Source organism: Musa acuminata, chromosome BXJ1-5 (assembly GCF_036884655.1).
Source record: "Musa acuminata AAA Group cultivar baxijiao chromosome BXJ1-5, Cavendish_Baxijiao_AAA, whole genome shotgun sequence".
Taxonomy (NCBI): domain Eukaryota; kingdom Viridiplantae; phylum Streptophyta; class Magnoliopsida; order Zingiberales; family Musaceae; genus Musa; species Musa acuminata.
This window is the reverse complement of record NC_088331.1, coordinates 44,898,539-44,953,204: the sequence shown is the minus strand read 5'-3', so window position 1 is coordinate 44,953,204 and position 54,666 is coordinate 44,898,539. Positions and strand designations below refer to the sequence as shown.

Below are 54,666 nucleotides of genomic sequence, written 5' to 3'. Positions count from 1 at the left end.
GAAACAAGAGAACAGGTGGGCTCTTTAGTTATGCATGGCTGACACTCTGAGCAGTGAAGTTGGCTCACCTGAAATAGTCATTGGCCATGAGCTTTTTCAAGGAAATACCAGAGGTCATCTAATATATTATGTGTGTTAACCTCCATTTCGAGAACTAGCTGCCGTTGTAGTGTCATGTATAAATCATGACCCTTGTGACACATAATCTTGTTTATTCTTCCCGGACTGACTTCTGAAGTCCAAGATACTTCAGATCTTGTGAATGGAATTGCTACCATAGGACATTCTAGTAGGTGCTAGTTCTATGAAATTGTCATCTTTGTATATCTGTAATGCTGGTGATGTTTCTTTCAGTGCTTCATTCGGCAAATACTCATGTTATCACTTTTATAGCTCATAGCTCAAAATGTGCCCCAAATGGATAATGCTATCTATTTTACTGGATATATTTTGTAGAAATTTTCAAGTATACTTGTCAGGAGTTATTTCCTTTATGCACTACTATTGACGATGTGTTCTAAATGTAAACATGCTCATTCGTAGTCTTATCATACAAATCTGTGGTCCAATACTCATATGGTTCTTCTTTACAGAGAAAAAGCAAGTCAAATCCCCAAAGCATAACAGATGTGGCTGCTCAATCCTCTGACTCAACAAATTGCTATATTTTGGATCTCTTTTGTTCAGCTCACTTTGTGCTCAAATCCTAGCTTAACGTTTAGCTGACCGTGGAATCAAATTTAACAGCTCTGGTTTGGATCTCTTCGGCTTGTCTCCTGCGAACAACAGTCCCTAACAATGCGGAGGAAAGTCGACAAAATCTTTTGTAAACATGCAACATTAATCGTTGTATAAATTGGAGTCTGAAACAAGGCCATTTGTTACTACTTTGCTATGAAGATAGTATGATTGGGTGATTCTTTCCACGATTTGTTCTGTTCATTTGAGTCACAAGTTTGACAATATTACATGTCTTAAAATGGAAGCAAGCTAAAGTCTAAAGGTTTTGGGACAAATCAGCAACTCAAATGGAATACTTGGAAACCAAGAAACACTGTCCATGAATTGTTTGTCCTGCCCACCTTCACACTTGATTGTTGGTGGAATGTCAAATCTTGCCATGCATTTGCTATTTTACATCACCCCTTAGATGATTATTAATAATCAATCATCTAATCTTTTAAGTGTATATATCCTTCATTTCCACTTTCTCTTTTCCATTGTGTAAGTAATCAAGAGAGATGTAATGTGTAGTTGCTGCAGCATCAACCTACTCTTTGGTCTTGAGTGCATTCAGATCACCTTCTCTCTCTTTCTCTCTCTCTCTCTCTCTCTCTCTCTCTCTATATATATATATATATATATATATATATATTTACTAGTTAGTATGGACACTTTCTCTAAGAACAAAAAGAGAAGATAATCCCTTCTTCTTTAACTCTATATATTTTACATTTTTGGCTTTTCTACTGTGATTAAAGCTTTGAACCAAATAGTGGTAGTGAATTACTGATGGTTTGGTGGGGTTTTTGCATATGAGGAAGCTTCAGAAATTAGATGAGTCATAAATGAAGTCCTTTCAGCATGCATATTTCTGCACTCATCCACTCTATTATCTTCATGAACATTACTTTCATCTTACTTGCCCCTCCCTTGCTGATGAACTCACACTTCGGCTCATACCCAATGATTCAAAGTCATTGAAGTGGCGAAAGCAGAATTTGATTAAAGGAGTTTTACTTGCTAAGATGAGCTGATAGATACATCATCATACAACATCGATCACATACAGAAACTGGAGAGAAGGGTAAGCCTGTACTTGCGATTTCTTATTTATTTCCACGTCGTAGTAGTACATGGATATGGAGGTTTAGTATGACGTATTATCGTACATGGCTTCACCATCGTGGCGGCGGTGGTGGAGCAGGTGTCCCAGGATGGCCATGAGGAGGAGCGAAGGGGCCGGGACGTGGTGGTGGTGGCGGCGGAGGGCCAGGAGGAGGCGAAAAGAGCCAGAGAGGTGGTGGTGGACCATGCTGTGCATGAGGCGGCGGCGGCGGCGGCGGCATGAAGAGAGGAGGAGGAGGAGGCGCATCTAGCCACGGCGGAGGAGGAGGTGGTGGAAGATCGGGAGGCTGCCGCCCTCTGCGGAAGAAAGGGCCACCGGGGTGACGGTGGGGGTACATCTTCTTCCTCCTCTCTCTCTCTCTCTCTCTCCCTGCGTCCTCTCGGTGGAGGAGAACTCAGAATAAATAGGCTCAATCGGCTCTCCGGAATGGACGAGAAGGTGGCGGTTTCCCGAACTCACAGTCAAAGCTACCGTTCAAAAGAAGAGAAAGGCTCCGTGAGATCACTGTAAGAAATTTCGATCACTGCTTTAAAATATTCTTAGATTTCATTCTTAAATTTTAAATTAAAAAAATTATTTTTTGGTGATTCTATATGAAATCTTTTGTTGATCATATATATATATATATATATATATATATTGGTATCGAGATAGATTGAGCTAAAATGGTTTCTTTTTGTTGTATTATAGACATCCAGTCCCAGTCAGCTTTGAAGGCTGTCACTTCAGCGTGAGAATATATCTGTCACCACGGAGAATTGAGGCGGCCAACTCAGGATGAGGACATTCTTCGCTGCGGAGATAAGACATGTCTCTCTCCATTTATTTCCTCATTCTCACCAACCCCTCACTGTGTCTCCCGTACTTTTGTTGGATTTCCTCATTCCCAACAAGGATCAGTGGGTGTCTCAATATGATCATCTTGCTGGTCCATAGCTTAAGGGTTCTTACACGGGCTAAGAACTGTCATGTTGCTCCGAGATTGTGGTTTTTGTACCTCTCAAATAGCGTCTGTAATCTGCCGATGCTCGTTGTTTGGATGATTAAAGCAATAAAAAAGTACTGTTAGAAGCTCAGTGGTCAGCTGCAATGACAGGAATATTGATCGATCCATCCTTGAATTGTGGATGAAGAAGAAGAAACATAGTTCTAAAAGGGAACGGCCACTTACACAATCAAACTATTATAGCACAAAGGTAACGACTACATCATGTCTTACAAAGACGAGGCGACATGGATAGATGATCGATTTATGTTAAGTTCATCCACAACATGAACAGCTGCAGAGACTTTATTTGGACCCTTAGAACATGAGCACCCGCACGATCATAGTCAGGCGATCCTTCAAGGAGGTGGCGGGCCATGTCGGCCAGGAGGAGGAGGCGCGAAGGGGCCTGGAGGCGGCGGCAGTGGAGGGCCGCCGGGTGGAGGTGGGAAGAGCCCAGGAGGTGGCGGTGGACCGTGCGGTCCAGGAGGATGCGGCGGTGGCGGCGACGGTGGTGCAAAGGGAGGTGGAGGACCGGGAGCCGGCGGTCCCCTGGGCGGGTCAGGACCTCCGGGTCCTGGACCATGCGGGTGGTGGCGGTGATCGTGCATCTTGTGGTTCTTCTTGTTCCTTCTAGAGATGAAGTCTGAATGGTTATATAGACTGCAGACTGGACCGGAAGGTGGGATTTCTGTCAAACCTACGAGTCATGGCTATCTTCTCAGTGAAGTTTGCTGCTTGCTTCGTCTGTATGTCTTCCGATGTCGGTCAATAAATGCAACTGGATATGACAATCTTTGTCAAACATCGCCAATCGATATGATTGTGTTCGGCACACCAATTCCAAAAGTCTTCTTGAGATAGGAAACATTATACTCAGTTACGTCTCTTAGTGCACGGAGAAATCTATTGGGAAGAAGGCCAGTGACAATGATGTTGATGATATGAAGAGGAAGAGAAACCAACTTGAGATAGCAGCTCTATGTGCTCATGAGACAGATGATGACAATATAGTGCTATCGAATTATTATGCATGGACGGAAAACTGCTCACTGTAATGATCATCTTTATCTCACAGCATTGCTTATGGATCCATGATGATGCTTATTACACTAAATAGCTAAAAAAGTCAGAGATCCATAATGCACACGATATTAGAAGATATCAAATATACAGGCATAAATGACAGACTCGCCACTTACCCTAATTAGTTTTTGGTCACCATCAGGTCCTGCATAAACTGCTGCTTAGTTTACATTGAAGTTTAATACCCCATGCATGCTTAGAACCAAAACTAAGAGAGGAACGAAGGTGTGCATCACACATCTTTGCCATACTTGGTATTACTTCTGCCATGGATAAGGGGAATTATATTTAATCAGCATCCTCTGCAGTGAAATCAGGCTCTGGTGGTTTTTGCAATCTCACCAACTCCATGACACTTCTGTTCCGGAGTCGATGAACGCTGCGGAGGGCATTTACTGCAAATCGCGATGCGTAGATGGCTGCAGCTAGGCTTGATGTGCCTCTGACCAAGTTCTTCCTGAGTCCTGCCTCTTCTTCCTTCCGTCGGAGTTCTGCTATCTTCCGCTTGCTGTAGCGCCGCCATGCAGCTTGGATAAAGCAAGCAGCCCAGGTCCTCCACTGCGGCGAATAGAAGCGAAATGTATGCTGCACTTGTCTGCTATGGAGGCGCCTGAACTGGCTTGCCACAAATTTTAATTCATCAGCATTTAATGCAAAAGCTTCGACCTCCTTCAAGGCTTTCACTGTCCTAGTGGAAGTTGGCAGATTACCACCGGACTTTGGATCCAAAGCCCAGGTCAACAACTCTTCACCACAGAAATCACGTTCTTTCAAAAGAATTCGATTGAAAAATCCACTTCTTCCACCATCGGTGGTTATACTCTCCAAGCGTCCTCGGATGATGAAGAGCATCTCATCTACAGGATCACCCTCCCTCAAGATATAAGTATTCTCTGTATAAAGAGTAGGTTTTAGCCGTTCACAAATCGCATCTAGCAAACGCTCATCCATGTTCTCGAACAGAGGGACCTGCACACCAGAGAGCCTACAAAATTCCAGATATCTGAATGATAAAGAAAGTACTGATGATCAGACAGACAAACCTACCCTCGTCACCAAAGCTAAACAGAGATGACGTTTGATATCCCGCCTAAGGTCCTTGGGAAGGCTCTGAACCAGACCTTCTTCATCCACTCCTCTCGTCTCCAACCACTTATACTGATCATATCGTCTAACTCGTTCCCTGAGTTCTGATGGTAACATCCGGTGGTGCATCCACTGCTCTGAATCACGTCTTTTAACTCTCATCTCTTCAAGTCGTATTGTTATCGACTGAAGATATGTCTGAAATGATAGTAGAAAGTATCAGATAATAAGTGTCCATTTAACTGAGAGCCGCTGAAACAGAGATGATTGTCGCAAAACAAAAAGCCATTTATAAAGAAACATCAACGTCGCCAACTTTACCTGCATGTTACCTATAAGGAGGGCAAAAAGAATGAGTCCAAACACAGCAATTGCAATTGAGAAGATAACCTCCTCCAGAAAAGTACTTGTTTGCAGCCCTTGGCCAAGGGTACTGTAGGCAAGTATGAATGGTAAACATTACATAGCAGAATACTAGAAAATTCAAGGCAATTTCTATGTGCCGATGTAAAAGAAAATCATTACCTCAGATTCTGCAAACCCCACCAGAAACAATAAGCAAGTTTGGAAAAGAACTTTCTTGATGCAACAACACCAGAGGTCAAAGACTGTGCAAAGATTCCAAAATTGAAGGACTGATTGTTATCATCAGGTGAACAGTAATTCAGAAGATCCTGTCCACTGGCATTCTTCCATTTGTCATAACCATCAAGATGCTCATTACCACAATACAAGTAATTTATGTTACAGACAGTGCTGTTATTCTTACAAGCTGAATGCCAACAATCATCTTCACGCTTAACAGACAACAAGTACCAGCAAGCACCAACTATCTGCACAAATGCTAATAACTACAATGAGAACAATAATTATTCATGTAATATAAATACCAAATAGTCCAAATTTATACAAGACCTAGAAATATCAGACGGAATGTGTTTCTCAACCCGACTCTTCAAATTCAAGATTTACCGAGCCCTTAGAAAATGGGCCCATGCTCAACATGTTATAACCATAGGCATAATTCCAAGATCTGACCTAGACTGACATACATCCTGAGGCTCTTGATACAGCCACCAGACAAGTCAACCATCACCAATTACCAATTTCAAGGAAACACAAAGAACTAACTAATCAGTATATAGTCACAAATTTAGATTAGTTGTCATAGAAGTATCAACACTAAATCCCCAACATGGTTAGAGACAAACAATCTATGATTCTGATGGATAATAGAAAACTAATACAGAAGCTAGAAAGACAAACTGCTGTCAAACTCAATCCAGCATGAAAATAAGAAAAGCCTATACTATTAAAAATAGTTGCCTATGTCCTATGTCCAACCAAAGAACAAACAAGTAAAAGGTTATGCATAAGAATATAGAGAGCAAGGATTGAAATATAGTACCGTACCAGAGTTTCGATATTCGCTCGGTATGGTACGGTACTACTGTATACCGAGTGGTATACTGTTCGGTATATATATATTTATATATATATATAAATATATATATATATACCGTTCGATATATATATTTATATAGATATATATAATAAAATCGTTCAGTATACCGTTCGGTATATATATGTGTATATATATATATATACCGTTTGGTATACCGTTCGACGACGTCGCCTCTCTCTTCTCCCCACGGGGCAACGTCACCAAAATCTTTTATATATATATATATATATATATATATATATATATATATATATACCGCCCGATAACGTACCGGTCTGCTAACGGACCGGTACGTATCGGGCGATATTATTCAAAATTGAAGACCTTGATAAAGAGCACCTAATCCAACAATTATCTACAATTACAGGTACCAAGAAGTATCCTTGATCTAGTCTTAAGTCTGAGGATTTAATTTCCACGGTATAAGGAGTTACCAATAATATGCCAACAAGATAATTGGCCATTGACATTGATCCGTCGTCGAGGCTTCTTCTCCCCGCGCGGATGAGGAGAAGTTGCCGACGATGCCTCGTTTCTTCTGCCCGCATGGGGAGAAGAAACGGTTTCTTCTCGGTTTCTTCTGCTCATTTTCTTCTCCCCACGAAGCCTCGGCGGTTTCTTCTGCTCGGTTTCTTCTCCCCATGACTTCTTCTCCCCGCGCAGATGAGGAGAAGTCGCTGACGATGCCTCGGCTTCGACGACTTCTTCTCCCAGGTCCTTCGCTCCTCGCGGAGAGTAACCAACTTCTCGTTCATCATGTTCGCTACCACACTCCTCCTGAGTGACTCCAACAGCATGAGAGCGAGTATGCATTTGCAACCCACCTGCGGTTGCTTAGGGCAAGGGTCCGACTTGCCCCATCTTGCTTGATTCGCCATGATGCTTTGCCATGGCGAGATTGCAAAGTTCCTTCGTTGCTTGCTCGAATTGCTTGTCGGCTTTGATACCACAATGTCATAGACTTAGCTGGAATTGCCTAAGTCGTGAGGCACCCTTGCGGCAAAGACGCGAACTTAACTTGAGTTGCCTGAGTCGTGAAGTGCCCTTGCGCCAACTTTTCGGACTTAGCTGGGATTGCCTAAGTCATGATGCGCCCTTGCGATATGCGTCTATAAAGGGTCAGCCAATTTGCAACCTCACTCAAGTCGCGAAGGACCTGTAAAAGAGAAGGTTGATTAGTTCAAAAACGAGCGGCGGACAAGTCCTGACGTCTCGCAGAAAAGGAAGCTTTACAAGCAATTCAGCGAGCACCTTGCATGCATAAGAGAAAAGAGGGGAGGGAGAAAAACAAGGACTTTAGAAGGTAGAACGAACAGTTACAAGTCCATAAACAACTGCTCACCGGATGCTGGGCGCGAAAGCAAGTTCCCGTCAAGTTAACGTGCGAACTTGTGAAGATTGTTCAATGCCCGACAATATACTAAAGCCCCATCCAGCCTTGTGCCACCCAGGGGGTTCCAAAGTGCTAAGATGGCTGACGTTTCACGTGCAGTTGCGGCTTGCAGAAAACAAGTCGTGGCACGCGAAAACGGAGCCATTTTGGGGCAGTTCGACCCGACGCGACGAGCGGTCACACTGCAGCGTTGCAACCTGGTCGAATATGCATTTTTACAAGCAAAAACACACAAAACCAAGGCAAAGTAGGCTGTCATATCTCTGTACAAGCATGCAAGAGCGACGAACAGTTCGTTAAACGAAGTTGTTGCGGGTGGCGACAATCGTTCGTGACAGTACGCTACCTCGGCGACGTCGCCTCCTCTTCTCTTCGTCGCCTTAGATGAGGAGAAGAACATAGTCTTTTTCATCTCCTCATCTACGGTGTTCAACGAAGAAGGCGACGAAGACGTTGAAGGCCGCAAACGTCTCCGGCCTTCAGCAAAGAAGAAGCCGCAGAATCGCAAATAAGGCGACAAAGGAGACCACCTCTTCCGTTGCTCTAGCCGTCGCTTGGATGTTACCTCCTGGATCGGGATCGTTGAGGGAGGGTGGTGCCGGATCGGACGCGTTGAGGTTCTCCTAATTCTTCCTCTTTTTCTCTCTCTTCTTCGAATGCTCTCTATTTCTTCTTCTCTCTCGACGCTTTCTTCTTCCCTCGTCGTAGCCAGGCTGATACTGCCCAGTAGCAGGCGGTCACAGTCAAAATTTTGGCCATTACTGCCCGATACAGCCCCGTAGTCTGATACGTGGCTATATCAAGCGTTCCGCCCGGAACGGGTGGTATCATTCGAAATTTAAAACCCTGTTTTGTACCACATAAACACATCGAACACCCACAGTAAATAGCATGCAGTGAGATCTCAATCTAATGCCAAACAATCTAAAGTATTAATTAGTTGTCTACCACTGCCAACTCTTGGTTAGGAGAATTTAGAAGATCACACTATGGCTATGACATATATCATGTTAGTTATGCACCAGAATTCATCAAGAGAAATTCATAACCACCTATTATCTCCTTTAGGCATGATCTCTTGGTTATTCTACAAAAGGAATCAACAGGAGAAATAATATGTCATTAGTTAATTGGTTAGTTAAAAAGAAATGGAAAAGGATACTCACATGACAAGCTAGCATATACCACAATAGATAGTACGCAGCACCAGCCCAAGCACTTTCCGCAAAGACACCAGCTGTCCTTTTCAGTTCTGATGTTAAAGGAAGAATGCGAAGTAATCTAGGAATATACTGTAGCAGAACAATGGCCAACAATGCATTCTTTGTGGCCGATACATCAGAACCTTTAGATCTTTGAAGAAACCTCCAAACTACAATCTGCATGCAATTATTGAAACTGAATTCATCTTGCATAATGATATGAAAACCAACAACAAAAAAGATAGAGCTATTAATAGATAGAACAAGCACAAATAAGCAACAAAGAAGTTCAATAACCAAAGAGTAAACTGACACAAATGGGGAGCAAAAACAGTCTTTGTGAAATAAACCAAAATAAAAGGAAATCCTTTCAAGTTTACTCTCATATACAAAGCAAGAAACTAAAGATATATGCTTATATAATAAACACACACATGGACAGAAGAGAACTGGGATACACCAAGATGTATGACGGACTGTTTTAATGTTTAATTTTTTTTGAATAACTTTGACTAGTTTAGAGTGTCTTTTGCAAGTTTCATAAGTTGTCATATGACAACATATCCTAAAATCGTATATTAGTTATTAAGATTGCCCAAGAAGAGAATATTAAGAAACCAAACTAAAGGAAGAAGACCCTCATACTTTTGATTGAAGATTTTAAAGAAAAGAAACGAGATACCTTTTGGGCTTGATTGATTCAAGGGTTTTAATAAGATTTTACCCTATAAGAAAATTGATGTGCCCTAGTGGGAGTTATTGTATTCTTTCTTATTTTTACATTTTTTTATATTTTTTCTTTGTGCTTCGAGTCTATAAAAAGGGGAAACGGGATTATAACTAAAACATCATAAAATAAATGAATAAAAATATGTTTTCACACATTATCTATGAGCGGTATGAGACTATATTTGTTTTTCGATATATGATTTCATCATTCACGTGTGATACATGAGGAGATATGATGCTTCATCATCGGTGTTTTCTCCTTGAGATAGAACGAATCTAGTAATTATCTTTTTTTTTCTTTTTACTATATTATCTTTCTTTCCTCTCTCGTTTCCTTTCTCTATTCTCACAACTATAAGAAAATCTTCCTCTATTCATCGCGAACTTGTTCAACGTCAAAGTATCACAATAGACCCTCAATACTTCTTATCCAAAAATCAATGAAACACAGATCAAAATCAACATTGTTAAATATAATCAAGAATGCCTAGCTTGCAAAGAAACAATTTTTTTATCATTCATATGATCTCCTACTTGTCCATCATGCCATATCAAAATAAAAGATACCAATGGTATGATAAGCTACCTTGATTTGTCATTTACAACCAACCAAACAAATTTTTTTTCTCTCAAATATATGCTTTAAGATGTAGAGATTATGAACAATTTTTTGGATTCACAAGTTACATGGTTTATATTTTACTTCCAACTTTTTTAATTTGATTTATTCTTTAAAAAAATGTGAAGGAACATTTTCAATATGGTGAAGAAGCAAAAGAACCATAAATGAAATCCATGATTAAGTTATCAAACACACTCTATGTGTAATCAACAATGAAAGCTACAATAAACAATATAAGATAAAATAGATGGAAGGAAAACATTTTTCAGCAAAGTAATTGTGAATGAAGAGCTTTATGACTTCTATACAATAAATATCTAGCTGAATACATAAGAGTGCAACACACCTGTGGAAGTGGTAGCACCGAAAGAAAGTCAACAACAAAGTTGCTCCTTAGGTACTGCTTTGCAATCTGTGTAGGGTCAATAACAAGTTCACCTCTGCCAAAAACCCGGGTTGATGGAGCAATGTAAGCAGTGCGGAATTGAAGAGCCATTCGAATAAGATAGAAAAAATCAATGATTGTTCGCAATGTAGTTGATACAACTGCTAGCTTTCGGTCTATACCAAGACACATTGATTTTTCATTTTCATCTTTGATGGGAAGATAATAAAATAATGGATCCACTGATACTGCAAGAATACATGATATTAGAAAAAGCCTGTTCATATGGAAAAGAAATTTGTCTTGAGGATCAAAAATTTTCTTCTCAGATACTTTCAGATCTTCTGGAAAAACTTCCTTGGAAGCACCGAACCGAAGAGATCGACCTAGCAACTTAAATCCTTCAGATCCCTTTCTCAACCCTCCCTTGGAGGATTTTGTTGAGCTCTTTGATCCTCGACTAAGTCCCTCAACATTGAATGCACATCTATTCATTCTGCCAGTGTCAGAAGTACAGGAAAATGTAGGGCTTGATTCTTCCAGCCTATGAAGAAAAATCACAACATGAACAGTGGTAAAATGTAAATTCAGTAGAACAAAGAAAAAGAACATAGTAATTTCATGTTCTATAACAAGTTCACGCTGTCAAGTTGCATTAGAAAGTTTCAACTAAGAATTCATGGTTTGCTAAAGGAAACATTTTTCAGCACAAATGCACCTAGCCAGAGAACTTGTGGCCCCTTTATAGCGACATTGTATATATTCACCTCCTCACACAATCAATTCTCTAAATCCAGGTTTTAAATCTAAGTCCACTACTAGTTTCAATGATCTACATGGTAGCAGGATATCGGGAGGCATACTGCCATGCCATCTGGTATTAGTTGAAAAAAATTATTAAACAGATAAATACAAACCCAAACTATATGATCCAATACCAATCCCTGCTCAAATCAATACCGGTCGACATACTGACTGGTATTTGATAACATGATCCAAGCCATGGAAATTATCATGGAATTCTAACCATGTTTAGGACCTAAACTATAGGTGAGTTTATAATCCAAAAATAATCTGTTTTCCTCTTCCATTTCACAAGAAAACCACTGAGTCATTTTCCAGAATTATGAATTCAAGATGGCTTGCACTGTAGTTTATAAAGCTTAACCCTGTATGTTGCACATTACTGTACAAAATAATGTTTCTATGGGAAGTGTGAGAACTCTCTATAAATGAAGAATAAACAAAAGAAAAATGTACAGTAAGCATATAACCTCTAGAGAGAATGCCCTAAGATAACATTTTGACATGAAAATGTATCTAAATCAGGACCACTTTTAGTAAAAAATAAAAAATATAACATACATTTTGTTAATGGAGTAATGCAATATTAGATGGAAAAGAAACGGCCAATTAATATACAAATTGGCAAAATGGCTTCAAGTAACAAAAGATATTGTAAAATAGGTATACAATGATACAAACATTTAAAATTAGGCAACTTGTCAATAAACACACCTCACAAATTTCTCTTTCTGGCCATCCATATATTGTGCTTTGTAACCACAGTCAAGCATCTTGTATATCTTGTACCACGAAAACTACAAACTGTTGGCTATCATGACCTGCTGAATTATAGGATGTTGTAATCCAAGAACCAACCTGAGCATAAACAAAGAAAATACCAAGATCATGTGAGGCACCTACACAGAAAAGCAATTAGCCTTGTCAACCACAAAAAAACATAACCTACAAAGAGAAAATTGAAGTTTATAATACTAATAAGATGCCAAGATTTGCCTCATTATTCTATGTGAAGCCTCATTATTGGTTTACATATTTCAGAAATAGGATAGGATAAGATAGCTTTCCCAACATAAATGAGAAGAAGCTTTGCATGACCATGCATCATCTAGCAGAAAGAAAAAGTAAGCCACTGAACTGGACAACTAAGTACAAGAATCAAAAGAAATATAATTTTAGATTCAGATTAACTGAAGTGCCAAACTTCAACTTCAATGTACGTGCATATATTACATAAACACAAGAATATGCATATACTTCTTAAAGGAATTGAATTGTAATGAGACAATATCATAAGTTGGCAAAAATTTTATTTGAAATATGTTAGACATGTTGTCTTCATAATCGTGTTTAGCAGCTACAATCTATTGCAGTCAAGCATGTTTGCATATATACAACAAAAGAAGTTGCAGGATACACAAAGGAATAGCACCAAAAGCTTGCTATAACAGTAATCTTTGTAGGGTTGAATTTTTTTACTTAATTTATTCTGAGTCAAATTGTAAATGTGGATGGTTTTTTTTTCCCTCAAAGATAGATGCACTTGGTTTGTGAAAGAAATAAATTTCAAATTTTCTTTTTCTGTGTTGTGTGGCCATCACAGTATACAATCAACAAATCAAGTGCCTAAATAACCTCCTAGAAATCAGAGCAACACTAGGTGTACCACTCTGCAACAAGTTTCATGAGTTCTCAGGCCACTGCTCACAAAAACTTGATTCAACATGCTACTGACATCTAAAACTATGGGTCTTATTACAAGATATAACTGGATTGTGCTTATCACAAATCGGATCAGTAATAGTGCAAACTGACAAATAATGGATTTAAGTTTAACCATCAAAATCTTTGATCTTTAGGGTTAAAGATCTTTTGACAAGCAGCCACCACATGATGCCACATGGGTGGTGTCACTTCATCACTAAATATGGAAAGGAGGTCAGAAAAAATTGAACAACCTGTTAGATTATGTGGTCCTATCTAATTAGATAAGATATATTATAGATTTCATTAGATTTTGGTTATAGTTATCAGCTATAAAGGAAGTCCAACTATGATAGAATTTTTTAGGAGATGATCTTGATAGGAGAGACTTTCCTAATTACCATCCTAAACCCTCTGCTCTCGCCTATAAAAGGACATGACCTCCTAAGGACAAAACACCAAAAATTGATATTACTGTTCTATTATCAATCTCTCTTAGTGCCTCTTTCATCACTCATAGTGGTCTTGTGAAGGATTAGGAAGAAAAGAGAACGTGAGTCTAATTCTCCTTACAAAACGATATCGCTATAGTTTTTAGGTTCGACGGTGGTATATTTACAAATCAGATAAAGATTTTCTGAATGACATCCAAAGATACATAATTTTGATATATCGTTATTTGATTTATATTTTGATATTAAATTTTTTTGTAAAATAGTAGCATATTGCAGTTTTTATACTAACACAGACAACATGAAAGAAAGTGTGCTGGCATTTTATGTAGTGTGGTAATTCACAATGATGTGCCAGCAACACATTATATCACTAGCTAAAGCAAGAATATTTCCTTCCTCATCTTTTTGCTTAACATAGATTATAATCATTAGTTTTACAGTATATTGGAAATAACTGATTTTCTTAATAAAAAGTAAAAAAACCCAAAAACCAAATCGCAAGTTCTGTAAGGTTGAAACTAAGGTTTTCGGTACAAAGTCTCTGGTGTTCCGGATGCAATTGTTCGTGGCATGCTAAAGTGTAGAATAACGATTTCAATCCAAAATTTCCACCAACCAACGAAAACCCACATTAATACATGCCAAAAAGTCAAAAACACAAAAACCTAATCGGTCAACGAGCAAATTCAGGCGCGAAGTTTGAGATCCAAGATTAAATTCTAGAATACAAGCATTAGCAGTAAGATTTGACGGCCCAAAAGAAAAGGATTGGAAGGCGGTGATCGCGAAAATTACCTGGAGAAGCTTAGAGAGGATATAAGGGCTTTCTTGATTTTGCTCAAGAGGGGAACCAACTGAAGAAGATCTCGCACTTTCCACCGGCAAGGAGTGGAACTTGGAGCACCGGGAAACAGAGGCGTCCGAACCTGGAGGACCTGCGAAGCTAGGAAATGGCAGTCCGATGAGGCCGACGAGAAGTCTCAACTCTCGAAGCCCTCCATTCGATCCGACCCGAGTCGACTCGGAAACAAACTCAACTGAACGAGTTCAACAATTGGACAGCCGAGCCACCAGCAACCTCTTTTACGAGTGCGTAAATACAGTATTGCCCTCTGACTTTACAAAATTACATGGGAGTCCAACAACGGACACACTTCTCCCACCCAAATATAAATTACCAGGAAAGTACCTTTCTTGTTATTAGGTGAGAATTGGGCTCCCAGGCGGGGACCCACCAAACGCACAGCAGAAAATTACTGGAAAAAGTAAAATAAACGACACCTGGCATCACACGGTGGAGAGCTGCTGTCATGGAATGGCATCTCAGACGACAATCTTTGATCAGACGGTTGATGTTGATTCACAGGAGAGAACTCGGGATAGAGGGTTAGTTTGGTCATATAATAAGATAGCAACACTGACGAAAAGAAAAGTCAACAGGACACCTTATTTTTCATATTTTATATGAATATTTTATTTTCATTGGGAAAATTATCTTTATCCTGCAAGACAAGTGCCAAGAAATCATAAATAAAATATATCTTAGAGAAAAAAAATGGATGTTTAAGGTTTATATTACAGTAAAAAGGATGATAGGGATGAAAGAGCAACAAATATAATATTTTTATTTTTATTTTATAAATTAAAATAAATACCATTAGCAAAATTAGGTGAATTCTTGAAAAGAAAATCTAAAAATTCGCATGCATCAATTTTTAAAAATTCCTATATATTATGTGAAAAGATATTGACCCTCGTCGAATCCACCGTCGCCCTACATCGTTGCCTCTCCTTCCTTTTGTCCTAATGGATTTATCGATGTTTTTATCGATTCCATCAAACCCGTCTTGCCTTCGTATGAAGAAGAACGGGACATTATCTCTTTTCTCACTTAAGGGCTATAGGAGAGTATAGCAAAAGCAAGACACATAAGGGAATGTTTGACAAGGATTATTGAGATTTGCAAAGACAATAATGACTCTCATACCATTGATTCCTTGTGTAAAGATTACGGATGATGACGTTAGTCATCTGTGCAGTACACGAGGATAGTGAGCATAAGGTGGCGAGTATGATGGGGGCCAAGGGGTGAAGGTAGGAGGGAACGATAAATTCATTAGATCAGACGAGAAGGAAGATGGTGATGAAGACGATGCAGAGATAATATGAAACGGAGGTAGAGGCATTTTTCTTAGAGGTATTTTTCAAGAATTTATCCATAGAAAATTTTAAATATTTTTAATAATAGAATTTTTTTAAAATAAAATTTAAAAGTATATAATTGGGGAGTCGAATCGCCACGTCGGAGCAGAAAACGGAAACGAACGACACCGATACACGACACATAAGGAAATGTTTGATAAGGATTATTGAGATTTGCAAAGATAATAATGACTCTTATGCCATTGATTCATTGTGTAAAGATTACGGATGATGATGTTAGTCATCTGTGCAGTACACGAGGATAGTGAGCATAAGGTGGCGGGTATGATGGGGGCCAAGGGGTGAAGGTGGGAGGGAACGATAAATTCATTAGATCAGATGGGAAGGAAGATGGTGATGAAGACTGATAAGGGTAAAAATGGCGATGTAACACGCCATGACGTCAGCCATGCCTGGACAACACACTGCCCGAGGAAGTCGGCATTAACGCCTAACTCAGGCTTAGTTATTCACGCCACGCCAACCCCAGGTCAGACGCTATCAGCTTGCCTCCTGCAAGCAGCTACATCAGGTAACATCAAAACTCATCTATAAATACCCCAGAGTTCTAAACGAACAAAGGGGGGGAGGACGAACTCACACACAACACTTGTATGGAGGCATCTCTTCCTCCAAAACCCTCTCCACATCGCTAACTTGATCGTCGGAGGGGTCGGGCCGAGCTCCCGGTCTGACCTGTGTGTAGGTCCGAGACGGTGTCGCCTCTTCCCGGCGCTGCGGCGGAGCTTTCTGCCGACCCGACCTCCCGACCCGAACCACCGTGCTTGGCCTTCGGGAGACCTCGAGGGACGGAGCCCGAGATCCCTGACATATGGACCCCCGAACCGAGCTGAGACGGTCCCGAAGCCACGGCTTAAACAGATGCCCCCCGCATCATTTTGGCGCTAGAAGGAGGGCCTGAATGTCGAGGGATCCTCATACTGATCCCGACGAACTCCCTTTCGAGGGATCGTTCCTAGCAGAAGCGTAGGCCGTGCGTCCCTTGCGCGATGGGTCGCGGGCTGACGACCTCCCCGCGACCTCGGAATGCTACTGGCGTTCATTCGACAACCCGGATCTGCTTCCGCCCGAGGGCGCTCCGAGCGCCCCCTCGCTAGTGTCATCCGAGGCTTTTCACGACCTTGCTCGTCAAGTCCGAGCTCTGACGGATATGGTGCAAACCATCATCCCGCTCATTTCCCAACCGACACCCCCACTTATGACTCAACTGCTACGGCAACAAGAGCCGCCCGCCTGGGCCCACGTGACACCTCCGGAGCCTCCCGCTTCGCCTCGAGTGCGACCGACCCCACTCGGGGATCCAGTGATGGCAGACCCGAGCGACCCCCCGAAGCCCGAAGTATAATCTCCGGAGTCAACGAACTCCCTACGAGCCCAACTACGCTTTCTTAGTCAGCGGCTCGACGAACTAGAGAAGGAGTTTCGCAACTCAGAGGGAGAGCTCGGGATGGACACACATCGAGGATCTCCGTTCGCACCAGAGATACGAGATCACGCCATTCCCCCGAACTTCCAGCTCCCTTCTTTGGACGCATACGACGACTCCACTGACCCGACGGACCATGTCGCCGCTTTCCGTGCCCATTTGGTACTGTACGGAACGTCTGACGCTTTAATGTGCAGGGCGTTTCCCACGACCCTGAGGGGACCGGCCCGCACATGGTACATCGGCCTGAAGATCGGAGCGATCACTTCCTTCGGCCAACTCGCCAAGGACTTCGAGCTCCACTTCGCAGCCCATGCCCGGTCGAAGCCCTCCGCGGCATTGCTCCTCGGATTCAAGCAAAAAGAGGACGAGCCCCTCTCACATTTCGTGGATCGCTTTGCCACGCAAATCCGGAGCTTACCGGACACTCACCCCTCTCTGTTAGTGCAGGCGTTCATGGTAGGCTTGCAACCTTCCAGATTCTGCTGGTCCCTCGTAGAGCGACCCCCCACCATAGTACCAGATATGCTCCAGCCAGCCAACCGGTACGTCACGACGGAAGCTTGGGTTGTTGAATCTCGGATTTTGATGATGAAGTCAATTGTCATTTGTTATCTAATCTATGTGTTGAGATAAGTGTGCAGGATTAACTACGATGAGATTAAGACAAGCAGCAGGAGTTGCCCCGGAGTCAAGATCATGATCACGTTGGGAGTTCGAGAGTTCGACGGAAGTTCGGACGGTCGTCGGAGGTTCAGAGAGAACAGATCCGAGAAGTCCAGAAGCTTGCCAAGCGAAGCTCGTCGGAACTCGCCAAGTGGATCGTCGCAAAGTCCAGGAGTATGCCGGATGTCCGCAGAAGGATCACCGAGGGTTGTCGGTTGATCGACGGAAGTTGGCCGGAAACTCGCCGGAAGAAGCGATTGACGCATCGGAGCAAGCTGCAGAAGTTGTCTTAGAGATAATCGTAGTTAGCACGATGATTAAGCAGGAAAATGGGAGGTGATCCCATTAGCTTAATCTTGGGGCAATTGGGCCCCTGAAAAGATTCAAGTGGGTCGAATGGAGTGAACCATTCGGACCCTGATTGCACCAGGAGGTGCAACCGCCCCAGCCAGGAGGTGCAACCGCCTGGGCTGAGGGGTTGAGAGGTGCAACCGCCCCAGCCAGGAGGTGCAACCGCCTGGGCTGAGGGGCTGGGAGGTGCAACCGCCCCAGCCAGGAGGTGCAACCGCCAGGGCTGCACGGCTGGGAGGTGCAACCGCTCCAGCCAAGAGGTTGCACCGCCAGAGCTCAAGTTCCGAGCTCTGCCAGGCGATGCAACCACCAAGCTCAGTCTTCGAGCTTTGGCAGAGTGGTGCATCAGCCTGAGCTCAGTCTCGAGCTTTGCCAGGTGATGAATTCACCAAGCTCGGTCTTCGAGCTATGGCAGAATGGTGCATCAGCTTGAGCTCAGTTTGGAGCTCTGCCAAGTGATGCATCCACCAAGCTCAGATTTCGAGCTCTGCCAGGTGATGCAACCACCAAGCTCAGTCTTCGAGCTCTGCCAGGTGATGCAACCATCGAGCTTGGTCTTCGAGCTCTGGCAGAGAAGAAGCAATCGGCAGAGCTCAGTCTTCGAGCTCTGCCAGGCGGTGCCACCTCTCCAGTCGAGAGGTGCAACCGCCTGATCCCAGAAATTCTGGGATTAGATCGATTTGATCGTTTTGAGCTCGAATTTTGAACTGGGTTGGGGCCTATAAATACCCCACCCATTCAGCACTGGAAAGACACAGACCTATACCAAAATTGTGATCTTTTCTGTGATTCTAAAGAGCTCAAACGTGTTGTAAAGCCTTGAGTCTCCTCCTTCTGTTCTTCAAGTTTTCAACTGTAAAGTGAGGAGAGAAAGGTCTGTAAAGGTTGTCTCCTAAGCCTGTCAAAAGGAGAGAAACTGTAAGAGGGAAGTTTGGCCTTCGCCCATTGAAGGAAGGCAGCTAGTTGACGTCGGCAACCTCATCGGTAGAGGAAGCCAAAAGTGGAGTAGGTCAAGGCTGACCGAACCACTCTAAATCTCTGGTTTGCGTTTAATTTCGAGCACTTTATCATTACTGCAAACCTCCCTCATCACTACTGCTCTCTGCGCTTTCACGAACAAGTTCTAAGTGCTGTTCTTCCAAATCTGGATTCAGACGTAAACTCGTATTTTCGTACATTACAGTTTACGTTTACGTTTGATTCTGCAGAACTGTTTTCTGCGCTTTTACGAACGAGCTTCCTTGCAGTTTACGCTTGCATTTTAATCCTATTAATAACTGCAATCTGTCCTCTACGATTTTACGAACGAGTTTCAACATTTAGACGTAAAACTGCATTCGGACGTAAATCGGCTTTCTTCGCTCAATCATCAGATTTCAGTTTACGTTTACGTCTTGATTTCAACTGCATACTGCCTTCTGCGAATATACAAACGAGTTTCAAAGTTTAGACGTAAATCTGCGTCTAGACGTAAAACTGCGTTTAGACGTAAAACTGCGTTTAGACGTAAATCTGCGTTTAGACGTAAAACTGCGTTTAGACGTAAAACTGCGTTTAGGCGTAAAACTGCGTTTAGACGTAAAACTGCGTTTAGACGTAAAACTGCGTTTAGGCGTAAAACTGCGTTTAGACGTAAAACTGCGTTTAGACGTAAAACTGCGTTTAGACGTAAATCTGCGTTTAGACGTAAATCTGCACTTAGACGCAATCTGCGCTTAGACGCAATCTGCGCTTAGACGCAAACTGCACTTAGATACAAACTGAGAATTTGCTTTTGCATCATAATCGTTTTTGAACGAACGCAGCTTTTTGTTTATAAATTATTCTAAGATTTCCGCTGCACTAATTCACCCCCCCCCTCTTAGTGCTCTTGATCCTAACAATTGGTATCAGAGCTCGGTTAACTCTCTAAAGGATTAAAACCCAAGAGAGATGGCATACGCCGGAAACCAAGAGGGGCATTCAATTACACGTCCACCCATGTTCAGTGGAACGGACTACACTTACTGGAAGACCCGAATGAGGATCTTTCTTATTTCTATGGATTTAGAACTGTGGAACCTTGTTGAAAATGGATTTTCAAAATCTTCTCTTCCAATGATCGATTGGAACGATTTGGAGAAGAAGACTTTCGCTCTTAATGCAAAGGCTATGAATGCCTTATTTTGCGCTCTTGATAAAAACGAGTTTAATCGTGTTTCAACGTGCGAAACTGCTTTTGATATTTGGCACACACTTGAAGTGACCCACGAGGGCACAAGTAGAGTGAAAGAGTCAAAAATCAATCTGTTGCTGCATTCTTTTGAACTTTTTCGAATGAAACCGAGTGAAACCATTGGCGACATGTTTACCCGTTTCACGGATGTCGTCAACGGTTTAAAAGGTCTCGGAAAGAGCTTTTCGGATTTTGAGCTTGTTAATAAGATACTAAGATCCCTTCCTAAGAGTTGGGATCCTAAAGTCACCGCCATTCAAGAGGCAAAAGATCTGCAAAATTTCCCTCTTGAAGAACTAATCGGGTCATTAATGACCTACGAAATGACCTGCAAAGCTCATGAAGAGCAGGAAGACATCCTTCCAAAGAACAGGAAGGATATGGCACTTAAGACTTCTGAATGCCACTTGAGAGAAAACTCAAGTGATGAGGATTGTGACGATGACTTGGCACTTTTGACAAGAAAGTTTAAAAAATTCTTCAAAAGAAACAAGTTTAAAAATGATGTGAAAAATAAACTTGAACCTAAGAAGGACCAGGTGATCTGCTATGAATGTAAAAAGCCGGGACATTACAAAAGTGATTGTCCCCAAGTCAAGAAAAGAACAACAAAGAAGAAGGCGCTCCAAGCAACATGGGATGATTCGAGCGCATCCGAGGAAGAAGAATCCAACACCGAGCAAGTTGCTCATTACGCCTTTATGGCCATCGAAGGGGAGGTAACGGATTTATTAGATGCTGATTTATCTTTCGATGAATTACTAAATGCCTTCCATGATTTATTTGATGAATGCAAAGTTATAAATAAGAAATACAAGTTGCTAAAAAAGCTACATGATAATCTTACTTGTGAGTTTAATAAGTTAAAAGTCGAACATCATGATAGTTTAAACTCATGTATCAAATGTCATGATTTAAAAACTATACAAAAAGAAAACTTGCTGCTTAAGGACACCTTGAAGAAATTCGAGGTTGGTAGCAAGTCATTAAACATGATCCTTACAAACAAGGGTCATGCTCCCAAAAGAAGTGGGATTGGATTTGTGAGGAGTCCTCACCGAAATCCAACTACCTTTGTAAAAGGCCCCATCTTACACGTTCAACACCAAACCAAGTGCAACTTTTGTTGTAAATCTGGACACAAGACACATTGTTGTCCATTCAAGAAAATAAGTCCAAACAAATTAATTTGGGTTCCTAAAGGAACCATGATAAACTCTATGCAACATGATAGAAAATATAGATCTGTTTATGAGGCACCCAAAAGCAAATGGGTTCCTAAAGATCATCCGTTCCTATAAAAACATTAAAAGTCTAGGCCGGAGCAAGAAATAATGTTCTGCTCCTTAACTCTCAATGATCATAAACCAAGAATCAAAAAGGAACTCGCAACGCTTAAGTAACAAGTGGAAGCTATGAAATCACAAAAACGATACAATTAGAAACTTATGATATCCAAATTCACATACCCCCCTGATCTTCAAAACCTGTTCATCTACGAATTAATTCTTGTAGAAACTAAACATGTCATGATCTTAAAAGGGACACCAAACAAACATTCGTATGCACGTTAAAAGATCTATCTAACAAAGAGCTTCTTCCTTAAATAAAAACTTATACGAAATCATGTAACAAACATCAATTGCTCTGAAACTCTCCTCAAGGCAAACTCTCCTAAATCAAAACATCCTAAAAATGCTCACCTGCTGCAGGCGGTGGCACCTCTCCAGCTGGCGGTTGCACCTCCAGCCTTCACGGGTTGCCAGAGGTTGCACCGCTCCAGCCAGAGGTGCAACCGCCAGCAGCTCTGCCCTCTTAAAATCACGCTAGGGCCGGCTAAGGAACCGACCCCAACTCACCCCCATTCCCTCCTCTACTCCTCCAAGACTCCTCCATTCCCACTTCACTCCTCTAAGCCTTCCAAATACCTCCCATTTCGGAGCAAAACATCAAAGAATCCTTCCTTCTCTTGAAGATTTCACAAAGGTATTCTCTAAGAAGCTCTTAAATTCTGTTTTGTTCTTCATTTTCTTTAGCTCATTATCATCCCTTTAAAACAGCAGTAGTAATGGGATCTAGAAGATCCTCAAGGGACAAGGGAAAGAGGAGAGTAGTAGAAGAGTTTGATCTCACTCTTTTTGATTCCAAAAACCATGCTGAAAAATTTCTCTCCTTCGAACTAAGAAGCATCAATAAGGGAAAATATGTAGATCTGAATGAACTAAGAGATGTAGAGACTATCCATTGGTTTGCAAACCTAAATCTACTTCCCATTTTGCAGATCAACGAACCCATTTATCCTAGACTAGTTCGATTGTTTTACAACAACATGCAAAAAGATGATGAAGAAAGGATATCAACCTATCTCTTAGGACAACACATTTCAATCACTGATAGATTCATTTGTGATATAATAGGTATCCCCATGAAAAGCATAGGACTTTACTTCAAAGGATCATGGGATGAAAATACAATTGGAACATCTTACGTTGACGCCTTAGGAACAATCCTTGCCAATCCTAACATAGAATCTATTTCTAAAAGTTGTGAACATCTAATGCCTTTTAACACTAAGATACTTCATCATATCATGACTAGTATAATTCTTCCTAAGCAATATCATCATGATGAAGTGAGTCAATTGGAATTAGGAATTATGTACCTAATCATGAAAGAACGTGACATTTGTCTTGGCTATCTGATCCAACAAAACATGTTGGAATTATCTACAAAAGATATGATGCTCCCATATGGTGGAATTATTACTAGAATAATGAAAGCTTACGACATTCAAATACCACTAGAAGAAGAAGTAATGAAATCAGATAGATACAGCATAATAAACAAAAATCTACTTCACCGTCTAAGATGTCACTATAGAAACGGTAACTGGGTTAGAATGCCTAGAAGAACTAATCCCCCTGAACCTGAACCTGAACCAGAGCCGGAAACCCCAATCTTTAGGAGTACCCACTCTCCTCCAATCTGTCTCTTTGAGGAAACACATCCGGTTGAGCAAACTCACACATCATCCATCGAAGATATCGGGATTCGGATGGACCGATTTGAGCAACGACAAGAACGGCTTGAACTTCGACAAGATCAAATCCTAACCGAGCTACAACAAATCCATCGACAATTTGACTCTTTATTTAGGCACTTTAATCTTCCACCTCATGAATAAGCTTGTATAAACATCTGATGTTTTTGATATGACATGTTGTAAACTCCTTATGAAGGACTTTGTCTTTATGGTTACCTGATATGCTGTTACCCTAATATGGTTATCTTTGTCTGTGTAAGCATATTTGCAAACATCTCTTATTGTTTATCTCGGTTTTTGCACTGAAACTAAAAAGGTTTAAAAGTCTATGCCTTGAAAATATGAAGCAACATACCAATGTAAGTTGATAAGTCAGCAGTATGACATTGATATGGTTGCTATTATGATTGCTATCATGCCATGTATCAAACAAAAATTTGCATCATACGAACTGATATCTTACCATGTGATGCAATGCTACACTTGCTGAAATAAAAATCCTGCTATGCAATGTGATATAATGCTGCACTTGAAATAATTGTGTTACTACATCAAAATTATTTTTCGATGTTATTACTATTACATGCCTTGAGAACGCTTGATCAAACAACATGTTGCAAATTATGTGACAAATATTTTTAACCAAATGCATGTAAAAAGTTCATTTTTCGAGTTGTATGCTAAAAATGGGATGTTCCCGTACACTCTTATGAAAACTCCTTGGAAAATGACTTTCCTCCGTCAAGCAAAAACAATAAAGTGATATATGTGTCATGACTTCCTTTATTTGCTTGATAATGCTATCATGCTTTTTGTTGATGACAAAGGGGGAGAAAAATATGAATTGATACACACTATGTCATAGCTGAACTGCCATAATCATATCTATGTCATAGTTGCAAATACTTGAGTGATGCTATAAACAATGTTATGCCATCCTTGCATCACCATGAGATATGTGAACATGTACTATAGTTTGCATCATATCTTAATTTGATATTGTGAAGAAAATGCAAACTTACTAGAAAATCTCAAATGTAAGCATCATGTAAAAAGTCCTTCGAAGCTTTATATGATTGCATGATGATTGGTTACAAACACTATCATACAAACTTGTTGATGTATGTCATGCCTTGACATAATTCTTGAAGAGATACATCATGATAGGCATCATGATGGGAGCATTGATAAGTTTAACTGATCTAACTTATCAATGCGTCACTTGAATTCTTAGGTCTTGAATTCAAGGTTGACTTATCTCAACTATGGCATATAGATAGGGGGAGTTAAGGATAACTCCTTTATCAATTGATTGTCATCATCAAAAAGGGGGAGATTGTTGAATCTCGGATTTTGATGATGAAGTCAATTGTCATTTGTTATCTAATCTATGTGTTGAGATAAGTGTGCAGGATTAACTACGATGAGATTAAGACAAGCAGCAGGAGTTGCCCCGGAGTCAAGATCATGATCACGTTGGGAGTTCGAGAGTTCGACGGAAGTTCGGACGGTCGTCGGAGGTTCAGAGAGAACAGATCCGAGAAGTCCAGAAGCTTGCCAAGCGAAGCTCGTCGGAACTCGCCAAGTGGATCGTCGCAAAGTCCAGGAGTATGCCGGATGTCCGCAGAAGGATCACCGAGGGTTGTCGGTTGATCGACGGAAGTTGGCCGGAAACTCGCCGGAAGAAGCGATTGACGCATCGGAGCAAGCTGCAGAAGTTGTCTTAGAGATAATCGTAGTTAGCACGATGATTAAGCAGGAAAATGGGAGGTGATCCCATTAGCTTAATCTTGGGGCAATTGGGCCCCTGAAAAGATTCAAGTGGGTCGAATGGAGTGAACCATTCGGACCCTGATTGCACCAGGAGGTGCAACCGCCCCAGCCAGGAGGTGCAACCGCCTGGGCTGAGGGGTTGAGAGGTGCAACCGCCCCAGCCAGGAGGTGCAACCGCCTGGGCTGAGGGGCTGGGAGGTGCAACCGCCCCAGCCAGGAGGTGCAACCGCCAGGGCTGCACGGCTGGGAGGTGCAACCGCTCCAGCCAAGAGGTTGCACCGCCAGAGCTCAAGTTCCGAGCTCTGCCAGGCGATGCAACCACCAAGCTCAGTCTTCGAGCTTTGGCAGAGTGGTGCATCAGCCTGAGCTCAGTCTCGAGCTTTGCCAGGTGATGAATTCACCAAGCTCGGTCTTCGAGCTATGGCAGAATGGTGCATCAGCTTGAGCTCAGTTTGGAGCTCTGCCAAGTGATGCATCCACCAAGCTCAGATTTCGAGCTCTGCCAGGTGATGCAACCACCAAGCTCAGTCTTCGAGCTCTGCCAGGTGATGCAACCATCGAGCTTGGTCTTCGAGCTCTGGCAGAGAAGAAGCAATCGGCAGAGCTCAGTCTTCGAGCTCTGCCAGGCGGTGCCACCTCTCCAGTCGAGAGGTGCAACCGCCTGATCCCAGAAATTCTGGGATTAGATCGATTTGATCGTTTTGAGCTCGAATTTTGAACTGGGTTGGGGCCTATAAATACCCCACCCATTCAGCACTGGAAAGACACAGACCTATACCAAAATTGTGATCTTTTCTGTGATTCTAAAGAGCTCAAACGTGTTGTAAAGCCTTGAGTCTCCTCCTTCTGTTCTTCAAGTTTTCAACTGTAAAGTGAGGAGAGAAAGGTCTGTAAAGGTTGTCTCCTAAGCCTGTCAAAAGGAGAGAAACTGTAAGAGGGAAGTTTGGCCTTCGCCCATTGAAGGAAGGCAGCTAGTTGACGTCGGCAACCTCATCGGTAGAGGAAGCCAAAAGTGGAGTAGGTCAAGGCTGACCGAACCACTCTAAATCTCTGGTTTGCGTTTAATTTCGAGCACTTTATCATTACTGCAAACCTCCCTCATCACTACTGCTCTCTGCGCTTTCACGAACAAGTTCTAAGTGCTGTTCTTCCAAATCTGGATTCAGACGTAAACTCGTATTTTCGTACATTACAGTTTACGTTTACGTTTGATTCTGCAGAACTGTTTTCTGCGCTTTTACGAACGAGCTTCCTTGCAGTTTACGCTTGCATTTTAATCCTATTAATAACTGCAATCTGTCCTCTACGATTTTACGAACGAGTTTCAACATTTAGACGTAAAACTGCATTCGGACGTAAATCGGCTTTCTTCGCTCAATCATCAGATTTCAGTTTACGTTTACGTCTTGATTTCAACTGCATACTGCCTTCTGCGAATATACAAACGAGTTTCAAAGTTTAGACGTAAATCTGCGTCTAGACGTAAAACTGCGTTTAGACGTAAAACTGCGTTTAGACGTAAATCTGCGTTTAGACGTAAAACTGCGTTTAGACGTAAAACTGCGTTTAGGCGTAAAACTGCGTTTAGACGTAAAACTGCGTTTAGACGTAAAACTGCGTTTAGGCGTAAAACTGCGTTTAGACGTAAAACTGCGTTTAGACGTAAAACTGCGTTTAGACGTAAATCTGCGTTTAGACGTAAATCTGCACTTAGACGCAATCTGCGCTTAGACGCAATCTGCGCTTAGACGCAAACTGCACTTAGATACAAACTGAGAATTTGCTTTTGCATCATAATCGTTTTTGAACGAACGCAGCTTTTTGTTTATAAATTATTCTAAGATTTCCGCTGCACTAATTCACCCCCCCCCTCTTAGTGCTCTTGATCCTAACATGGGTGACCGCAAGGATGAAGAGTGATGCTGGGCGACAAGCCCCATAGCAACGGTCAAGCACCCGCGGTTGCTATTCGGTGTAATCCTCGTGCAAGGAATCTAGCCCCTTCCTTAGTCTCTTCCAAAAAAAGGCTCCATGTTTACCTGACCACCTCTTGGCTCACGGTTAGCTTCGGTCTAACCCCCCTCTTTTTTGCATTCGCACGGCTCGGTCGGAGAGGCCCGAGTCCACCTCAATGCGGCCTACCCGCTTGAGCGGTGCCCCTCGGCCGCAGCCTGCCTGCGCCGAGCTTCTCGGCCATACACCGCCGAGTTCACCTCAGTGCGGCCTGCCCGCTTGAGCGGTGTCCCTCGGTCGCAGCCTGCCTGCGCCAAGCTTCTCGGTCATACACTGTCGAGTTCACCAGTGCGGCCTGCCCGCCTGAGTTGGCTCTTGGCCCGAGCCACTTCCCTTGGTCATACAACGTCGAGTTCACCTCAGAGTGCCCTGCCCGCCTGAGCGGTGTCCCTCGGTCGCAGCCTGCCTGCGCCGAGCTTCTCGGCCATACACTATCGAGTTCACCTCAATGCGGCCTGCCCGCCTGAGTTGTCTCTCGGCCCGAGCCACTTCCCTCGGCCATGCACTGCTCGAGTTCACCTCTCGCGGCATGCCCGCCTATGTCGTGCTACTCGGTCACATGACTATCGCGACCACGCCTGCGCGGTCTGTCCGCCTGTGTCGTGCTACTCGGCCGCATGACCAACGCGACCATGCCTGCGCGGTCTGTCCGCCTGCGTCGTGCTACTCGGTCGCATGACCAACGCGACCATGCCTGCGCGGTCTGCCCGCATGCGTCGTGATCCTCGACCGCATAATGCCCGAGATCACACTTGCGCGGCCAGCCCGCCTGCGTCGTGCTCCTTGGCCCCATGTTCCCGAGACACACCTGCGCGGCCAGCCGCCTGCATCGTGCTCCTTGGCCCCATGCTCCCGAGACACGCCTGCGCGGCCAGCTCGCCTGCATCGCGCTCCTCGGCCGCATAATGCCTGAGGCCACCCCCTCGGTCGCATAATGCCTGAGGCCACCTCCTCGGCCGCATGATGCCCAAGCCCACACTTGCACGGTCTGTCCGCCTGCGCCGTGCTACTCGGTCGCATGACCATCGCGACCACGCCTGCGTGGTCTGTCCACCTGCGTCGTGCTACTCGGCCGCATGACCAACGCGACCACGCCTGCGTGGTCTGTCCGCCTGCGTCATGATCCTCGGTCGCATAATGCCCGAGACCACACCTGCGCGGCCTGCCCGCCTGCGTCGTGCTCCTTGGCCCCATGTTCCCGAGACACACCTGCGCGACCAGCCCGCCTGCGTCGTGCTCCTTGGCTCCATGTTCCCGAGACACGCCTACGCGGTACACCTGCGTCGTGCTCCTTGGCCCCATGCTCCCGAGACACACCTGCGCGATCAAACCCGCCTGCATCGGGCTCCTCGGCCCTTCGGCTCCATGTTCCCCGAGACCTCGTCCGCGCGGCCAGCCCGTCTGAAGACAGAAGCCATGCATTAGACTCCTCTTATACAACAACCGACGCATAGCTCCTTTCGGGGGGGAATATGATAAGGGTAAATATGGTGATGTAACACGCCATGACGTCAGCCATGCCTAGACAACACACTGCCCGAGGAAGTCGGCATTAACGCCTAACTCAGGCTTAGTTCTTCACGCCACGCCAACCCCAAGTTAGACACTATCAGCCTGCCTCCTGCAAGCAACCACATCAAGTAACATCAAAACTCATCTATAAATACCCTAGAGTTTGAAACGAACAAGGGGGGGGAGGATGAACTCACACACAACACTTGTATGGAGGCATCTCTTCCTCCAAAACCCTCTCCACATCGCTAACTTGATCGTCGGAGGGGTCGGGCCGAGCTCCCGGCCTGACCTATGTGCAGGTCCGAGACGGTGTCGCCTCTTCCCGGCGCTGCGGCGGAGCTTTCTGCCGACCCGACCCGCCAACCCGAGCCGCCGACCCGACCTCCCGACCTGAACCACTCTTCCCGGTGCTGAGGCGGAGCTTTCTCCCGACCTGACCTGTGTGCTGCGGCGGAGCTTTCTGCCGACCCGACCTCTCGACCCGAACCACCGTGCTCGGCCTTCGGGAGACCCCGAGGGACGGAGCCCGAGATCCCCGAGATCCGGACCCCCGAACCGAGCCGAGACGAGACGACCCTGAGGCCACGGCTTAAATAGATGCCCCCCGCATCAAAGACGATACAGAGATAATATGAAACAGAGGTAGAGGCATTTTTCTTACAGGTATTTTTCGAGAATTTATCCATAGAAAATTTTAAATATTTTTAATAATAGAATTTTTTTAAAATAAAAATTAAAAGTATATAATTGGGGAGTCGAATCGCCACGTCGGAGCGGAAAACGGAAACGAACGACACCAGGCTGACTTGTTTCCCTTCTTCTATAAGAACGCTTGCGGGTACTCCTCGCTACTTCTCTCTCTTAGACGCATGCGGCGTGCACGTGCGACGTCCCCAGGATCGGCGGAGAACGCCGGTCTATGACCTTGTTCCACCGAGTAACACTCTCTTCGAGATCGGAAGCAATGGACGGCCCCTCTTGCCCTCCCGTCCGGTGGAGATGCCGCCGAGAAAGCTGGGTTGATCCAATGGAAGAGGAGGTAAAAATTATAGTGTTCCCTCTCATTGATTGTTGGTGAAACTTCATTGATTGCATGGTTTAAATACTGTTATGACAGATCCATGTGGCCATCAATGGTAAGTAATGATACAACGGAAGTAGAGGAGGTAAAATAGCAACCATCTTCTTTGATTTCTGCTTAGAAACTATGTTCTTGCTATATCCTAAGTCTTACCAGCAATTTAAGCTATGCCCTAAAGTTGATTGTTTGGTGGAACCTTCATTGATTGCACGATTCGTTTAATGTCATGCACCGACCAATGTGATGATAAGCAGTGATTCAACCTGAAATTTCTTCGTTGGTCATCTTCTTAAGTTTTATTTTAGTAAACAAGCTAGAAATTGGATATGATGTTTGATCCAATGGAAGAGAAGGTAAAAAACATCCACCTATGGTTTCTTTAAGTTCTTTTAGAAAAAAAGAAAAAGAAAGGCCTGATGCACAAAGCTCACTGACATAGTCGGAGTGGCTGTTTCAGTTCTTTATGCTTTGAAATGCTATTGAGAAATGTTCTAGTGTTCCAATTCTCACCGGAATTTTAAGTGATGCCCCCTTTTCCAATGCTTTGGTCAACCTTTATTGATTGCATAATATGATTATATGATGTGCAGATCAATATAACCATTGAGTGGAAAGTAATAATCCAACATGCAGTTTCATCATTTGGTCCTCTATGAGTTTTGTTTGGTTCACAAGCTTGAAAGTGACATATTATGCATATGAAATCTTACATATATTTTTCCTTTTTCTTGGCAAATGTTTTCTTTCCAAGAAATGAAATTTGTCTCCCATGTAGAACTGCTCTGTATCACAATTTTGGAATTATTATCTCAAATGCCCTCCATTTTACTCCTGGACCGTTGGGGGAGTTCATGATAGAACATATGTATGTTACATTCTGTTATATGTAGTTATTTTTGGCAGGCACCAAACATCAGCACCAGCAAAATCCCAATCCCCTTTGTGATCGTTCCTTTTTAGGAAAACAATAATGAATGTTGAATGTTCAAACCAGGAAATGTTTGTTCTCTTCTCAATTTGTAATAAGCATAGATGATATGGAGCACATGAAAGCTACTAGCATCCAGAATGTACTTATGCATGAGGCTGACTTGGGAGGGGTAATGTGTTGGTTTACAATCAGGATTTGATATTTAGCCTTAAGGGAATATGACAATGTGATGGATCATGCTACTCAGATCTTAAACAAGGTTTAATTTCTGAGTTGTATTTTTATCCTGATCTATGGAACCTAACTTTATTGTACAGGCTATTTGTCACACAAATGGAGGAAATTTTCCCGTGGAAGTGAAGCAGACAAAGAGGAATAAAGAAGCAGATTCAGTTGGCTTTGCTCAAGAGTTGACAATGACATCTAATAAGAAGTGCCAAAATGAACCAGTTATAGGGCATCAACCTGGCACAAATGGAGAATCAAGCAAGTTTCAAGACAGAAACAGTATGTTCTTAAGATCACAGTTACACTTACACCTATGGAGTTGGGTTCAACAACCAAGTTCAGGACATGTTATATTTCATATGTAGTGATTAACATCTTTCATAAACACAACCACACTCTTATAAATCATCTCACATTTACAGGAGTTCTAAGTACAAAAACAGCAAAGCTGCAGCTGCTTGAGATCTGTATTGCAAATTGCTGGAATCCTCCATCATTTATTTTGTCCAAGGAAGATGGATCTGACCTCCAAAAAAGGCAGGTTATGCTTAGTGTTTCTTAGCATTTCCAAGATACTAGTATGAGTAGTATCTATCTTTTTTGGATTGCTTACAATATAACATTGTTCCATTTAGATTAGTTTTTCATCTGTATATTAGAATGAAAGTTTTTCCTTCTGTATTTCATTGAATGATAAATCTACTCATATTAACTCAAATCAGTACCTTTTTTGTTTTTTCTCCTGAAAGTAGATTCACCATTCTTTTCTATTAAGTGTAAATGGAAACACTGGAGCAATTACACATGATGTTTCATGAGGGTTAAGGTGTTTCACAAAGGAGAAAAATTTGATAGCAGAACATTATACAATATACAACAGGACATAGGCGCAAACAGCCAAAAACCCAAACGACCCTCCGAAAAAAATACCAAACAAAAATACAAGATGCAGCAAATGTGACAAGTATCACTCAGATGATCTGTTCAGTCGTCCAAGAAATCTCTTATCTGCATTTGCTATGCAGCCTCAAGATATTGTTGGATTCTGGATTAGGACATGAAATGTTCGACTTTAATGCTGAAAATTCTCTGATTCTGTTCACTAAGATATTTCCAGCACAGAAAAAAGAAGTCTCAAATATTTTTATGCTTTCTATTGAGACCAGGTAGATAACAAGTGATGAAAAGTGAGTGGAACTCATTAGGAACTTTTATGAGATTTTATTTTTGGGTGGCACGATAATGACTTTGTATGGTGTACAAACAGCAGCAAATCAGGTCATCAATATTATTGATTGTTCATTAGTGGGTGGCACGATAATGACTTTGTATGGTGTACAAAACAGCAGCAAATGACTTTGTATGGAACTGACAGATCGACCATTAGTGGGTGCAGGTTTGTCAAGAACTTTGATGATTAAATCGGATAGACCAAGTAGTGGAAGAGACACCGGTGAAGATGAAATCATAGAACAAAGGCCTTTGGTAAGATTCAGCCTAGTACAGGTCTATTCTGGATTAAGAGTGAACCTTTTTTTTTATTAAGAGTGAACTTACTCTACTAAAGGTACTCTATGATTTAATTTGGTTATCTTTGTCCAGCTTGTAACAGATATCAACTTTTTAAATGCCTCTTGTGCCTGAAGATCTTCCAAACACTTGGGTAGGCACCATTAAGGTTCTTATCAACCCTGCAGGAGTAATGATGGTAACTAAATTTACCACTCTCTTCAATGGTGCTTGAACTGAACAGAGGAGCTGCCACCAGCATTTTAATGCATTATAGATTTATAGTACCGAGGTCATCTTTCCTTTTATGTAGATGTGTAGGTTGCTGTTTTTGTGGGTGATGCTCTCTTGTAGAAATGCTCCTGTTTATGTTTTTTGTATGTATGTTTTTCTTGTTATGGTTTTACATTTGAAGGGTTTGAGATTAGATTATTAGATTTCTTGTGATTATTTGAATTCTAGTTTTTCCAGGGAATATTTGTAGGGTTTTTGTCAGATTGAATCTGGATCGAATCTAAGTATGATTTGGTTTATTGATCCAAAATGAGGATCTTTATCCGAAATTATGGTTTGAATAACCCATATTTTTCAATCTAAGTTCATGTTTAGAATGAGCAACGAGAGATAAATTATAACTAAGAATAGTTGAAACCAAGGTTTGCTATACCGCCTGATACGACGTAGCCGATCAATACACGTGTCAAGGAAAATAACATTTTCTTTAACTCATTTCAGAATATTTTGAGAACTCGATAATTATGATATACCAACACTTAGTACACTGACACAAAACCCAAGGATGTACCAGTTCTATGAGACAGTTTTAGTTTCAATATTCAACAGTTCTAACTAATCCAACATGAATTTACAGCTCTTTTAATAGTAATTTATTGAATTTGTTATGTCGGTCACAAGACCAAAGACTATAACCACATTTTAGTGTTTAAACTAGCTGAACATGCTAGTGATAGTTGAAAGCACATTGAGAAGGAAGCTGAACAATCCAGGCTGAAGTCCCAAGTCTATTAGTAATAATAGGATATTGTCATACGTTACAACAGGATATTAGCTATCATTGATATTTGTTTGGTGTCTCAATGCTTCGCGTAAACACAAGCACATTCACTTAAAGCTGAAAGCACGATGCTTGCAAATTAACAAGATACACATGCGTCAATGTTCATTGGATGCCAATGGCGATGCTTGGCGGTTCCTCGATGGTCAAACTCAAGGGTAATGTTACTTCAAGAATCATGTCATCTTCATCTGAAAGTCCATCCTGGTGATACATTGGCAAAGAAAAAGGGTATATACTCTTATCTATCTGTCGATGAATCATGCTTAATATCGTGAAGCTGTGGAGCTAATTCTAGTAATTTTGATCCACCAATCAGGGATCCTGAAACAGAAGATGAGGAAAAATCATATCCAACAGCATAGATAGAAATAATTCTTAGTAACATACACAAATGAGATATAGGAAGCACCTCGGATTTCAGCAAGCACCTTCATGACTTCCATCTCCAGATTCTGGAGGTTAACAATAAAAGATAGCCAAGATATTGAAAACACTTGTCTTAAATAATTCTCCAAAAAAGGAAACTATGTGAGAGAAACAGTTTACCATGTATGGCTGCCAAACTCTCTTCTTTGTACACACCCAGAGGTGAACCATGAACAGACAAGAGCATCTCACCATTCTTTGGTAGCCTTAGGGTCTTCGGCGTCATGCCAAAAGATAACCTGTTACTAGTTGCCTACAGTATATATTATATGTTTCATTAGGCAACCAGAAAAGGTATCGAAGAGAGTACAAGAACACAGCTTGGTGATTTCTAACAACAACTTAGAAGACCATTAATCCACATGGTAATGAAATGCATGTATGAGTAGAACCTTCAAATAAAAAGATAATAGAATGAAGAACAAACCCCAGGAGTTTCAAATGCATCTCGTCTTCCTCGAATCTGATTTTCGGATGGCTCATCTAAACCCTAGCATCGAGGAATATGAAGCAGTAAAATCTTCTAAGCACGACATATGTTATTCTACACCAATAAAGTTGGAATAATAATATTACATAAATAAGTGAACATACAAAATCAGGCATCTGAAGGTTTGCAGTCTCTAGGAGGTTCTTCTTCACTGCCAAAGTCATAAAGCAGAAAGAAACATATTAATATTCTCAGAAAATAAAAGACAACATAGAAAATAATGTCCCAACCTGAGTTGACTGAAAACTGAAGGCCACACATTGCTGGCATATTGAGAGCATTACTAATTGAAGCACGAGCAAATTTGCAACCACCAGGATTTTCAAGTAAATAATCCTCCCTGTTTTTCCATTGCAACTCAAAAACTTGGTACTTCTCATTCCTCGTCACTGTTACATTGGGCAAGTTCTCATGGAAAAATTTCAATGCAGGAGTCTCCAGCTGTTCTTTGCTGAGGTACGATCGAAGCAAGCGCAACCTCGAGAGCAAGTTTTCAGTCTCTGCTATACAAATAGCTTGGATTGCAGAAGTTCGCCGTTCAACTGCAAAAACGCAAAGGATAAACCAAACAAATTATAAAGGAGGATGCTTTCCAATGGAGGGGCAGATAGAAACCAAACCTAAACCTAACCAACTAACAATTATAAAAATATTAATTTAATGAAGTAACAAGCTTATGAACTTCAGAAGATGCACCATGCCATTAAACCCTTTGAAAGACTTGGAAAATATGTTGTCAACTAGAGCTATGAAATAAGAAGGTTAGGTCAGCAGAGGAAAGTGCAAAACAGAGTATAGAAGAGGGAGTGTTTCATTACACTCTCAGGTTGATTCTACACGGAATTAAAAAGATAGTTTCAAATTACTGACAATCTTAGAAATTATGAGGGTACTTCCATCATCAACTTAGCAATTTGATGGTTGAATTTGATATAGATTTTAAACTTAAAGTCCTGAAACCCTAGCAGAAGCCAGATAGATAAAATCAGTTCAGCAAATGTTGACTTCCATGTAGTCGAAAAATGTCATATGTTCCTTGACGATGTCATTAACGATGTCATTATACCGAGAAGTGATGAAATGCCATCAAACTGTCAAACATTTTGGTGACTGAGCTACAATTTTCTCGCAATCAAATATTTCTTAAGTGAATCAACAAGCCATCAATCAGGCTTACTATTAGATAAACCACTAACGAGCTTGTGTTTAAAGAAGAAATGGAGCAAATGTGGTATAAAAAGCATTCAGCTCTCTCTCTGCCAACCAATATTGCAAGACAAAAAATCTACATAATTTTCCTGGCATTCTTACCAACAGCTATTGTAGCATGTACACTTCAGAATTCTTGAATGCCAATTCAGTTATTAAAACATGCAGTTCAAGGTCATTCTACCTTGTCAATTCAACCTTAATATCAGAAAATATCATAAACCAAGCAATCTAACAAATCTGCAATTGCCGAGTTGAGCTAAACTATGTCCCGATGATGCATTAACTATACTAAACCTACACCAGTTGTTCAACAGTTCTTGTAGAAGAGTAATTTAGCACTAGGAGAAGACATGCAAAAGAGTATAAACATCATCTTTTGGAGTGAGATAACTCATTAATGTTAAATGCACTACCGTCATAGGCATTGGATGAACATACGGATTCAAGATGAACTCAAATCATTGGTACCAATATGTACATTCGGAAGAATTTAGACAACCTACCAATTCATGTGCCAACTGAGAAGTGAATTTAACTAAAGAGGCTCTTAATTCCTACCCTTCAAATGCCTATCCAAGAGCGACCAACAAATAACAAAAGTTGTTACAAGATACAGATCAACGATTTCATTGAATAAGCTTGACAGATGAACCCATACCTTCTCGACTGTTGAATGCACGTTGTCGCTCCTCGAAATCGAGGGCACCATTCGTAACCGGAACAGCACTCCCGTCGTCCTTGGGCTTCAAGGGAGATTTTTTTACTGTTTTCTTCCTGCCCTTTCTCGGCATCCCAAGAATCTCGCATCAAACCTAAGCTTACAGTTTTCTGGAAAATCAAGATGAACTCGAACAAGACAGATCTTTGCTTTCGATTTCGTTTGATGAGGTGGTTTTCTGCTGCACCCTCGCTTTGACTGAGACGAGAAAAAGGAGGGTTTTTTCCTTCTAGACGATTGAACACAAGAAGAAAGAGAAAGTACCGTCCTCCGCCGCTCACTGCTACCAACCACCCCCGCGCCCGTTAGTTGTCGGGAGAGGAGGAGGAGGAGGAGTCGCCGCGTTCTGCCCTTCGAGACTGCGAGGAGGTTGGGAATTGGGTGGGAAACGGAAGCTAGGGCTTGATTTGAACCGTGCTACCAATTCTGATTCCTCTGCTACGTGATTGGCGGTCTCAGAGTCGGGCCCAATGTGGGCCCCATCCCTAAGCAGCGTGGCGAGACGGGCGAGCCTTGGGACCGCGTTACGTTAGTGTCCCTGTCACCGTTCCCGAGAGAACCAAATCGAACCGGGTTCATCTTTGAATAGCTCGAACCGGACAGACCGGGGGTTGCTCGTCTGCGCATCCGTTCGCCGATCGAGTTCCGACGCTCCGAATCCCCAGGCACTCTCCTCTCATCTTCTCCCAACTCTCGATGTCGAGCTCGAGGTGCGGAGAGCGAAAGCGCGTCTTGGAAACAGGTGCCCGATCTTTGCCCTAACCCTAACTAAATCTCTCCTCTTCCTAGCTCTCCTTGGAGCCTCTTATTCTGCTTGAATTCTTGAATGATTTGGTGCCTCTATCATCGCTTGTGATCCAAGGTTAACTACATTGTTTGATAACTCGACGATAGGTTCTTTGCTTTGACGTCTAGTCCGCATCTGCTGTAGTAATAATCGCAAACCCTAACCTTCCCGAACCCTATTTAACAAAGCTCTTCCTCGACAATTCATCGGAATAAAATTTTTCGATAAGAACTACAGTCGAGTAACGAGGTTTTAATTTGGGCAAAACTCGACCAAGTATAAAAGAAAACATGTGATGAGCCTTATGAATCAGGATCATAAAGCAATGAATTAATTTAATTTCTAACAAATTGGCAATCGTAGGAGCCCTAAATGTTTTGATTTCATTGAAATTCAAGCATTGGTAAACCAGATATGCTCTTTTTATTTTGAAAAAAAAGGGATTTTCTTCATCAATTGTTTCTCAAGACAAAATTCAAGTCAAGGCTCGAATACTTGTTTGTCTCACCAATGCATCTAAAATAGTATTTAAAATCAAATCAGTCTGCTGAAACTCTGATATGCTTTTAGTATAGATTTAACAACTTAATTTTTTATTTAAAATTTATATTTAGAATGATAAAGCTATGTAACGAGAGGATTTCATATAAATTTGGGATAAGCTTTTCTTATAAACATGTAAGCTGAGAAAAAATAAATAAAGCAAGAGAGAGAGAGACCATAAATAAAAGTCGTGTAAGCTCCTAAAGACATCATAACTCGAGTTATTAATTCTAATACTTTATTTTTCTCCTTCCTTTCTTCTTTTTCTTCTTTCTCCTCTATTCTTTTTAAGGATATTCTTTCTCCCAAAAAAAAACAATAATTTGCGTTTAAGTTGCACTTGATGGAGTGAGTTGTCTCGGAGCATCGCAGAGGAAGCATCAAGATGTCATAGATTTTATGCCATCAGTTAAAGTGTCCAAGCAACGACAATTCAAGATGTTTCTTTCAAATATGGATGAGATGCTTGTAACTAAAAGGGTTTTCAAGGCGAGGAGTGTAACACTATACATCCAATTTTAAGAACTTAACATTTTGTTAAGTTAATAGTGATATCATTTTTAACCCTATAAATCAATTGAAATCTCCTGCCTCTAGTGTGAGACTAAATTATGGTATCATTATCTTTTTACTTGACTTATCACCCCACCCTACATGAGATTCATCCCAATTGCATTTTTAAAAATAAAAGTGTTGAATGTTGAAAGTGTATTTTTAGGTAAAAGAAGATGGATTACATGAGATATTATGTAAAATTAGGGCAGGTTGTTTTACATAATAAAAGCATTACATTACCTAACAATTGACATCTTTATTTGAAATTAATGATTGATGTTTGAAATCTATTTGCTAACAAGATGGATTTGTTTTATCGGTTAAGAGCAATCGAATACCGATATTCGATTTTAGTTTGCATCCTTGTATATATTTTCCTTGTTGTAAATTAGTAACATTAGGGATTTTTAGTATCTTTTCATTTGTGATCATACTAAACAATTGTATAATCAAACATGTGTAATTAGCATGGACGCGTTCGCAACATTTTGCCAATAAAATTATCTATTGACCTTATTGTTTTCTTAGTTTTATCGGTTATTTTTCTGCTCATGTTCTCCGTTGATCTTATGATAGGCAAGGAAAGAAGCCACAGATCTGCAAGTAGTTGATGAAGATAAGCCATGAGGTTTTGAACCTATAGGACACATGCTATGTAATTGAACATGCATTAGGGTTTTCATCACTGAACAAGCTGAGACCTGCTACCAGAGTCTGATCAAAGTGGTCAGGAATGACTGCACTCGCTTCACTTGTGTTGCTGCTGCATTCACCAGCTGCTGGAGCCATCTCATTCTTTCTGGTGATGATTTCTGCTCTTTTACCAGTCTTCTTCTTGAGCTTCTTCACAACCTTTTCTGGGTCAACTTCACCAGTTACGATGGCTCTGTGGCTGTTCATGTCCACTTTGACAGCTTCCACACCTACAAGGAGTTTGATTCATGTTGCTGAATCCAGTTTGATATGTTGTATATGCTCACCAAGCGAGTAGCCGATACGTATATTATACCTTCAAGTTTTCTGAGAGTGTTGTGTACTGATCTTTCACAGGCTTTGCAATGCATGTACACTTTCAGCTCCAAAACAGTTTCCTGTTGTTTATGAGAACCATCATGAATTGATAGCACAGAATAGAAGAATGGGCACATTTTGGTATCAAACTCACCTTCTTAGAGCTGCTTTTGCTTTCACTCATGTCATCTGTTATGAAATGTGGTTGAGATATTGTTAGAATCACAAAAAAATAGACATACATTTTGTGGTCTATCAATTTATTATTACCCTTTAAGAAAGATGTTATGAATTTTGTAGGGTGGCAAAGATGATTTCCTCAAAGAAAAGAAAGAAGTGATGGTGATGATGTTGATGTTGATGATCATGATTATGGTAGAATACTTTTTTTTTACCAGTTTTTGCGATTAATCGAACTGATTTGATAGCGGTGATATCGGGTGGTTTATTAGCCTTTATATCTTTCGATGTCATCAAAAAATAATAAAAGTGCTAATCGACATAATCTTATATCTGAATGCCATCCAAACTTACAAATATAACCTTAATCGGAGAACTATGAATAACTCATCGTAGTTCTAAATACAACTTTTCTTTATTTAAACAAAAATCTTTTGTTCACAATTAATAATGATTATAAAATGTGATCATTTTGAACTAATATTGAATTCTTATTACTTCGTCCTTTCTTTCACTTCCAATCCAACGTGTTCTTAAGCACTTACTAATTTATGGCATACTATATATATATGTATATATATGTGTGGGAGAAACATTTATTGAAGACATATCATATGAGATGGAATCCATACCTGATTGATTAATTTGTCCCACTGATCCATTTCAACAAAAAAAACTTACATCTTCCAATAAGATAATGGAAGCTGAAGGACAACCAAACAAGAGAGAAGATTCAACTCCAACATCAAAAAGGCAAATGACAAATCCTGGAAGAACAAAGAGAATTGACAATGGCAAGACAAGTTCTACTCACTTGAAGGGTTTCCCCACAGTTAAGTCGCGTTCCATTCCCCATTCACCTTTCATTAGAAGAACACAACCATTTTATGGTGTGCAGTACATACAGATCATATCCTGTTCACAGAGATAGAAATGAACGTGGAAGCGTGTTTTGCGTGGCTACTTGAGGTTGACCACCTTTTGCAAATTAAGAGGAAGAACAACAAATGAGAGAGAGAAAAGAAGAAAAAGACTAATTGTCCCCATGACACAGCTGTCTCCATGCGTATGCTTATCTGCTGCAACTGTGTACAACAAGTGCAGCTAAAATTAGCTTTATGGATTCTAATACCTGGTTTAAATTATTCCGTCTGCCATTGTTTCTTATATATATATATATATATATATATATATATATATATATATATATATATATATGATAATTTTTTTAAAAAAAGATTCATTTAGCATCCAAATTTTCAAAAATTCCTACAAATTATTTTTTTTCTAAATGATAATATTACTCCTACCAATCATCGATATCACCCAACACTACTACTTGTCACTCGCGCCAAAGTGATGCAAGGCAAAAGGGTGGCCCGCACGATCTCATCCTCGCCCAAAGGGCCATGAGAAAGGATGCCAGATGTAACCCCCTTCGCTTATGCCTTCATCATTGGTCATCTATGCAATGAGTGAGGACGACAAGGGTGAAATCCACCAAGAGCCACTAAGGTTTGTAGAGGCGAGAACAAGTCGAATGAAGATTAACAAGATTTGTTGAGACAAGGGTAAACCCAACTAGACAAACGAGAGTAGAGATAGAGCAACAATATTTATCACTTATACCATGAGCAAGAATGACAAGAACAAGATGCATTACATTAAAGCAAGAGTAGTGGTATAAGATGAAGGCAATGACAAACCCACAAAGGCAAAGGTAAAACTATCTCTTCATATAAAAGGCTACTCTACAAAAAATTTTAGAAGTTGAGACGCTTCGCAAAAATTTCTTTAAAATATATATTTTTTAGTGTGTGTGTGTGTGTATATATATATATATATATATATATATATATATATATATATATATATATATATATATATATATATATATAAACTTGCACATCTGGTACCTTAATTTCCACAAATATTAAGAAATCTGTTTGTCAATAGAAAACGATATAAGAAAGAAAGGCAATCAAAGTGCAAAACTTTGCAGAGTCAATACAGGTGGAGAAACTATTTCCATGATGACTAAGATCATCATCACCCAAATCACAATAGAAGCTACTTTGCTAAATACAACATTCTATCCTGCATGGAATTTATCAAACAGCGAGAATACAATGAGAACTTGCAATAAACCCTCTCGTAGCCAATTTTTCTGTCTCAATAACTAATGCAAGTGATTCTGGAATTTTGTTCCTTTCTTTTGTACTTCACTCTGACAGCTCTGAACCAAGAACATACGACGACATCAAATTGTCTCAGCAGTAATTAGCCCTTGTCTTGCAAACTCAGAACCATGACATGATTCCAACCAAGCCAAGATATGTTATCACTGGGGAGCAACCATGACAAGAGGTGCAACAGCATGGCACTACAGGAGAACTAGTAGGGAAAATCATCAGAGTGATACTTGAAGTTCTTAAATATTCAATTTTAATTTACAGCTTCACAAAAGCAATGGGAACAAGGAAGCATGATGTGATGTACGCACCTTCAAAGAAGCTATTGTTCGCTTCCCAACCCAAGAATGCATTGGGCAAGATGCGTCAGGTATGGTTCTGCTTGTGAACTGCTGCTTAGGATGGGAACTAAACTCTGGAGCTCATCATTGAACTCCTTTTCGAATTTCCTGCATGAAAGGAAGCAAACCCTAATTACAGATGCAATAGAAGGTGACGTCCAAAATAAGAATTTTCTGAAGTGTACTGTGCTTCATACATGATGGAATCACATATTATGGTATTCTCAGCTGCAAGTTTTAATTGCCGATTCTTATTCTTAGATCTCCATGGTTTAGATCTTCCCAGTCCAAAGGAACCAGTTCCATCATTTGTGCTAGCTACTTCTGGCACATACATTGATGGCACTAACAGCTGGATAGAAGCAGCATACTGAAGGCAAACTGATTTTAACTTCTCAATTTTCTGCACATTGGAAAAAATTTAATGTTAATGTTACTAATGAGTACTCATATTAAGTTCTAAACAACTAACAGTTCATCTATTTAGTATTTCCATTAGCTATGTTGGGACGTCTGCTTATTGTATCGTATGAGTACATAAAAGGCCTGAGATGCATGCTAAATATGGGCCAGCTTACAGTAGAGAGGGGCATCACAAAAATGAGCCCTCCATCAGCATATAATTGTCATTTGTTTGCCTGACCCTAAAAAGGAATTAAATAAATAATAACTCTGAGTTGAATATGGGACAACTCAAAACCAAGCCCTTCTATCAACTCCAATGCCCACTGAGAGAAATACTAGAACTTCAGTATAGATCCAAAAGAAAATGGTACAAAAGTCAAGCTTAAATAGAAATGGGAAGGCTGCACTTTCTTTCTATCCTGATGAGCTCTTCAATGGTGTAGCTGAACTAGTAAAATTCTGTTTCATGAGAAGCGAAGTGGCAAACCACCAAAATTGTATGTTATTCCCTTGGTCTGAAACTTGAAACTGTAGGTATATAGGTTAGGAACCACTCCTGCCAGTTCCTAGGTCTATTTTATTCGGACTGGACCAAAAAAATTGAAAAGGCTTGATGGTAGAATAGTTAATGCAGCTGCTAATTGATAGGGTTACAAAAAGATCAGAGTTCAGAAACATTAAACAAATGCTGAGCATAATTCATATTAATCCAAAAAAGAATGTAGAAGCACAAGGACACTATCAGTGACCAACAATTTTAGAATCATAAACAGAAAAAACCTGCAATAGAATCATACATATATATATATATATATATATATATATATATATATATATATATATATATATATATATATATATATATATATATATATATACATACATACATACATACATATATATATCTCCAAAGAATAGAGATAGACCAACCTTAAAAACCTGAGGTAAAAGAAGCAAGCATTCTTTCAGACATTTCTGGAGGAAGAAGTCATGGAATTGGATTACCTGCAAGCATCACCTAATTGTGAAATAATAATGTACTAAATAGCATATTAAAGTTTCACAACTTCCATGTATTTTATTTGAGTAAAAATGTTCAAAACCTCATCTACACTCTTCACAGTTTGAAGTCTGTCATGCATCAAATGCCAATTTGGTTCAAGGACCTGAAAGAGTATACATCATTAGGGAATGAATTCCAACAAAGCCAGACTGTACATCAAAGGAAGATGGATTTTACCTCGAAAGTTAAATAATGCAAAAGGCTATTGATAAATTTAATCATGCTTCGGCAAAGAATAGAAGATCTGAGGATGGCCGTTCCAAGAATGTTGATGGCACGAAACCCCTGAATGATAATTACTGGTTTATCCAATGAAGTGGATAAGAATGATTCAGACAAATCATCCAGAAGAAAGAGAAGCAATCATACTTGATGTACTTGCCAGGCCATGCAAAGTTGACGGTTTACGTGTTTGCAGTGGAACAGGAGACGGAAAATCAACTGGTATTTTGTTAGAGCTTTTCTTGGAATAATTAGTGATAATGGCCATTGAACCTGAAATAACCAACATGATAAATTTTGTCTCCAAGAGGAGCTGCTAAATAAAAGAAATCAACTGAGAAAAAGTGAACAGAACCTTGTAACTAAGGCAGAATGTCTCCAAGCCAGTGATACTGAACAGCTCAGACTGAGGATCAGAATCAGGAAGTCTATTACCTTCTGAAGGTTCAGTGGAATCCAAATCTTTAAGTGTGCTTAGTCTTTTGAGCAATGAAACTCTTTCCTGGTTGGTGAAAAAATTTGGAACTCATAAATAATAATGCTCCCCAAAATCAGCAAATGCATGCCATAATATAAGCTTCATAAATTACCACACAACATGTCAACTCCTCATGACATGGATCTGAAGCAGCAGCTGTTGAACGCAAAGCCAGATCAAGAAGTGACTGTAAATCAAGTGACAGAGAAACCATATTAGAAATCTGATAGTGAATTTCACTGGTACATAAAAAGTACAGGTTCCAAATCACTAATAAATAACACGAAAGAACACCTGCAGCTTCTCAACAGAAATTTCCTCAGGTCTTTTAGCAAGCTCATCTCGAGAAATATCCATAAAATGAACCAAATAATCACCCTATGAGACCATGAGGAATGTTAGTAAATTTACAAAAACAGTAATTACCTCAAGAAAGAATGCACAACATGGAAACAAATAACAAGAGCACGAAGCATATAACACACTATTATATAAAACCAGCAATTTTTCTGCCATGTGGTGAATTCCTCCTGAAATGCCCTCATATATATGTTCAAAATTCCTAAAATTTATCTAAAATGAGTAAACTCTAATAAGAATCCACTGTAATTTCCTGTTTCACAATAGTAGCTTCTGAAGAAACTCTCTTGTATTAATATCCCTTAAAAAAAAGCCCTTCTCGTTCCTCCTCTATGCCATAGACTGCTCATTGTTCTTAGAGAATATTGAAAAATAAGTCCCCAGTTACCATCCAACTCATCAATCAAACACAATACCAAATAAAAGTATGGATATAAAACTCCTATAAAACAACAAAATTGAACACATACAATTTACAGTTTCCTATTGGCTTAGTTTAGTCATATTTTAAGAACTGTCAATGCATGTTTTTCTTGTAAATGTTTTGCAACAGAAATGGACAACACTAAATCTAATTGAAGTTGCTCATCATGTACTTTCTAAGTAAACAAGCACTAAATTTAAATGACCTCTCCATACAGACGCATGACTTAAGTCTCCAAAATAACATTCAAAGTCAACCAGAACTAGGTTTGTTTATTCTAAAATAATATGCATCATGTTAACCATAATACTTGTAGATGAAATGTCAACCTGGACTCTCAAAGATAGTCCAAAGACTCCAAACCTTCATGCAATTTTAATTAGCCTTTAGTAAATAAGTTCAGAGAAAAGCTATCAATATAGAACAACGTAGTATTCTCAAGAGACTCTATATCTACAGAACAATGTTAAAATACAACAAGGTTTAATTTAGAAGTATATATAGAGTATAAATGCAGTACCAAGAGACACCAGTTTGTGTACAGTACAATGAATACTTATTCGATATGTGAATTCAACATCAAGTGCATATGCACTTACATTGTAGATGTTCATATTAAAATGATAACAGATGTATCTTAGGTTTAATGGACATTCTACACCATGACTTCTTTGTCAACGATATTATAAAATAACAACAGTATACTTGCAGCATGACGGATCAGATATCAGAGAAGAAAAATCCATTCAGTGTTAAATTTGTGGAGACTGGAGATCATGAACATACTCAATGAAGAATATCCACCAAAATAATAACAGATGAACTTAGGTTTAATGGTTGTTCTACACCATGACTTCTTTTTCAAGGATATTGAAGATTTTATAGAATAACAACAGTATACTTGGACTGATCAGATGTCAGAGAAGAAAAATCCATTCAGCATTAAATTGCAGAGATCATGAACAAACTCAAATAAGAATATCCACCAAACAAATTATCTCATAGAAAGCTTGTAGCAGAAACTGGCTCAAATATAAACATGACATGTGAAGAGGAAAATTAGTTTACACTGAGTTATTCAAAACTAGGTAAACACTTAAACTGATGTTGCTAGGTACATGGGCCATCAAATATGCCCTACCAGCAATTGAAGTAAATACTATTATGAGTTACCTGGTCAAGAAGAAAGTAGCGCTTCATAGACCGCAGTTTTCCGATGAGGTCATACTGCAGAAAATAACGGTTATTGATAATTGAACACACACTAACAACAGATAATCCAAAAGAAGTCACAGAAACCATGATTTAACAATTTTACCTTATGTTTGATAAGATTCAAGAGCTCACCACTTGCAAAATCGTAAGCAGATTTGATGCATTCAAGATAATGATGGTTTGACTCAATGCTTGTCAACTTTGAATTTTCTGATAAAGGTACCTAATCATGAGAAATTCTTTGCTTTCTTAAAACTCACTTGAAAGGAAATATGCTCTGGAGAATCATCCTTTAACTCTCTCTCCATTTGGAAAAGTGAAATCCTAATCTCTTTCCAGAAGAGCTTCATCATAAGAATTTACCTGAACATTATGCCCACATTCCCTCATGACATTCAAGTATTTTCCTGTTGTCAAGATTATCCCTGCAACACTGACAAGGAAACTGGGAATACCATCTTTGAGGCTATAACGCTGTACCCAATACTTGGTATCATAATCCTGAGTAAGACTTTCCTAAAGAAATACAAACAAAGATCCTTTAGAGAAGAACACTAAAAGAAAGGTTGCATCAGTGTGCTTATATAAAGTACCTTCTGCAATGATTTGTTTTCAGCAATAAAAAATTCACCATAAGGGTCATCAATAACACCCTCATATACCCACCTACAGTTATACAATAATAAGCAAAAAGATAGGAGAGAATTTTTCAGCACAATGTGCCAATCGTTGTAGTTATAAAAGAATAATTTGACAAAAAAATTGCATCAAAGAAAAAGAATCCACTACAAATCAAGAATCATAATGTTCATAAATGAAAATTTGAGAGAAAACACCTCTCTAATATTGCCAGGTATGCAGAACTTGCACGTTGTGTCATCTTCTCAAGCAATGATCGAACTGCATTATCACCTGCCATTGCTTTGGCCTGAAAAATATACAAAAAGAAAAAATAAAAATAGTGACAATTACAGGATAAAACATGTTCAAAACTGGAGCATATGCACAGAACCCAATAGTAAAGGGCACCACATAGTCTTCTAAGAAGGAGCACAAAAGTTTAAATGTACACGATTATAGTATAATAAAAAATCCACCTATATAACTATTATAGAAATTAAAAAAAAAAAGAACTGGTAAAAGTGATGTTATAAATGACTTTAGCCACTCAAGTATTGGAGACTGTGATGTCAAAGTGTTGAGGAACATCAAAGAATGACAACACAGAGAGGCAAACATAAACACAGTAAAATTTGGAAACCAAGGTCGTATATAAGATGTTTTACCTGACTCTGCAAAAGGTTAAGCGTAGTAGCACCTGAGAAATTGTTGGAAGAAGCCTTCTCAACCACAATTGACAAAGCATGCAAGGATCCCATCATAGGCTGCAGAATACAGTTATTAAGGTTTAAAACAATCTATTGATAAGCAGCCAAAATTAAGTTTAAGATGTTGGCGACTAAAAATGAGAAGGAAAGATCAAAACCTGGCAAAAGAACCATAATCCTTGAACTGAGAGCCTTCCAAGGAGAAACTGATGTTCCAGTTGTGCAACCATTGCCTGGTAATCCTGGTATAATTTGAAGAAAAAAAAAAAGATAGATGTCGGAAAGCTGAATAAGCAATCACCAAGTTCCACAACATAATATCTTTGCCATGGGAGCTGGCAATAGTTCTGATTAGGATCCAGAAAAGTGTCAAATGATACTATCATAATAAAAACCTATAGAGCATATATGACACATTATTGTAAGAGCTAGAATATAGTCTAGGTCCGTTTCCATGTCAAATACCAACTACAACTATCCAACAGCAGGTCTATTGCTAAAAATTTTGTTACTACTGCAACTGCCTTGGTATCTGGTGATGTTCTATTTTTCTGTGGATTAAGTAAACAAGAAAAAATAATGGCTGCTAGGGCACCTGAGTGACGAGATACCATCAATTTCGCCACAGTCCTAATACAACAACAACAACAAAAAATAAGGTCCCAACTATTTGGAATTGACTACATAAATTTTTACCGCCAATAAGCTTTAATTTTACTAAAAGTATTTAACTCTTTATTTATAATTTCTAATAAGATTTTCCTAAGTCTTTCTCTACCTCTCTCTCATGCTACTAATAGTAATTGTTTCATCTCTTCTAAGTATAATATCTATAGTTCTTAACACATATATGCACCATCTTAAACGATGAAGAACAAATCCAACAACATAACTGTGACCCATATATACACCACCACAAACCCCAGACCTACTAATAGATTAAAAACGAACCCAACAACATAACTGTGAACCATGTATACAATCAGAATTTGCTTTCATATCCTCTCCTTTTATCTCCGCATTTGAATGCCCCAGCAAAAAGACCTTGAGAGAAATGTTGGTTCGTAAACTTTTTTCTTTTTATTTGTCTTACAAAGCTAAAAGGCAGAAGTATATCCAATTAGTGCACATGATGGAGAATCAATAATGGATGGATGGATGGATGGACTGATGGATGAATAGGTAGACCAAGTTAAGGAACTTCAGCAGTGCCTTTAAGTACAGATTCATTGTTCCAAGATAATTCACTGACTATGTGAAAATAGACAGAAGACATAACTAATTGACAGTATCCAACAAAATGAGCCTGCACATGAGTAACAAGTTTGATAGCATGTGAGAGTGTGAGAGTGAAGTTTTTCTATACCAGAAGGAGTGCTCTTAATGCAGCAGCAAATGCATGGTTAACCAAACCACTTTTGAAATGTGACTTGGACTCCACAAAGTGATTGATCAACACATAGTTCTGACAGAGAGGGAAAATCCTCTCTGTCAATTCCTGCACTAAGAGAAGTTAATCAGCCCCATGAAAGCTGATCGAACTGTTTATACATAGAAAAATTTAGTGACTGACCTGCAGTGCGAGGTCCATGGACGGATCTATATGAAAGATAACATGGCCTGCCTTACCCCTCACTCTCTTAATTGAAATGTAGCGCCCCTCGATGCCCACTAGAGCGGACAGAAGGTCATCAATGACCAAAAGCTCCTACGCATCCAAAACAACTACACGGTTCGTCATTCCTCCCACAGTAAATGTTAACCACCTCAACATGTCGAACTTTACCTGAACCGAAACTGGGTATGATCCAATGACATTATCTGAACCACGACTGCAAAGAGATGTATCAAAGTTTTGAAATGTATCTAAAAAAACTCCATAATGCAGTCGATTACGTCCAAAAAGGAAATTTAAAGAGACTTATTTCACTACTAAAGTTAGCGGCCAGTAAGCCGATCGAACACGGAGGCGGACCGCCGTACCTGAAGGACTCCATAGAGAAGAGTCTCGATCCCGCGGCCTGCGCTGGGGCTTTGATTTCCTGAAATGTTTGCAGAAATAAGGGAAAGAAGCAGGGATCTGGCGGCAGAGGCCGACTGAGAAAGAGGGAAAGGTTAGAGAGCACGGAACCTGATGGAACCGGCCGGTGAGGAAGGGGCGGTCCAGGTTCCATCGAGGGGTACCGGGGGTCGGGTCCATGGCGGTGGGACGAAGCTCCTCAGATCGAAACCCTAAACTTCAACCCCGATCGTGGCGAGCGAGAGAGATCCAAAGAAAAGGGCGGGTTTCCTCTCGAGCTTATTTTTCCCATCAAAAGAAAATTAAAAAAGAAGCGACAAACTTCCATATATATCCCTCAAAATGAGCAACATTTATTTTTTTGCCCTTCTAAATTGAAATTTAAACTAACATTAATGCCTTTTAAAAAATATTCAAAAAAATATTTTTATTTATTTATTTTATTTTGTCTATCTACAATGATAATTATGACTAGTAGTTAACATGAACTTTAAAGAGGTTTGATTTATATAATTCAAAGACATATATTACTAATCACAAAGGTCGACAGTCATCTACTGCTTAACCTCCCACTTCACAGATTGGGATTCACGATGGGTCCCGCTGTAATCGAACAATGTAAACATGCCACCTGGCCGGGACCCTTGAGCGTTGTCGCCTCTCTTACATCGGGAAGTTTTCCCCGGATCTTGAGTCCCGCCATTTTATACAACCATGGCGGTAATATCGGAGCAGAGCAGCCGTGGCTCAGTGGCAAAGAAGCGAACCGCCCCGCTCTCTGGGTGGAGTGTACTGCACTCCCCCTCCATCGTTGCCACGGGCTGTGGTTCTCACTAGGCCTCCTTGTTCCTCTCTTTCTTGCCTTGTCTTCCCCTCCGTTCTCCTTCAAATGCGACGCTTTTAGCGAACACAGCATGGCCGAATGCGACCGATCCGCCGCCGCCAGATTCCGCCCCTGGCCGCCCTTCTCTGCCGCGACGCTCCGCCGCAAGCTCCTCGACGCCGTGGCCTGCGGCGCCTCCGGCCACCGCCGCGGCCGGAAGGAAGACCTCTGCTCGCTTGCTTCCCGCCCGACTACGAGGCGGCTGGAGGAGTTGATGAGGGCCGAGGAGCCGGAAAGTTGCTCCGACCGGGGGGCGGAGGCGGAAACGAGGCGAAAGATCGGAGCTTTCGAGGAGCTCCAGCGCGCGGCGGGGTTGCTTCAGCTTGGTGACGGCGACGGGGAGCTGGACCGGCGGAAAGAAGCGGCGGCCGAGGTCAGGAGGCTTGCTAAGGACGACCCGGGGGCGAGAAAGACGTTCGCCACGCTTGGGGCGATCCCTCCTTTGGTCGCCATGCTCGATTCGAAGGATTCCGAGCTCCATCTCGCCGCGCTCTACGCGCTCCTCAACCTTGGGATCGGCAACGACTTGTAAACCCTCTCTCTGTCTCCTCTCTCTCATCCAAAGCTGGCTTTCATTTCGTTCTGCCTCTTAGGTTCTCTGTTGCTGTTGTGGGTGGTGGTGGATTCGGTTGCAGGAACAAAGCGGCTGCAGTGAAGGCCGGCGCCGTCCACAAGATGCTGAATCTGATCGAATCGGGGAGTTCCCCATCGGTTTCGGAAGCCATCGTGGCCAATTTCCTCAGCCTCAGCGCTTTGGATTCCAACAAGCCCGTCGTCGGAGCCTCGGGCGCGATCCCCTTCCTGATGTCCGCCTTCAAAAGTGGTAACTCCACGGCGAGGCAGGACGCCTTGCGCGCACTCTTCAACCTGTCCATCGCTTCCACCAACGCACCCCGCCTCGTCGACGCCGGCCTCGTCCCCGCGCTTTTCGCGTCGATCGGCGACATGGAGGTGAGCGAGCGGGCGCTCACGGCGCTCTCCAACCTCGTCGCAACCGGCGAGGGGCGGCGGGCGGTGAGCCGGTGCACCGACGCCGTCCCGACCCTCGTCGACGTCCTTGGGTGGTGCGACGCCGCCGGATGCCAGGAGAAGGCGGCGCACGTGCTGATGGTAATGGCGCACAAGGGTGGGCCATGCGACCGGGCAGCCATGGTCGAGGCCGGCGCCGTGTCGGCGCTCCTCGAGCTCACACTCCTGGGCTCTCCCCTCGCCCAGAAGCGAGCTTCCCGCGTCTTGGAGGTCCTGACCGTGGACAAGGGGAAAAAGGTCACCTCAGCAGCCGCTTCCGGCGCTGTGGCGGTGTCGGCGCCTCTCTCCGTGGCCACGGCGGCGGAAGGGAAGGGGGACGACAGGATGAGCGAGGAAAGGAGAGCGGTGAGGGAATTGGTCCAGCAGAGTCTCCATAGCAACATGAGGAGGATCACCCGGCGGGCGAATCTGCCGCAAGACTTTGGGCTGTCGGAAAGGTTCACGGCGCTAACCACCACCTCGGCGACCAAAAGCTTGCCTTTCTAGGAGAAGAAGAAAGCCCTGTACATGAGGATCACTAAGGCGATGATGAAGGCTTTTTCCTCTGCTTCTCTCTCGTCTTCTCTCCTCTGTTCGGCTAAAAACTACATCTTTCCTCTGTTCGCATAAAAACTACATCTTTTTACTTCCTTTCGTCTTTTCCTCTGCTTCTCTCTTGTCTTCTCTCCTCTGTTCGGATAAAAACTACATCTATTTACTTCCTTTCGTCTTTGCTGCAGGTTTTGGTTAGATTATGCTGCACGGTAAACAAGAAAAAAATTCGATTTTGGGATCATTGACTCCATCTGTCTCAGAAAGAACCAGTTCTTGGCCTCTCTGATCTGTTTCCTCTGCTGCATGGGTAACACGTAGGTGCGACTGAGTTTGACGTTGTCATCACTGCTCCCAAGACCCTCGTCCCATATGCTGTAGACCTTTACACAAAGAAACACGGAAGAGAGTCAGAGGGCTATCCAACAAGAAGCATGAAGCTAACAAACAGCTCTACTTAGCTGAAATTTTAGCTGCTTGTGAAGAATCTTTGGCAGGATAGATTGTTTGTTCACTTCTGAGGAAGATTTTGGCATTTTCCAGTATTTATGACTGTTTTTGTCATTTAGTTAAAGAGTCAAAGTCGGTGTGTTGGAGTGCCTTGTTACCTTCACGGTTCTCAGCATGGCCTCATTAAGAACAGTAGATTTCTGCTTGACGAAAGGTGTGGGAATCTCTGGCATAAATGTGTGCCTTGGTTGGTGTAATGTATGCATGGGAAATGATAAAAGATAAAGCACATCCCTATTATTTATGGTGGTGCTGTACTCCCTTTAGGTCAATGGGGAGCATTCTCTGTTGTTCTGATGCTCTCAGCAAATGGGAATTAAGACCTGAAAAACATGTTAGGAATTAAAATTTGAAGCTTTCAGCAAATGATGTCAGTTTGCAGCAACTTGGCACCATCTCTGATGAAGTTCTCTAAATGCATGCATATGCTGTTAGAGCACAGAGAAGGGCAAATAATAGTTAGGAGCTTAGAACAAGACTCAGGTGTCTTCCACTGGTTGCTGTTCTGTAGAAGTGATCCATGCAAGGATGGAACCAAGTAATTTGACTATACTGTACTTAATTCACTTATCTCTATAATTTTAAATCACATCTCACAAATTTTTAGAACTGAAATATTATTCTATAACGAAGAAATCTAGTCCTATAAATTTAACATCTGTTAATGTATCAAATTAATTTTAGGTTGAGGATTGGAATTCTCATCTTAAAACATTTTCTAGTGGTGATAAACCTCATCTATGATGTATGGACTTGGGATTAAACTTCATTTTCATTACTCTTTAGAAAGAAAAATATAAAAATGATGGAGAAAATGATGCTAGATTAATCATAAACAAAATCCTGTAGCAAATGGGGGAAGTTGGAAGGACAATCATGCCAAGCCAGCTCAGGATTGGATTTCTTGGTTTGGGGGGAATAATGGACAGGGTGTAGGAGTGATGGAGAAAGGGATAGGTTTCTAAAAGGTGCCTCAGGTATAAACCTCACAGACACCCATCATTTTCACACATTAAGAACAGTATGTGAGGATGTTGGTCCTCTTAATCAATATGTTTGAGACATTTGATCTACCAAATACCTACCACATACATGAAATGCTAACTCTTTGGTCTTTACTTGAGTCACCAATAGATCAGAGTTCTTCAGCAGCAGTTCTTCAGCAGCCTACATGCATATGTTTACAGAATTACAATCACAGAAGATGATGACTTTTGTGATAATCTTTTCTTGCCATTTGGATTGTTGTTATAATCTTACATAATTTGAATGAGAAACTCATTCATCAATGTATGAACAAGTTTAAAGCTTTTCTAATTAGACATGCAGGGAAGCTGAGTTTGCATAGAACACGAAACTAGCATATGACATCTAACCCGACGAACATAAAAAAAAAAATTCAAAGCACAAAAATATAAGCTTCCTTCTCATTTTTTATGACGAAGAATGTAATCATAAATATTTTTTTATTTATTCTCTGTGCTCATCAATTATGACAAGAGGATAATTACAAGTTTCCTTCTCATCCTTTATGATAAAGAAGGTAATCATAAGCTTCCTTGTTATCCATTACGATGAGAAAGAAACTCCCTTCTCATTCTCAAATATATAAAAAGATATCTTAAGCCTAATACATAGGACTCATTTTGAACTACTCGAACCCACATTTGGAGACCTCATATTACTAGCTTGATCGACCCCTATAGACGTAGGTTTTTATATAGGTGGCACATCGAGAGCACGATATTTTTACCTCAAGAGTATGGTATTTTTACCTTGGAGACATCTTAGATATTCCTGCGCACAAGGATTTGGACCACATTGGGCTGACTAAGACATTAATAATATTTTTCCATAATATTTTAGCGCTAGAAGGAGGGTCTGATGTCATAAAAATGTTCGTTTACCATTCCTCTCAATGAACGC

General features: G+C 41.0%; 6 protein-coding genes and 2 long non-coding RNA genes across 13 annotated transcripts in view; 4 read left to right on the top strand and 4 right to left on the bottom strand.

Moving 5' to 3' along the window:
• LOC103985346 (membrane-anchored ubiquitin-fold protein 3) overlaps positions 1 to 926 on the top strand; it is a 3,750-nt gene extending 2,824 nt beyond the window's left edge. The window contains exon 3 of the mRNA XM_009403009.3: positions 594 to 926. Coding sequence (XP_009401284.1) covers positions 594 to 649 — 56 coding nt within the window. The 3' untranslated portion in view covers positions 650 to 926. The remainder of the gene's footprint in view (positions 1 to 593) is intronic.
• A 3,029-nt stretch (positions 927 to 3,955) lies between these two features.
• On the bottom strand, positions 3,956 to 14,743 carry LOC135674514 (putative cyclic nucleotide-gated ion channel 9). 2 transcript variants are annotated; one of them, XM_065184442.1, is made up of 8 exons: positions 14,561 to 14,743; positions 12,321 to 12,464; positions 10,764 to 11,346; positions 9,031 to 9,243; positions 5,532 to 5,839; positions 5,328 to 5,439; positions 4,968 to 5,204; positions 3,956 to 4,889 (listed from the first exon to the last, which is right to left on the bottom strand). In XM_065184442.1, exons 2-8 carry the CDS (start codon positions 12,377 to 12,379, stop codon positions 4,209 to 4,211), a joined length of 2,193 nt encoding a protein of 730 aa, XP_065040514.1. In that variant the 5' UTR covers positions 12,380 to 12,464; positions 14,561 to 14,743; the 3' UTR covers positions 3,956 to 4,208. The 2 variants fall into 2 exon arrangements, with proteins under 2 accessions (XP_065040514.1, XP_065040515.1); XM_065184443.1 differs by having other exon boundaries at positions 12,321 to 12,505; positions 14,561 to 14,699.
• Positions 14,744 to 29,862: 15,119 nt separating this feature from the next.
• LOC135675151 (uncharacterized) lies at positions 29,863 to 33,252 on the top strand. Of its 2 annotated transcripts, none has more exons than XM_065185423.1 (5): positions 29,863 to 30,029; positions 31,320 to 31,509; positions 31,653 to 31,767; positions 32,627 to 32,715; positions 32,833 to 33,252. In XM_065185423.1, exons 1-4 carry the CDS (start codon positions 29,910 to 29,912, stop codon positions 32,649 to 32,651), a joined length of 450 nt encoding a protein of 149 aa, XP_065041495.1. In that variant the 5' UTR covers positions 29,863 to 29,909; the 3' UTR covers positions 32,652 to 32,715; positions 32,833 to 33,252. The 2 variants fall into 2 exon arrangements, with proteins under 2 accessions (XP_065041495.1, XP_065041497.1); XM_065185425.1 differs by having other exon boundaries at positions 31,653 to 31,771.
• A 482-nt stretch (positions 33,253 to 33,734) lies between these two features.
• On the bottom strand, positions 33,735 to 37,023 carry LOC103985348 (uncharacterized). Its single transcript, XM_009403011.3, has 7 exons — positions 36,604 to 37,023; positions 34,964 to 35,275; positions 34,838 to 34,884; positions 34,671 to 34,733; positions 34,364 to 34,496; positions 34,227 to 34,269; positions 33,735 to 34,138 (listed from the first exon to the last, which is right to left on the bottom strand). The coding sequence occupies exons 1-6, from the start codon at positions 36,734 to 36,736 to the stop codon at positions 34,235 to 34,237; spliced, it is 723 nt and encodes a 240-aa protein (XP_009401286.2). The 5' UTR covers positions 36,737 to 37,023; the 3' UTR covers positions 33,735 to 34,138; positions 34,227 to 34,234.
• Positions 37,024 to 37,249: 226 nt separating this feature from the next.
• On the top strand, positions 37,250 to 39,708 carry LOC108952842 (uncharacterized). Its single transcript, XR_001977995.2, has 2 exons — positions 37,250 to 37,405; positions 39,125 to 39,708. It is a non-coding gene; the product is annotated as an uncharacterized LOC108952842 (long non-coding RNA).
• On the bottom strand, positions 39,556 to 40,554 carry LOC135675150 (uncharacterized). The gene is made up of 3 exons (XR_010513822.1): positions 40,372 to 40,554; positions 39,714 to 39,748; positions 39,556 to 39,639 (listed from the first exon to the last, which is right to left on the bottom strand). It is a non-coding gene; the product is annotated as an uncharacterized LOC135675150 (long non-coding RNA).
• A 1,116-nt stretch (positions 40,555 to 41,670) lies between these two features.
• Positions 41,671 to 50,086, bottom strand: LOC135674513 (gamma-tubulin complex component 2-like). 2 transcript variants are annotated; one of them, XM_065184436.1, is made up of 22 exons: positions 49,899 to 50,086; positions 49,751 to 49,809; positions 49,554 to 49,599; positions 49,341 to 49,475; positions 49,134 to 49,265; positions 47,926 to 48,009; positions 47,726 to 47,824; positions 47,276 to 47,367; positions 47,033 to 47,105; positions 46,803 to 46,955; positions 46,543 to 46,662; positions 46,398 to 46,451; positions 44,735 to 44,818; positions 44,553 to 44,627; positions 44,318 to 44,464; positions 44,110 to 44,235; positions 43,918 to 44,025; positions 43,781 to 43,843; positions 43,608 to 43,682; positions 42,470 to 42,675; positions 42,243 to 42,380; positions 41,671 to 42,133 (listed from the first exon to the last, which is right to left on the bottom strand). In XM_065184436.1, the coding sequence occupies exons 1-21, from the start codon at positions 49,965 to 49,967 to the stop codon at positions 42,254 to 42,256; spliced, it is 2,127 nt and encodes a 708-aa protein (XP_065040508.1). In that variant the 5' UTR covers positions 49,968 to 50,086; the 3' UTR covers positions 41,671 to 42,133; positions 42,243 to 42,253. The 2 variants fall into 2 exon arrangements, with proteins under 2 accessions (XP_065040508.1, XP_065040509.1); XM_065184437.1 differs by having other exon boundaries at positions 41,671 to 42,122.
• A 232-nt stretch (positions 50,087 to 50,318) lies between these two features.
• On the top strand, positions 50,319 to 52,984 carry LOC135585194 (U-box domain-containing protein 4-like). Of its 3 annotated transcripts, XM_065184439.1 has the most exons (3): positions 50,319 to 51,198; positions 51,264 to 52,233; positions 52,419 to 52,984. In XM_065184439.1, exons 1-2 carry the CDS (start codon positions 50,381 to 50,383, stop codon positions 52,183 to 52,185), a joined length of 1,740 nt encoding a protein of 579 aa, XP_065040511.1. In that variant the 5' UTR covers positions 50,319 to 50,380; the 3' UTR covers positions 52,186 to 52,233; positions 52,419 to 52,984. The 3 variants fall into 3 exon arrangements, with proteins under 3 accessions (XP_065040511.1, XP_065040510.1, XP_065040513.1); XM_065184438.1 differs by having other exon boundaries at positions 51,264 to 52,984; XM_065184441.1 differs by having other exon boundaries at positions 50,324 to 51,198; positions 51,306 to 52,984.
• Positions 52,985 to 54,666: the final 1,682 nt, after the last annotated feature.

What these genes read in the sequence shown, in the direction of transcription:
- LOC135674514 (XM_065184442.1), bottom strand. Translation starts at nt 12,379, where the DNA reads ATGCTTGACTGTGGTTACAAAGCACAATATATGGATGGCCAGAAAGAG. An exon ending in CGGTGCTACCACTTCCACAG is followed by an intron (nt 9,244 to 10,763) that starts GTGTGTTGCACT and finishes AATTGCATGCAG; the next exon opens with ATTGTAGTTTGGAGGTTTCT. An exon ending in TCCTTATAGGTAACATGCAG is followed by an intron (nt 5,205 to 5,327) that starts GTAAAGTTGGCG and finishes CTATCATTTCAG; the next exon opens with ACATATCTTCAGTCGATAAC.
- LOC135675151 (XM_065185423.1), top strand. Translation starts at nt 29,910, where the DNA reads ATGACCTTGTTCCACCGAGTAACACTCTCTTCGAGATCGGAAGCAATG. An exon ending in CAAGTTTCAAGACAGAAACA is followed by an intron (nt 31,510 to 31,652) that starts GTATGTTCTTAA and finishes TCACATTTACAG; the next exon opens with GAGTTCTAAGTACAAAAACA. An exon ending in GGATCTGACCTCCAAAAAAG is followed by an intron (nt 31,768 to 32,626) that starts GCAGGTTATGCT and finishes TAGTGGGTGCAG; the next exon opens with GTTTGTCAAGAACTTTGATG.
- LOC103985348 (XM_009403011.3), bottom strand. Translation starts at nt 36,736, where the DNA reads ATGCCGAGAAAGGGCAGGAAGAAAACAGTAAAAAAATCTCCCTTGAAG. An exon ending in ATGCATTTGAAACTCCTGGG is followed by an intron (nt 34,497 to 34,670) that starts GTTTGTTCTTCA and finishes TATATACTGTAG; the next exon opens with GCAACTAGTAACAGGTTATC. An exon ending in GAGTTTGGCAGCCATACATG is followed by an intron (nt 34,270 to 34,363) that starts GTAAACTGTTTC and finishes GTTAACCTCCAG; the next exon opens with AATCTGGAGATGGAAGTCAT.
- LOC135674513 (XM_065184436.1), bottom strand. Translation starts at nt 49,967, where the DNA reads ATGGACCCGACCCCCGGTACCCCTCGATGGAACCTGGACCGCCCCTTC. An exon ending in CATACCCAGTTTCGGTTCAG is followed by an intron (nt 49,476 to 49,553) that starts GTAAAGTTCGAC and finishes TTGGATGCGTAG; the next exon opens with GAGCTTTTGGTCATTGATGA. An exon ending in GCTACTTTCTTCTTGACCAG is followed by an intron (nt 44,819 to 46,397) that starts GTAACTCATAAT and finishes ATGGTCTCATAG; the next exon opens with GGTGATTATTTGGTTCATTT.
- LOC135585194 (XM_065184439.1), top strand. Translation starts at nt 50,381, where the DNA reads ATGGGTCCCGCTGTAATCGAACAATGTAAACATGCCACCTGGCCGGGA. An exon ending in CTTGGGATCGGCAACGACTT is followed by an intron (nt 51,199 to 51,263) that starts GTAAACCCTCTC and finishes TCTGCCTCTTAG; the next exon opens with GTTCTCTGTTGCTGTTGTGG.